This window comes from Anoplopoma fimbria, chromosome 18 (assembly GCF_027596085.1).
Source record: "Anoplopoma fimbria isolate UVic2021 breed Golden Eagle Sablefish chromosome 18, Afim_UVic_2022, whole genome shotgun sequence".
Taxonomy (NCBI): Eukaryota; Metazoa; Chordata; class Actinopteri; order Perciformes; family Anoplopomatidae; genus Anoplopoma; species Anoplopoma fimbria.
The window spans coordinates 818,682-878,861 of NC_072466.1; the positions used below are offsets into that span (position 1 = coordinate 818,682).

At 40.8% G+C, this 60,180-nt stretch overlaps 3 protein-coding genes across 4 annotated transcripts in view; all 3 read right to left on the reverse strand.

Annotated features, from left to right (window-relative positions):
• Positions 1-775: 775 nt before the first annotated feature.
• Positions 776-8,489, reverse strand: LOC129106846 (transcription factor E2F1-like). Of its 2 annotated transcripts, none has more exons than XM_054618102.1 (9): positions 8,371-8,489; positions 5,695-6,030; positions 5,513-5,568; positions 5,292-5,347; positions 3,575-3,761; positions 2,617-2,772; positions 2,424-2,538; positions 1,724-1,871; positions 776-956 (listed from the first exon to the last, which is right to left on the reverse strand). In XM_054618102.1, exons 1-9 carry the CDS (start codon positions 8,485-8,487, stop codon positions 934-936), a joined length of 1,194 nt encoding a protein of 397 aa, XP_054474077.1. In that variant the 5' UTR covers positions 8,488-8,489; the 3' UTR covers positions 776-933. The 2 variants fall into 2 exon arrangements, with proteins under 2 accessions (XP_054474077.1, XP_054474076.1); XM_054618101.1 differs by having other exon boundaries at positions 776-959.
• A 2,147-nt stretch (positions 8,490-10,636) lies between these two features.
• On the reverse strand, positions 10,637-18,785 carry LOC129106845 (NACHT, LRR and PYD domains-containing protein 3-like). The gene is made up of 7 exons (XM_054618100.1): positions 18,728-18,785; positions 17,609-17,901; positions 14,757-16,572; positions 14,478-14,651; positions 12,781-12,954; positions 11,743-11,789; positions 10,637-11,637 (listed from the first exon to the last, which is right to left on the reverse strand). The coding sequence occupies exons 2-7, from the start codon at positions 17,880-17,882 to the stop codon at positions 11,099-11,101; spliced, it is 3,024 nt and encodes a 1,007-aa protein (XP_054474075.1). The 5' UTR covers positions 17,883-17,901; positions 18,728-18,785; the 3' UTR covers positions 10,637-11,098.
• A 34,452-nt stretch (positions 18,786-53,237) lies between these two features.
• The window catches only part of adgrg6 (adhesion G protein-coupled receptor G6), a 74,549-nt gene continuing 67,606 nt past the window's right edge, over positions 53,238-60,180 (reverse strand). The window contains exon 31 of the mRNA XM_054619034.1: positions 53,238-53,538. Coding sequence (XP_054475009.1) covers positions 53,327-53,538 — 212 coding nt within the window. The 3' untranslated portion in view covers positions 53,238-53,326. The remainder of the gene's footprint in view (positions 53,539-60,180) is intronic.

A 60,180-nucleotide genomic window follows, 5' to 3' on the forward strand; every position in this document is an offset into this window, starting at 1 on the left:
AAAATTAAAATAAAGCTTATTTTTTATTATAATAATAAGAAAAATGATAGATTTTTTTCTTTAAAGAGCTGAACTTCATTTGAACCCAGTAATTTATAAAAAAAATTGTAAACGTAATCATGTGTCATTTATTGTTATTATTATTATTCATCTAAATTACATTTTATGAAGACAATGTTTAAATGTTTGCACAATTACTACAAAGTACTACGTAATAGTTATAATACTAATAATAATGATGTATAATTATTATATTCATAAAATGAATAATGTGTGTAACAATCTATTTTCCCTATAATTAGAGCACAATGTTATTTCATGGGAAAAGTAAAGTGTTTTTATATCTGAAACTATGACAGCAACCAGATAATGACTAAAACATTAACCTTTTAATTATCACTTTTATTATTATTATTATTATTATCATAATACTGGACCATAATGTGACGCTTTTACTGTTTCAATGACTACTTTTTATCTGCTCTTCTGCTTCAGGGATTCAAACTAGCAACCTTCAGGTCTTATACAAGTTATTGTTTTATTCATTTTTAATAACCAAAAAACAAAGAAAAGTCATAAACAAAAACAAATAACAGCAAACTGTTTCACAGCAGATGTCAGTCTAGAAATTATAGAATATAAAATATAAAGAAACTCTGCAGAGACGAGGCAGTGTGTCGCATCACTCCTCTTCATCACCACTAATATATATATATATATATATATATATATATATATATATATATATATATATATATATATATATATACTCCTTCTCTCAGTGGGATTTAAATAAAGGAATAATTCTCTTCATGACATTCAGTTCAAATGTTCCGGTCGTGTGTAGTGTCGACCGGTCGGTACCTGCAGACGATCTATGACGTCGTCTTCTCGTCATGAACCCCGAGGACAGCGGCGCCCTCTGCTGGTCGGCTACGCACTCTGACCTGAAGCCTCTGCTGCAACAACCGGAGATACAACGATAAAACTACAGACTGAAGCATCATATGTGTGCACATGTCAGCTCATTAGTAACCAGATTAAATGTGATCAGGAGATGTCATGAGGTTAAACCGCTGCAGGTTAGAGGTGTTTACTGTTCTGTGTGAACCTGTGACAACTGTAGTGGACCTGTGGTGGACCTGTGGTGGACCTGTGGTGGACCTGTGGTGGACCTGTAGTGGACCTGTGGTGGACCTGTGGTGGACCTGTGGTGGACCTGTAGTGGACCTGTGGTGGACCTGTGGTGGACCTGTGGTGGTGGACCTGTGGTGGACTGTGGTGGACCTGTGGTGGACCTGTAGTGGACCTGTAGTGGACCTGTGGTGGACCTGTGGTGGACCTGTGGTGGACCTGTGGTGGACCTGTGGTGGACCTGTGGTGGAGTGGACCTGTGGTGGACCTGTGGTGGGACCTGTGGTGGACCTGTGGTGGACCTGTAGTGGACCTGTGGTGGGACTGTGGTGGACCTGTAGTGGACCTGTGGTGGACCTGTGGTGGACCTGTGGTGGACCTGTAGTGGACCTGTGGTGGACCTGTGGTGGACCTGTGGTGGACCTGTGGTGGACCTGTAGTGGACCTGTGGTGGGACTGTGGTGGACCTGTTCAGTCTTTAGTGTTTTAACTGCTTCATGTGTCCACAACACAAACATCTGACCTCCTCCGTCTCTGTAGATGTTCTGTGATGGAGTCTAAGGATAGACCTGATCATCTCACTGGTTACCTGTGTGCAGTCTGGTGGTCCTGACCCGGCTCTCCTCCAGGGTCTGAAAGAAGCCGGGGTCAGAGGTCGCGGTGTCTCCTGACCCCATCTCACAGGTCAGCACCATGATGGGACCCCTCCCCCCCCTCAGATGGACCTGGATGCTGCCCTGAATCAACAGAAACAGACACTTTTATTATTTTATAGAAAGGAAGTTAGATCTTGAAATCACTGTTTTCTCAATTAATTGATTCATCGTTTGGTCTGTAAAATCATCAAATGTCTCCATTCGTCCAAAACCACCATGAATTTCAGTTTACAATATAAAACAAGAAAAATCCCAACAATGGAGAATCTGCAAATAGAGGATTGTGTAAATTATTTATTTGATCTTAATTATAAGACAATTCATTTATCTAGTGATACATTTTCTGTCAATCAACAACTCGTTGCACCTCTAATGAAGGCCTGAGCACCAACCTGCAGCCCAGAAGGCTTCTCACTGTGTTTAGTATTATTTCCAGAGACTTTTCTGAGAGTCAACAGGTGTTTGAAAACTGTGAGTCTGAAAATGTAGATCTGACGTGGGTTCAGCAGCCCCCACTTAACATTTGATGTAGATAAAAAAAAATTGGGGAGGCAGGTGTTTAATTCAATTAAGATGTTTATCCTTAACCAAACAGGAAGTCGGCCATTTCTCTCTCTCTCCCTCTCTCTCTACCTCTTGAGGAGGAGCAATGTCCAGCTTGGTTTCCTCCGGAGCTTTGATGACGATGACCGTCTGCTGCTGGACGGATCTGAGCCGTCTGATGTCCTCGAGGGTCACGTAGGCCGACGTGAAGCGCCGTTAAAGAAAAACCCTCCTAGCGTCCTCGTTTCTACATCAACCTGTTTCTACTTCTGTGAAAGGATATGCAGAGTTCTCCACGTTGTCTGTAATGTCAAAGAGCTGCTGGGAGCAGCTTTTGAGGAGGCCGTCCAGCTGGTCCTCCACCTGCTTCAGGTTCTCCAGCTCCTTCTGGAACGTCTGCAGGTTCCTCCTCAGAAAGCAGGAGATCGGAGTCTTTCCTCTGCAGAGAACAGAAACAAGAGGGCTTTACTGCAAGCTGTAAGTAGAGGTTGTATAAATGTACATAGTTCAATGTAAACAACTCACAACCGGAGCAAAAAAAACACCCCAAAAACTGTTGGGGTTAAAGAGACTTTACCTTTCATTTCATGTTTGAGTGATCTTACTCTTTAGATTTAGTTCAGCCAATGGAATTTAATACAAACAAAATAAAAATAGCTGCCTGCAAAGTCGAGAGTTCATTCATTCATTTTCCGTAACCTGCTTATCCAGTTAAGGGTCGCAGGGTGCTGGAGCCGATCTCAGCTGTCAATGGGTGAAGGCAGGGTTCACCTGGACAGGGTTCACCTGGACAGGGTTCACCTGGACAGGGTTCACCTGGACAGGGTTCACCTGGACAGGGTTCACCTGGACAGGTCTCCTGGAGTCACCTGGACAGGTCACAGGGCTGACATATAGAGACAAACAACCATTCACACTCACATTCACACCTACGGGCAGTTTAGAGTCTTCATGAACCTAAGCTGCATGTCTTTGGACTGTGGGAGGAAGCCGGAGAACCCGGAGAGAACCCACGCTGACACGGGGAGAACATGCAAACTCCACACAGAAGGTTGTCCAGCCCGGGAATTGAACCCAGGCCCCTCTTGCTGTGAGGCCACCGTGCTAACCACTACACCACCGTGCAGCCAAGCCGAGAGTCGAGTTCAAACAAACTCAGTTAGACCTCCTTGGGCTGCACCAAATATCCATTATCCAATATCCAGACATAAGGGAGAAGATCCTCTATGTCTTAAACTCACATCCACTTGACCCAGTTGGTTGACTCCTTCTGGATGAAGTCGAACCCGTTCAGGACGTGTATGATGTCGTAGACTCGCCGTCTGCTGGTCCGCAGGATGGCGGCGACGTCCCGGAGGTCCAGGGCGCCGTCTGGAGCCGCCAGCAGCAGCTCCAGGAAACGCAGAGTCAGCAGACCCAGAGAGCCGTCTGAACGAGACACGGCACAGTTAGAGCTGAAAACACAACTCTGAGGTTCAATAAAAGAAGGTTAATCTGGATCAATATGTTACGCTCCAAATCAAACGGTTTTATTTTTTGAGTAAGTCGTTTAAGGACATTGTGATGCAACATTTTCACTTTTTTCTGGATGGAGAGATTAATCAAAACAATCAGCAGATTCATAGATAATGAAGATTATTGTTAGCTGCATGTTTCTGAAAATCTAGAAGAATTGCTGAAGTTTGTATTCCATACAAAAACAGGGGTACAAAAGTTATAAAAATGATTTTACATTTTCAGCTACAGAGAAACATAAAACACTTGTTCACATCTGAAACTGAAACACTTCAATCTGCAGATTATTCTCTTCATTCATCTATAAATCAATTAATCCGTAAATTGACAATTTGCCAAGCGGACATCTTTAAATGTTTTCAGTCCCAAACCCAAAGATATCCAGTTTACTTTGATATCAAACAGACAAAAGCCCAAAAGCTGAGACATCAGAGTGGAAACATGTAAACAATTATCAAAGTAAGCGGTTCATTAGTTCTCTGTTGATCATTTAATCAACTAATTATTGAAGCTCAACAAACAACTAAACGTTAAATCCATAAACGAAAAGTAAGTGATGGAGTCACAACCTGAGCCCCCTTTTAAATTCCATGTAGTTAATGGTTAAGTGTCCATTCAATATATTAATACTGAACGAGTCAACTTTGACACTGCATGTCCTTTAGTTCCCAGAAAAACACCGGCCAAGTGTGAAGAAGATCAGATGAACGGTCCTCCATATACGTGAAGGACACACACACATATACAGACAGAGATTACTTGACTTATAATGAGATGATGCAGCTACAGCGCCACCTATTGGCCAAATGGCACCTGATTTTGCATGATCACTCAGACATCATATCCACACACGCCCACCAAATGTGGTCCCAATAGCACAAAGCCTTCAAGAGATATTACATTTGTTCATAACATAAGCGGTGCCAAAAGCAGTTGAGTAAACTGTTATAATAGCTTATTTTTTCAGGTTGGACCAAAGATTCTCTCTACCAGAATTTGGCAATGATAACTTAAAAATGAGTACGAAGAACCCAAAGAAACCATGAAAAAAATATATTTACTTTCAGTTATTACAGTTCAAAAGTTACAGACGAAAAAGGAAAAAGGCAAGTCGATCGGACGAACGGTTCTCGAGGTATGAAAAAGACGGACGGACGGATATTTCATTGCTTTATAGTTTGATTATCACCATCATCAGTGTGACGAATGATCCAGGATCAGCTCCTGTGTGCAGTGAACCTAAAGATGTACAGACAACCGTCACTGGATCACTGTGATACGGAGGAAACTTAAAAACGTGTGGATTCTCAAGTTCTGCAGCGTCTTCTTCCTCTGATCTCTAAGTGTCTTTATGGACGTTTACTGACATCCTCTGGAAGAGTGAGTCCCACTGAATCTAAAAATACGTGTTTCATGTCTGTGTGTTCACGTTTCAGCACTCACCATGCCTGCTGAATCTCTTGGACTGGTTGGATTGTTTCCTCAGTTGCAGGGAAGAACTGGAGAGGAAGTGGATTTAAAAAGAGAACTCAAAATCTTCTGCAGGTCAACATTTAACTGAGCAGAGACGCTAAAGATGTCCCAACACAACGCGGGTAAGAAACTAGAAATACAAAACTGAAACCAGACACATTATTAAAACCAGGAGCAGAGAGGTTTGTTACCCGGTCCTCTCCGTCCTCCCGGCCTCTGGAGGATTCTCCAGACCTCCACCTGGATTCTGGACATTAAGAAACAGAAAGAAGAGAAAGTCAAAGTCACCGTGGTTCACTTTCATTTTTATACATTTAAAGATTAGAAATAAAGTTAAACCCAATTTAATGGCAGAAAAAAAGATTCTCCAGACCTGCTGTGGTTGATCTGGTGAAGAAGGAGCATCATCTCCACTTTCATCCTCTTCTTCTTCTTCTTCTTCTTCTTCTTCTTCTTCTTCTTCTTCTTCATCCTCCTCCTCCTCCTCCTCACAGTCTCCGGTGACCCACTGCTCCTCTTCCTCGGAGGACTCGGCCCCCCAGGAGCTCAGCTGGCCCAGCGGCCCGTCCAGGTAAGGGGGCATGATGGGAATGGCGTCCCCGGCGACCCCGTTGGCGGTGACGTCCTCTGGCAGGAAGTGGTCTTCACAGATGACGTGGTGCTCGGCGGAGTCCTGCTGCTCCGTCTCCCTCAGCGCCGCCAGCCACACCTGGACAAAAGCAACCGCTCACCGATCAATTCAACAGGACAACTGATCCATCGTGAAGACAATCGTTAGCTTCAGCTCTCGTTTTAATTGGTTTTATCTTCAGAAAACACACGTTAATGCACTCATGACCAGTAGATGTTCATCTTATTATCAGGTTTGATGATTATTCTCTTTAATAAACAAAACTTTCAGTCTATAAAATGTGAGAAATAGTTCTGAGTCCAAAATGACGTCATCAAATGCTTTTTTGTTCAAAACCCAAAATGACAAATGTGAAAAAACATTAACATAACACTATGCAATGACAACACATTTACTTTACATTTATTTACACTACCTGTATTTTTTTTCCATTATTGAACTACATTTTTGAACTACAAATGCAACGATTTGTCAATTTATCAATTAGTCAGCCGTCAAATCTTGGCATAAAGGTCGTTTTTCAAGCAAAAATGGCAGAAAATAAAAATTGAAATTGAAATTGAAATTGAAACAAAACAAGACATTTAAAGACATCAGCTTGGACTTTGAAAAAGTGGAACGGATATTGACAGCTATTTTCTGACACTTTTAAGACCAAATAATGACTGAAATGAATGGATAATGGAAACATTGGTTAGGTGCAGCCTTAGTTTGGACCTCGTTCTGTTCATTCATTCATTCCTTTGTTGTGCACTATGCAGACTTTATGTTATCTCAACTGGTTCACTAAAAACAAAAAGGAAAATCATTTTCTGAGTGGAGGTTTGAAACTAAAATGAATGTCCTCATGCATGTACCTGTGTCTGCAACCAGATCTGATTTCATCATCTTCTCAATTAACCAGTTTATGAGATAAATATCAGGTTTATGTACCGAGTTATGTATTGAGTTATGTATTGAGTTATGTACTGAGTTATGTATTGAGTTATGTACTGAGTTATGTACTGAGTTATGTATTATGTATTGAGTTATGTATTATGTATTGAGTTATGTATTATGTATTGAGTTATTGTATTGAGTTATGTATTGAGTTATGTATTATGTAGTTATGTATTGAGTTATTGAGTTATTGAGTTATGTATTATGTATTGAGTTATGTATTGAGTTATTGAGTTATGTATTATGTATTGAGTTATGTATTGAGTTATGTATTGAGTTATGTATTGAGTTATGTATTATGTATTGAGTTATGTATTGAGTTATGTATTGAGTTATGTATTATGTATTGTTATTGAGTTATTATTATGTATTGAGTTATTGAGTTATGTATTATATATTGTTGTATTGAGTTATGTATTATGTATTGAGTTATGTATTGAGTTATTGAGTGATGTATTGAGTTATGTATTATGTATTGAGTTATGTATTGAGTTATGTATTATGTATTGAGTGATGTATTGAGTTATTGAGTGATGTATTGAGTTATGTATTATGTTATTGATGTTATTATGTATTGAGTTATGTATTGAGTTATGTATTATGTATTGAGTTATTGAGTTATGTATTGAGTTATGTATTATGTATTGAGTTATGTATTGAGTTATGTATTGAGTTATGTATTATGTATTGAGTTATGTATTATGTATTGAGTTATGTATTATGTATTGAGTTATGTATTGAGTTATGTATTGTTATGTATTGAGTTATTGAGTTATGTATTGAGTTATGTATTGAGTTATGTATTATGTATTGAGTTATGTATTATGTATTGAGTTATGTATTGAGTTATTGAGTTATGTATTGAGTTATGTATTGAGTTATGTATTGAGTTATGTATTGAGTTATGTATTGAGTTATGTATTATGTATTGAGTTATGTATTGAGTTATTGAGTTATGTATTGAGTTATGTATTGAGTTATGTATTGAGTTATGTATTGAGTTATGTATTATGTATTGAGTTATGTATTGAGTTATGTATTGAGTTATGTATTGAGTTATGTATTGAGTTATGTATTATGTATTGAGTTATGTATTAAGTTATGTATTATGTATTGTTAGTTATTGAGTTATTATTATGTTATGAGTTATTGTATTGTTATTGTATTATTATATATTGAGTTATTATATTATGTATTATGTATTGAGTTATTGAGTTATGTATTGAGTGTATTGAGTTATGTATTATGTATTGAGTTATTGAGTGATGTATTGAGTTATTGAGTTATGTATTGAGTTATGTATTGAGTTATGTATTGAGTTATTGAGTTATTGAGTGATGTATTGAGTTATGTATTATGTATTGAGTGATGTATTATGTATTATGTATTGAGTTATTGAGTTATGTATTATGTATTGAGTTATGTATTGAGTTATGTATTGAGTTATTGAGTTATTGAGTGATGTATTGAGTCGCTCACCCGGGCCCGGCCCGGCTCTCTGGGGAAGCCGAAGAACCTCCTCCCCGGCCGGCTGCAGACGGCCCGGTTCACCGGCACCGTGCGGTTCGGACACCGGGAGACCACACACCTCAACATCCGGGTCCCGTCAAACAGAAAGCACATGCGCGGTTTGTTTATATAGCGAAAGGAGACGTCTGACCCGGAAGTAAAGAAAAGTCATCAGAGCTGTTTTTATATTTATTAATTCAAAGAAAAAGAAACATTTACAATTAAAATAAAAGAACAGATAAACATATATTTATATACACAGCTCCTCATTCAACTACTGAGAAGAATAAAATATTAAACATTCTGCTTTGTTTACCACATAATTCCATATGTGTTCCTTCATAGTTTGGATGTCTTCAATATTAATCTACAATGTAGAAAAAATAAAAATAAAAACCATTGAATGAGAAGGTGTGTCCAAACTTTTGACTGGTGCTGTCTCTCTCTCTCTGTCTCTCTCTCTCTCTCTCTCTATCTATCTATCTATATATATATATATACCACTTTTGACTGGTATTGTATCTCTCTCTCTCTCTCTCTCTCTCTCTCTCTCTCTCTCTCTCTCTCTCTATATATATATATATATATATATATATATACCACTTTTGACTGGTATTGTATCTCTCTCTCTCTCTCTCTCTCTCTCTCTCTCTCTCTATATATATATATATATATATATATACTGGTATATCTCTCTCTCTCTATATATATATACCACTTTTGACTGGTATTGTATCTCTCTCTCTCTCTCTCTCTCTCTCTCTCTCTCTCTCTCTCTCTCTCTATATATATATATATATATATATATATATATATATATATACCACTTTTGACTGGTACTGTATATTCAAGGAATCAAGGATAATCTATTGGCATTATGCAACACATGGATGCAACACGTGGCCCATTTTCAACACAAACAACACATGACAAACAAAATAACACTAAAACAGCAGCAACACAAACTATTCTCTGATCTCATTGATTTACATTGATTTACTTACTGTGACCGGCCTCAGACATCCAGGAGCATTCTGGGTAGTGGAGTAGCTTTAGGTCCTAGCTGGGTTAGCTTAGCATCGGTCCATAGCAAATTTTACAATACATTGCTAGTTTTAATTGCCTTCTTATGGTGGTGCCATATTGACGCATGTTCAACGTTATCCTGAATCCTGAGTTGTTAACTCAGTTGTTCTTCTTATATAATCTTGAACATCCACCCAGAATATTTTTGTATATATACAGTGAAGAAAATGACACTTTCTATCTTCTTGTAGTTCACAGTAATTGCAAGAATATATCATATAAACTCTGAATCTCTATAGTGTAGTTTTTGCTAGCTAGAGACAAACCCAACTAACCATGCAATCTAAATAACCTGTGCAATCTAATGCGCAATATTAACAATCATTCTGTCCGTTTATATATTTTAATTAATAGCTGTTTTGATTTGTTTACGTTTTTATACCTATTTATTATAGTTTACTGTGTGTTTACTTACTTATTGTACTAGTTTTGATCCTGTTTCCTACTTATGTTTCTTATTTCTTTGTTCACACTGTCCACTCTGCTGCTGTCCTCACTGTGGGACTAATAAAGGATTATTTGATCTTATCTCAACCTTTCTCCCGTGTCCTGCGAGCAGCTCTAGATTGTTGGTTATTAGTCGCATGTTGTGCAATAAAGTTTAATCAAAAAACATAGTGATTGATATTAATAATAATTATAATGAAGCTTATTTATATAACACATAACAAAACAAGCAGCAAAGTGTTTCACAGGTAGACATAAAAAGAACAAATGATAGAATACAATGCAGACACATTTCCACATTCATTTATATGAATAAATCTGAATGAGGTCTGTGAACTACAAGTAGCCTACAGGTCGATCTAACAGGATGTAACCGTTACTGTGACTTCCTGTGTTTCTTCGAAGGCAGCAGGAAACAAGAGTTAACCGCAGTTTATCAGTTCATTCCCCCCTCTGCCGCCGAGGAGCAGCTCGTCTTGAACGAGCCTTCTGTCAGGTCTGTCACTGCATAGTCATACGGCCCGGCTAAAGCATCACTGATGCATCATGGGGTTTGTGGTTAGGGTTAGGGGTTAGGGTTGTAAAAGAGTGTAAAAGCATCAGCGCTGTCAGGACTGAAAGAAACTTTGAGCAAACACAACTCAGTTATCATCATCTTTATGTATTTAGAGTTTCAGATTTGTTACAAGCTTTTCAAACTAGTCATTGTGATTTTCTACAAGCAGGGTTTTACAGCCTCGTTCCTGTTGACAAGCAGCTCTGTGTGTTGAACACAAACCAATAAACCAACAGTTTGGCTGGAGGAGTGATGCCTGTTTATGGTCTCAATCTCTAGTTTCAAGTCTTCTTCAATACAGCATGATGTTCATTTAGTAAATGATGCTCCATTTAGAGTCAAACAGACCATAAAGCAGGGGATGCTTTAGGGCGGGGCTACACACTGATTGACAGGTCGACACCAGAGACGTATACGGAGTCTCTACGTCACTCCTCCTCAGTCCATATATGGTCACTTCCTGTTCCCGGGATGCAAAGAACAAGATAGTGACAAAGATGGACGAACTGGAGGCCTTTAAAGCAACAGTCCACAACCAATGAGGGACGTCACGATGACTACGTCCACTTTCTTTACACAGCCTGTGATCAAAACGTTTTAGACTGTTTCTCATCCGGGCGACAGAATCACAGAGGAACCAAGCCTCAAGAACCCAAACCCAGGATAAAGACGTTCTGTGAATGTGGTGTTGAAGGTGTAGAGGTGGATCCGTTTGTTTGAAGAGATGTGGAAGAAGGACAGAGTGCCAGCAGGACAGTCCAGGTACACTGCTACTGTGTTAGAGACGGAGGAGCAGGAGGAGAGAGGGAGGTCTGTTCGTCTGTTATTGTGCCAGAATGAGTAACCATTATCAGAGCAGTAGAGAATCCACGACTGATCATTCCCTCCAAACCTGGAGTCATACCCATTTCCTCTCCTTCTGATTCCCCTGTAACTCACTGCCACATGAACCTGTCCTTCCCACTCCACCTCCCAGTAACAGCGACCAGTCAGACCAGTGCTACACAGCAGCTGCTCCCAGTAGTCAAATCTGTCTGGATGATCGTGGTATTTCTGCTCCTTTCTCACCCATGTGACCTTCCTGTTGTGGTCGGACAGTTTGAGTTTTTTGTTTGCTGTGTTTGGGACCAATGTGAGTTCACAGAAGTCTGAAGGAGAGAAAAAGAAAGTTTATCATCCAACACAACTGAACTGATCTGTTTACTCGTAGATATATCATTTCAAATAACCCATCAATCTGACTCCACACTTACACTTCCTCATGCCAGGGTTCAGTCTGTGCTCTCCTTCATGGTCCATACTGGAGGAACAAACACAAACATCTATTGTCTTATTTCATGGTATAGAAACAGAGACATTTAATAACCTCACTGAGCAGGAAGGGAGTCAAGCTTTACCAGATTTCCGGTAAAGTTTGCACCTGTTGGCAACAGTGTGTGAACTTTACACCTCAGACTTCCTGAAAGCCTCAATAGCAAAATGTTCAGGGGATCTCCAAAATCATGAGACAATTGACTGTCACTTGCAATTTTCCCTTAAATGTCTTTTAAAAGCTTACTAATGCCCAGCAGTTTTCATTATTCAAAAATGTATACTCAAATATGGAAAGCAACTGTAAGAGATGATTTTCCGCCGTAAATGAAACAACCATCCAGAGACTAAACGGGTGCAAAGCGAGCCGGTCTTCAGGTCTGTCTGTGGAGCTAAACTGACCCCCTCTGGGAAAATTTGTCTTTCATAAGAACCTGGATTAAAGCATGACTTCACCGCTCCTCTTCTTTGACACCAGGATGGCAACGAGAAGAATCCGAGTAAATATCTATGTGTCGGGTTAGCAAGAAAGAGGCGAGTGTGCTGAGATTATTCTGTTGCAGGAACTAGACGTTGCGTTGTTGTGTGAGTGGCCTTCTACAATATCATCCTTAGTGATGTGAGTGAACGTGTGTACAGCCTAGTTGCCTTGGCTTGCAGTCATGATATCTTGTTTATTACGTTCCGGGTCTAGACTGAATTTGCAGTCAGGAGTGACTTCACAGACTATTTGAAGAAAAAAGCTGAAAATGAAGTACCACGCCGAGTCTGCAGGTCTACACAAAGCATATGGCATATATTAGCTCTTACTAGTCAACTGACTTTGTGTGGGACTGGAAAAGGCAACCGAATTGTATTCGGCTTATTAAAAAGTGCAAAGTACCAGGTAAGATAGAGGAGTATGCACCTCATGACTCATATACAGGGTTACGAGAAGGACTCTTTACTCTGCTGAAGTGTTAACATTTGTCTGCTCATACCTGAGAGTTTCCAGTCTCCAGTCTGGATCCTTCAGTCCAGCAGACAGCAGCTTCCTTCCTGAGTCTCCTGGATGATTGTAGCTCAGGTCCAGCTCTCTCAGATGGGAGGGGTTGGAGCTCAGAGCTGAAGCCAGAAAAGAACAGCCTTCACCTGTGACCTGACAACCTGACAGACTGGAAGTACATGAACATGGTTTCAGTCACGTACAATACAATGACACGGACAGAACATCTGCTTAGCACTTTTTTAGTTTAAAAAATAAATAAATAAATCGACTGGCTGCAGGTTCTTAGAAATGCATAGCTTACACATTTTCAGTTGGTCTGTTGCATGTATGCAGAAGAAAATGGGAATGTTGTAGGAATGTTGTATTTCTTTTGTAGTTTTAATTCAGGCTTATATTTGTAAATGTGTTCTAGTAAATGTGGTTATCCAGTTTGTAGTCTGTTGTTTGTATTACTGGTACTGGATAGGATCGTATTGATCTTGACTTTGTGAAAATCAGCACCAGAGACAACATGTCCAAGAAATCAAATTTCCTGCTGGCGGAATCTAGAGTTCTTGAGGTGATTGTCAGATTGGCCTTGTGGAATCATCCATTTTAGTTCAAAGATGCCCAAATACTGAATCCCACATGACGAATAAACAATTGTGTCATCTAGATAGACAGATGCCTCTCTGCAGGCCATTCAAGACTTTCACCATGAGCCTTTGGAAGGTGGCCAGCATAGAGCTGAGCAGCTAGAGGTTAGCTGCCGCAGCCGATCTACTTCTTTAAAACGTAGGTCGCCACAGCAGAGAAGTATTGGGCCCAAGCCGACCAAGGTAGTATGGAACTGAACTAGGTAGAGCCATGGTCTAAACCTACAGAGTTCAAAAGACAAGCAGTAGCCATCCTGCACACTACATTATCATAGCTAGAGGAGGCTCAACACAGCCGACACACATCCCTTTTCAGTCCTGTGAGAATCCAGCGAGCAAAGACCCTAAAAAGGAGCCCGTCATGTCCGAGAAGTGGAACCATATCAACAGATATGAAGTGTATTAGACCACAGTGGGAGGTTCTCTTCCCGCCTGCCTATAGGCTTTGGAGGTTCACTCACAAAGCCATCCCACCAGCTGTTTCTTGGATAGGGCTTTACCAGCCACACCATCCCTGAAGCACACAAACAACTGTTCAGTGTGCCTGATGCGGTCTGTGTGTTCAACTTTTCCTCCCCAAACGCATGGTTGGAAGACAAAAAGCATCCAGTTGTATAGCCTGAAACCTGAGAGAACTCCTTATGCTCTTGGGGATGAAGGAGGGATTTGGTTTTAGGGTTGCCCCGCTAAAGTCACCACCAGGCAGCAGACAACATGGGTGCACCTTCTGGTTAGCTCTCATAGATTAAGTCGCGCCTATTGCACCCATATCCTGAGACATAATCATACGAGTAATTTCTGCGTACCACGTTCCCAAGCGGATACCCGATGCTACCTTAAAAACTGCTTCCCAATTCCTCTCTGCAACAGGAAAGGGACGAGCAACAAGTCCCATCTATTCATTGACCTAGTCTGGCTATTGATCCTGATGTCCTCCAGGTCTGTAACTAGTAACAGAATCATGTAAACAGTGAAAGCTTACACATTGTGGATATCAGACATTACTTTGTTAAATAGTGTTATAATCTGTTTAGCAAAGAGTCTGAATACTGACCTGAGAGTTTCCAGTTCACAGTGTGGACTCTTCAGTCCAGCAGACAGCAGCTTCACTCCTGAATCCTGCAGGTCGTTGTTACTCAGGTCCAGCTCTCTCAGACTAGAGGACTGGGAGCTGAGGACTGAGGACAGAGCTTCACAGCTTCTCTCTGAGAGGTCACAGTCACTCAGCCTGAGAAGAATTAGAGATTAACGAAAACAAAATGCCTTGCTTCTCATCTATAATATGTAACACATATTTAAATTCATTGATATATCCAGTGATTCTTCCACTTACAGAGCATTGTTGGAGGCTTTGACCACTGGCAGCAGCCTCAGAAGAGCCTCCTCTGAAGCAGAGTATTTCTTCAGGTCAAACACGTCCAGATCTTCTTCTGATGACAGTAAGATGAAGACCAGAGCTGACCACTGAGCAGGAGACAGTTCATCTGTGGAGAGACGTCTTGATCTCAGGGACTGTTGGATCTCCTCCACTAGAGAACCATCATTCAGCTCATTCAGACAGTGGAACAGATTGATGCTTTTCTCTGCAGAGAGATCCTCGTCGATCTTCTTCTTGATGTACTGGACTGTTTCCTGATTGGTCTGTGAGCTACTTCCTGTTTGTGTCAGCAGACCTCGTAGGAGACTCTGATTGGTCTGCAGTGAAAGACCCAGGAGGAAGCGGAGGAACAAGTCCAGGTGTCCATTTGGACTCTGTAAGGCCTTGTCCACAGCACTCTGGTAGAGATGCATTAGTCCAGGTTCGTCTCTGAGGACTTTTGACCACAAGGAGGACCACAACCATCCAGTCCACGATGTGTCTGCCATCAGGTTGACACCAGAGTTGATGAAGGTCAGATGGACATGAAGAGCAGCCAGAAACTCCTGAAAACTCAGATGGATGAAGCAGAACACCTTGTCCTGGTACAATCCACTCTCCTCTCTAAAGATCTGTGTGAACACTCCTGAGTACACTGAGGCTGCTCTGATATCGATGCCACACTCTGTCAGGTCGGATTCATAGAAGATCAGGTTTCCTTTCTGCAGCTGATCAAAAGCCAGTTTTCCCAGAGACTCAGTCATCTCTCTGCTCTCTGGACTCCAGTGTGGATCTGTCTCAGCTCCTCCATCATACTTGACCTTCTTCAGTTTGGACTGAACCACCAGGAAGTGGATGTACATCTCAGTCATGTTCTTGGGCAGCTCTCCTCCCTCTCTGGTCTTCAACACCTCCTCCAGAACTGTAGCAGTGATCCAGCAGAAGACTGGGATGTGACACATGATGTGGAGGCTTCGTGAGGTCTTGATGTGGGAGATGATCATGCTGGCCTGCTTCTTATCTCTGAATCTCTTCCTGAAGTACTCCTCCTTCTGGGGGTCAGTGAACCCTCTGACCTCTGTCACCATGCAAACACACTCAGGAGGGATCTGATTGGCTGCTGCAGGTCGTGTGGTTATCCAGAGGCGAGCAGAGGGAAGCAGTTTCCCCCTGATGAGGTTTGTCAGCAGCACATCCACTGAGGTGGACTCTGTGACATCAGTCAGGATCTCATTGTTGTGGAAGTCCAGAGGAAGTCGACACTCATCCAGACCGTCAAAGATGAACACAACCGGGAACTCTTCAAACCTGCAGATTCCTGCTTCTTTGGTTTCAGAGAAGAAGTGATGAACAAGTTCCACTAAGCTGAATTTTTTCTCTTTCAGCACATTCAGCTCTCTGAAGGTGAATGGAAATGTGAACTCTATGTCCTGGTTGGCTTTGTCTTCAGCCCAGTCCAGAGTGAACTTCTGTGTTAAGACTGTTTTCCCAATGCCAGCCACTCCCTTTGTCATCACTGTTCTGATTGGTTCCTCTCTTCCAGGTGAGGCTTTAAAGATGTCTTCTTGTCTGATGGTTGTTTCTGGTCTGTCTGCTTTCCTGGATGCTGTTTCAATCTGTCTGACCTCATGTTCCATGTTGACCTCTGCAGTCCCTCCCTCTGTGATGTAGAGCTCTGTGTAGATCTGCTTCAGGAGTTTCTTATTTCCTGCTTTTATGACCGTCTCGAATATACACTGGAACTTCTTCTTCAGGTTAGATTTGAGTTTACGTTGACAGTTGGCAATAATCTCTGAATGATAAACAAAGGATGATACAAATGAGATAGTGCTTTCCTTTAATGGTAAATTATTCCTTTTGGATTAAGCCATCTGTTGTATTTAACTGCATGCTTATCTGAGGCTAGCCAGAATATTGTCTTAATCAAATTTTCACTCTTGACAAATGATAACATTTAGAAAGAAATACATTTCCCGCTGATCTTTACATTTTTTCTTCATATTCCATCCATCCAACAATTTTCTTCAGTTTGGCATAGTAGCCCAAAAAACAGAGAAGCCAACCGCCATATGGGATATCCTCAACAATTCAGGTTTACCCTGAGATTTGGTGGCAGAGTCGGTGATAATATTACTATTGCTGCCATATGCCTAGACTGCCGGGGGACTACCTAGGATACACTGAGCTCCTCGCTCCTCTTCTCTCCCTCCATTTTTATGTATTAATCTCCTATTTATGCACCTTACTGACTTTGCTTCTTCCCCAGAGTCCTTGTGCTTTCTCGCCTCGCAGGTTTCCATAAATCGTGGCTGTACCTGGACTGTGGTCGTGGCTCCTGCTGTGACCCTGCTAACACCCACTACTACTACCATTATTATTATTAGTCACATTAGTATTACTATTCCCTGTACCATTACGCTTATTGGCTTTGCTTCTACCCTGAAGCCCTTTTTGCTCTCCTTTTTGCTTTCTCGCCTCGCAGGTTTCCACACATATACATATACATGCGGATTGTTGCAGATGCAGATTGAGCCGGAGATTTTTGATTTGAAGTTGTGGAAATGTTTTTTTAGTTTCAAAAGAGAGAAAAGTCTGTGATGCAGAAGGTTTTGTAGAGACGGCATTCTGTAGCCAATTAATGAATTAAATGTTAGACTGTTGCACAACCATCAGAGAGTGGAAGAGCATGAGAGGAGCATTATATTGAGGCCTACTTTCCACCTTGTATAAGGATATAAGGAGGATATAGGTCTCATTACTTATCGGTTCCTCTGTTGTATCTATGTGATATGCATCGTCTATCTTTGTCCCACTTTTTAATAACTTACCTGTAGATTCTGATATCATGTTTGATAATTTCTCCACCAGATCATTCATTTGCATCTTTTTCAAAGCCATGACGGCCACCTTAACGCTGTTTGTGCCGTAGGTCTTCACCATCTGATCCACCGTGTCTGTCCGGTCTGCATTCTCCAGTCGACTGACTGGGATGGCTGGGAGGCCGTCCAGCAATACCTGCTGCAGGTACCAGTGGAACTTCTTTAATTCCTCCGCTATCAAATCCTCCAAAGTGCTTAGGAGGACCCGTTTATCACTCTCCATCTGTCCTCTCGGCCAAGATCTAGAAGACACTGACAGAAATATGTACTTTAGAGAACAATTTAAGTCAATAAAATATAATTATTCTTCCTCTTTCTATGAACTTCTGATGCAGTTAGTGTCCTCTTTGTGGACAGAAGTCGATGAGTCAGTGAAAAAAGTATGAAAGCTGTTCACGGATCGGCACAAAGGAAACAGGAAGCACATATAACTTCCAGATCTCTTATCACATTTGTTTTTGCTGCCAATAGTAATTATTGATCATTGATGATCCGTATTGACAGATACAGATCCCTTTGTTGTTTGATAATAGCAGCTGGTCTACATCAGGGGTGGCCAACCAGTCAGAGACTAAGAGCCCACATGTTTTATGTGTTACACTTCCTGTAAGTCGCTTTGGATAAAAGCGTCCGCTAAATGACTGTAATGTAATGTAATGTAATGTAATGTTACTGCAAAGAGCCACATAAAACACATAAAACACATACAAACACATAAAACACATAAAACACATAAAACACATAAAACACATAAAACACATACAACACATTCCACCTCTCCCCCTCTCTCACTTTCTCCTCCTCTCTTTTGCGCCCAGCCTTTCTCTGTGCCTCCGTCACTCTCTTCCTCTCTCTCACACACATACAGAATGAAAATATAAACATTTACAAAACTTGACATACACACACTCACACCTAACGTCCTCTTACACACACACACACACACACACACACACACACACACACACACACACACACACACACACACACACACACACACACACACACACACACACACACACACACACACACACACACACACACACACTCAAACAGACACACACATACCTCTGCTAAGCCAGATTTACTGCAAAAGTAACTTACTCTTGTTGCTTCTATGAACTTGTGGGACTTCTGGCATCCCTTGCCTTGAACACACTGTGTTGACAAACGCAGATCCAGACACCCTCCATCTCCACCGTGATTGGTTCTCTGGCCACATCAGAATGAGACGTGCTGTCACATCAGTGGCTGTCAGAGAGACGCTGCAAATGAATCATGTGCAAAGCCGCCGCTGATTCCGCCGTGTATGTAGGACGAACAATGACACAAGTATAAATAAATAAATAAATAAATAAATAAATAAATAAATAAATAAATAAAAAAATAAAAAAAAAAAATAAAAAAAATTGTATAAATAAATAAATGCATAAATAAATAAATGCATAAATAATTGTATAAATAAATACTGGAATAAATAAATGCTTAAATAAGTGTACAGTAGCAGTCAAACGTTTAGACACACCTTCTCATTCAACTACTGTGAAGAATGTAAAATATAAAACATATTCTGGTTTGTTGAGCATTTGTTTGTTTGCCACATAATTCCATATGTGTTCCTTCATAGTTTGGATGTCTTCAATATTAATCTACAATGTAGAAAAAAATAAAGAAAAACCATTGAATGAGAAGATGTGTCCAAACATTTGACTGGTGCTGTATAAATACAGAAATTAATAAATAAATGAGGTGAAAAGAAGGATTTATGTATTTATTTATGTCCTGTTTGATTATTAACTTTTATTTATTTATTTATCTATAGATTAATGTATTCATTTCTATATTTATATAGGTAGACTCTCTCAGGTAGACTCTCCTCAGGTAGACTCTCTCAGGTAGACTCTCCTCAGGTAGACTCTCTCAGGTAGACTCTCTCAGGTAGACTCTCTCAGGTAGACTCTCCTCAGGTAGACTCTCCTCAGGTAGACTCTCCTCAGGTAGACTCTCTCAGGTAGACTCTCTCAGGTAGACTCTCTCAGGTAGACTCTCCTCAGGTAGACTCTCCTCAGGTAGACTCTCTCAGGTAGACTCTCTCAGGTAGACTCTCCTCAGGTAGACTCTCTCAGGTAGACTCTCTCAGGTAGACTCTCCTCAGGTAGACTCTCTCAGGTAGACTCTCCTCAGGTAGACTCTCTCAGGTAGACTCTCTCAGGTAGACTCTCTCAGGTAGACTCTCTCAGGTAGACTCTCCTCAGGTAGACTCACTCAGGTAGACTGTAGACTCTCTCAGGTAGACTCTCTCAGGTAGACTCTCTCAGGTAGACTGTAGACTCTCTCAGGTAGACTCAGGTAGACTCTCTCAGGTAGACTCTCTCAGGTAGACTCTCACCTGCTCCTGTCTACCTGTGCGCATGCAAGGTGTAACCTCAGACAGCATGACGTGGAAACCAGTCTAACCAGTTGCAGCCTCCGGATCAGGTTGCTGTTCCAGTATGAATGTGTCCACTAGGTGATGCTCACTGACAATCCAATGAGCTACAGAGCAGCTGGACACGTGATGGAGGAGCAGCAGTTTGGATACAAACGTTTCATAATGTGGTTTGTTTTGTTTATTTTTACAGAAAAAAACCAGAATATTTTTACAGTGTGGTATTAGTACTTTTACTGTAACAAGAGTATTTTTACTGTATGGTATTGGTACTTTTATTATGACAAGAATATCTTTACTGTGTGGTTATAATACTTTTACTGTGACAAGAGTATTTTTACTGTGTTGTATTAGTACTTTTACTGTAAAAAGAGTATTTCTATAGTGTGGTATTAGTACTTTTTCAGTAAAATAGTATTTTTACTGTGTGATATCAGTACTTTTACTGTAACAGAGTATTTTTACGGTGTGGTAATAGTACTTTTATGATAACAAGAGTATTTTTTTACAGTGTGGTATTAGTACTTCCATGGTAACAGAGTATTCGTACAGTGTGGTATTAGTACTTTAGTACCCTGTAAACATGCTGCACACATTAAATCAGATGACTGTATTTACGGACGTCTGAAATAACAACAGTTACACATTTATGCTTTCAGTGTTTTTTTTAATGTGCTTAAGTATTTAAAAAACCTTTAACAAAATAAATATCCTGCAATAAATCAATGAACAAACGAACATTTATGAAGCTTTACATTTCAAAAGGCTGAACTTCTGAACATCTCAAACTAAGGAAGATATCTTACAGATGACAAAAAGAAACCCAGAGCTCTGTTTAACGACGCGCAGTAAGAACGCTGGTTTATGTACTTTAAATATTTAACAATATGAAGAAATATTATTCATCTTAAATGTTGTTTTGAGCGACGTGTTTTTAACAGTGTGATGTTATCTGAGGAGAGAAACGTCTGGATGTAACCAAAGATGTTTTATATTACAGATTGTTGTCTGTTGTCTTATTCAATACTTTATGCAAATGACTGTTTCCTGCAGGAGGCATTCAGGTGCAACTCTAAAAGGAGAAAAAAACACATAAAACATAATTTGGGGGAATCCGCGCTCTGAAACTGAGAATTTAAATGTGGGTCTTTTAGAAATAATGGTTCCAAAAGGGTTCTACCCAGAACCATTTTATTCTGAAGTTCCATATTTTGAAGAAAGGGTTCTTTGTAAGACTTAAGTCCACAAAGACAGTCGCACTGACATGAGCTGAGGCTGAAGAGTTCTCTGTGGAACCCCCTGGGTGGGTTCTACATTAAACCTTTGAGATATAACGAGTTCTCTGTGGAACCCCCTGGGTGGGTTCTACATTAAACCTTTGAGATATAACGAGTTCTCTGTGGAACCCCCTGGGTGGGTTCTACATTAAACCCTGGAGAAATCAAACTGGTCATATTTATTTCTACCATGTGAACTGCTCTGTCTGTCTTTGTATGATCCTAATAACCTTTTTTTCACTTCATTTAGATTTTAATTCCGGTTCTAGATTATTTTACTTTTATTCACGATTCATAATACATGAGAACTACAACTCCCATCACTAACAAATATATCCTTGTTTTATTTTGTTAAAATTACACAATGTTGAAATAAAACACTGGCGTCCAGTTAGTAGATTCATATTTTCTTATGTCAGGACTTTATATTTTCTGTTAGATGTTTAGAATATTTTCTTTTGTTGCCTGAAGAAAGAACACGAATGTATACGAGTGTGTTGAGGCTTTATGACCTTTCAGCTCCTCAGTGGATCAGTGTCAGCACTTCCTGTCTCTCGGGTCAAAGGTCACGTCAGCAAACCGTTATAGTTATAGTTATAGAGTTATACTGCTGCTGATGTCATTACATTACTCATCACAATAATAGCTTATTCTTTGTCAAAAAGTTAAGTCGAGAAGACGACAACAGAGCAAACCGACCACCGTATAAATATATATAATATATACAAAATAAATCCAGAATATTTCGAAGAGGAAGTTTCACTTTTTTGAGAATAAAAGTCATAATATTACAAAATAAAGTTGTAATTACCTTTATTAAGAATAGTTAAAATTTAACTGAATAAAGTTTTTACAAATGAATTGTTATATTCAAGTTTAAATATAACAATACTTTATAATATGTATTATATTTAAAATAATGTAATCATTTTTCAAAATAATTATAAAAACAACAACATTTTTTTAACTTTTTTATTTTATTGTAAAATCATTTAACAATAAAGTTAAAATATTTCAAAAAGATGCATAAAATAAAGAATGGAAAAGAGTGAGATTAGAGTTAGTACCTGTAATGTCAGGAGCCTTTATTTCATTCTATCATAATATCATAATTTATTATTATTTTCAAGAAGAATAACAACTTTATTTCCTAATATAACAACTTGATCTTGTGATTTAATTCTTGGTTTTTCATATTCTGACTTTTACTCTCAAAATAACTTCCATCTTCAAATGTCAGATTTTTTGTTTCGTTTTGCTTTTTAGACAGAAAACTCTCTCAAATATTTAAAAGTGTCCATTAATAAAAAGCAACATTTACTCTATGATATATTTAACACAACAAAACTCTCAGCTTCCCCCCCCGAGGCTGAGTCACTGAAATGTTTTCCACAAACCGTCCTGCTAACAGAAAGGTCACAGGTTCGATTCCCGCCCTGTGTGTGTCAGCAGCCAAACGTCAACAACAAGAGCTCCTTTCTAAAGACTACGTCATTACATTTACCTCACACACACACACACACACACACACACACACACACACACACACACACACACACACACACACACACACACACACACACACTGTACAGGCTGTTATCTCTGATCTGATCTCTCAGGTCTGGTGTGTGAGTGTGTGTCGGCTCCTTTTTTCCCAGAATGCAGTGCGGTGTCTCTTCAGATGTTTGTCAGTCGTCCTCTTCATCGCAGCCTGTTCCCCTCTGAGGACGAGAAACAGTTTGTATTTTATTAGTCTGTGTTTATGTTTACAGAATAAGTGTCCTCATGTTTTATTTTGTAGAAAGTCTCTTTTCTAATAGATTTGGTTTATTTATTTAGTTTGTAGATGGAGAACAAAACTCTGTTCATTGGTTCAACTGAAAGAGACAAACATCCTCTGAGCAACAGATGAATAAGAAGAGAAGAAATCAGCAGTCGTTGGTAAAAAGAACTGGAAGCTTAGATTTAAACAGGAACAGATTCCTGTTTTAGAGTCGAGAGTTTCAAAATAAAAGCAGCCTAGAACAAGCTGGAGTTAACTTCATCGAAGCTCTTCTTCAGACTTCACACAGAAACAGAAGGTCAGTCTAGAGTTAGTACTGCTGGAACATCAGCTGATCTAATCACAGGTTAACCCTCTCTGATCAATATTTACTGATCAATAATCAAAATGGTTCAACATCTAGGTCATCAGGACTCCATGTCATGTGACACAAACTATTAAACATGTAAATAAAACATCTGGAGTTTGAATGATTCTGTCTTTATCTGTTAACATAGTCATTATTAAAGAACAGAAGAACACCAGTGTGTGTGTGTGTGTGTGTGTGTGTGTGTGTGTGTGTGTGTGTGTGTGTGTGTGTTGTGTGTGTGTGTGTGTGTGTGTGTGTGTGTGTGTGTGTGTGTGTGTGTGTGTGTGTGTGTGTGTGTGTGTGTGTGTTTGTGTGTGTGTGAGTGTGTGTGTGTGTGTGTGTGTGTTTGTGTGTGTGTTTGTGTGTGTGTGTGTGTGTGTGTGTGTGTGTGTGTGTGTGTGTGTGTGTGTGTGTGTGTGTGTTGTGTGTGTGTGTGTGTGTGTGTGTGTGTGTGTGTGTGTGTGTGTGTGTGTGTGTGTGTGTGTGTGTGTGTGTGTGTGTGTGTGTGTGTGTGTGTGTGTGTGTGTTTGTGTGTGTGTTGTGTGTGTGTGTTTGTGTGTGTGTGTGTGTGTGTGTGTGTGTGTGTGTGTGTGTGTGTGTGTGTGTGTGTGTGTGTGTGTGTGTGTGTGTGTGTGTGTGTGTTTGTGTGTGTGTGTGTGTGTGTGTGTGTGTGTGTGTGTGTGTGTGTGTGTGTGTGTGTGTGTGTGTGTGTGTATGTGTGTGTGTGTGTGTGTATGTGTGTGTGTGTGTGTGTGTGTGTGTGTGTGTGTGTGTGTGTGTGTGTGTGTGTGTGTGTGTGTGTGTGTGTGTGTGTGTGTTTGTGTGTGTGTGTGTGTGTGTGTGTGTGTGTGTGTGTGTGTGTTTGTGTGTGTGTGTGTGTGTGTGTGTGTGTGTGTGTGTGTGTGTATGTGTGTGTGTGTGTGTGTGTGTGTGTGTGTGTGTGTGTGTGTGTGTGTGTGTGTGTGTGTGTGTGTGTGTCCTCACTCTGTTTGCGTCTGCAGTGAGCAGAAGCTCACACACTCGTTGTCCTGTGTGTGTGTGCAGAGACAGCGTCCGAGCTCCCGCCTCAGTCGGACCGGACCGAATCCATAAGGAACCACGTGGCTGAGAGACGGAAACATAAAGAGTCAGAGACAAACATTCAAATCTGTGAATTAAAACATGAACTAATGTTTGTTTCCATCCGCTCCTGCTGTGAGAATATCAAACATCTGGTCTGAGACGTTAAACTGCAGAAGAAGATGAAACGATGGGAAGAACATGATGGAAATAAGATGTTTCTGTTGGTTTCATGTGTTCAAACTGAGACGTTTTTATGCACAAATTTAAAATAATATGCACGCCCTGAACATGTCGACTTCTTCTTAATCAATACTAAAAACATTCTTTTTTCTGGCCTTTGAGGGAGCAGAAACTAATTTGTTTGCCTCTTCTATAATCCTGTTTTACAAAACAGTCTGTATTAACCCAAAACCAAATGTTTTAGATACGACAACCACACTTTAAATATCAACACCATAACTCCACAATCCAGTCACCAGACAAAATGTTGAAATTGTAAGTTTCTCCAAAATTTGAAATGTTGATTGTCACTGTTATTGAACCGAAAACATGTTTCATAAATACGTTTTATATCAGCACTGAATCACGCTGGAAGAAACCAGGTGGAAAGCTCTGGTTCTAAAGGTGAAGTCAATGTTTTCATTGGTTAATAATAAGTTTGTAAACAGGCTGCTTGTGAAATGATTTGGTCGTACACGTCATCAGTCCAGACGGTAACCTCCTGTTCTTTAAAGTAAATCCAATGGTTCATGTGTTAAAGCTGCATTCTCTCTCCTGTCCACCAGGGGGCGACTCCTCTGGTTGTATAGAAGTCTATGAGAAAATGACTCTACTTCTCTCTTGATTTATTCCCTCAGTAAACATTGTAAACATGAGTTTATGGTCTCAATCTCTAGTTTCAAGTCTTCTTCAATACAGCATGATGTTCATTTAGTAAATGATGCTCCATTTAGAGTCAAACAGACCATAAAGCAGGGGATGCTTTAGGGCGGGGCTACACACTGATTGACAGGTCCACACCAGAAACATTGTCCGGTCTGGGAGTTGTTCTAGTTTTTGTATTACAACTTTTAGTCTTTCATAGTGAGTTTTTACTTTATCAAAGTTAATTGGAACATTTTGGTCTCTAAATTGTCTTATTCAGCGTTCAGTTCTGATTCACCTCTAGCGGCAAACGACGGCCAAAAACCAAGATGTTCAGCAGAATTCCACAGATGTAAAGAGATGATAAAGAGGGGGGGGTCCCAGTCAAACCCAGGACATTGTGTCCCCCTCTGCGGCGCGAATGAAGCGAATAAAGACAAACGGACCTGCGAGTAAACTGACGCGAAGACGCGTTGCGAATATTCGCTTCGCTTTTGGTGCGAACATGGCATGAGTCCTGCGATGTGTTCGGGTTCTCCTGTCTGATGAAGACATATCTTCACACTCTGATTAGAGCTAAAGTTTAAAACAACGTTTGTAGAAGTCGGTTCCACCGCGCTGAAGAAACGTCTTCATTGAGTCGTGTGGCTGGAAGTGACTTTGAGTAAATCTTTCTACCACATGACGGATGTTAAACAATCTGCTTTTGTTTGAGTTCATGGAAGGTGAGTGATGTTATCCTGGAGGAGGCTCTCTGCTGTCCACTAGCAATGTCTTTGGTTTGGAACGCGGCCCCTTTTGGGATGGCTGGAGACATTCAGCCGTGACTGAGAATAAAACCTCCACCTCAAATTCTCTGTTTGGTTTTACACTTGTGAGGGCGAAAATCTGTGAAAACAAATCCATTAAAAAAAAGTCTGTGTGTGAGAAATGGATTTCAAAAATAACATTTTCACTGAAAGCACTTATCGGTTTATTTTTCTCTGGCACATAGTAGCAGCTAACAAGAGGACGGCGCTTCAGGGTGGAGAGTGGTGCTTCTCTATGTTTTTCTTATTGTCAACAAACCCGATAAAAAGACCAAAACCACCACAGAAAGATTAACTTTACTGACCCTGAGGGCAAAGTCTGTTGCTTTAAATAAAAAAACACCACAAAAACAACATGAAACCCTCCAAAAACACAGAGTACGAGACATCTGACTTTGAGTTCAGCAGCTCGATGAAGGCTGAAACAAACCATCTCTTCAAGTGGTTGTTTCTCTACTTTGGCATCGTGTTAGAAAGTAAAGAGTCAGTGTGTTTCCTGAAGGTGTTTCTGGTTAGATGTGTGAGTTTAGTTCTCTGATATAAAACAGGTCAGTAAACGCCCCTCTGGTGGATTTAGAAACTTCTACGTGTCCTAGAAAAGGGTTTAAATGAGACGACTAAACGTTTTCATTGGTGGAGTTCCTTTATAGCTTAATGTTAGCTTTTCACTTTACACTTCAAACATCATTAAAGAGGAGTTTACGTGTGAAGATTATCTTGATGAACCAAGATAATCTTTAAACATATATATAGTTTTATCAGTAATCTCCTGGTCTCTGTTAGTAAGTCAACGTATCCTCATACAACAGTTCATTTGATATCCTACGTAAAGTTACTCCTCAATTTTCGTGCGGTTTTCGAAAAGATTGTGAAATACTTAGTTCGGAAAAGATTTCTGTTTGGGTTGAAATAACCATTGAAAGAATTGAACTGAACTACAGAAGTAACATGACAAATAAATCAATGTTTTCCTGAGTGCATAATCACCTGAAACTGAGAGTTGTTGTGTTTTCGTTAGCTTAGAATAAGCCTTTCATATCTATAGGGAGTTGTTTCTACGGTAGCCCAGAATGGACAAACCAAACACGACTCTAGAGAGAGACTTTCACACAGTCTTGGATTATGGCTATCAAAACCTTTGTGTTTTTGCAGCAAATGAACAGGACGTGACCATATATGGACTGAGGAGGAGTGACGTAGAGACGCCGTATACGTCTCTGGTGTCGACCTGTCAATCAGTGTGTAGCCCCGCCCTAAAGCATCCCCTGCTTTATGGTCTGTTTGACTCTAAATGGAGCATCATTTACTAAATGAACATCATGCTGTATTGAAGAAGACTTGAAACTAGAGATTGAGACCATAAACTCATGTTTACAATGTTTACTGAGGGAATAAATCAAGAGAGAAGTAGAGTCATTTTCTCATAGACTTCTATACAACCAGAGGAGTCGCCCCCTGGTGGACAGCAGAGAGAATGCAGCTTTAACACATGAAGCACTGACTCTACTTTAAAGAACAGGAGGTTACCGTCTGATGCGACCCAATTAATATTTCTATAGATCCGCTATTGGGAAAATATAACCAGTGTTTCTAATGGAGCTCTATGGCTCAGAGAACAGATATCACACAATATTTGTGAGTAGAAACTCACATGAAGAAACCTAAAGAATCTCACAAGTTAAATATGTTAAAACTAAATGGAGTCGTCAGGACGTTCTGCAGAGGAGAACAGGACTTCCCTGAAGCTCCGGGGTTTGGTGGTGTAGTTAGTGATGGAGGGCTCTGCTGGTGCCGTTTAAAACCTCTTTATGATGAAGGCAGGGAGATTACACTCAACCACACCGCTATGTTTAGACTCAACCAGCAGTCTTAGTGAGAGGGTCCCACCAGCAGGAGCTGTTTTTAGATCATCTAAAGGAAGCTAGATGGGTGACACCTCTTTTCTCCCGCTGAAGTTAATTCATCTGAAATGGGACTTATTGGCAAAAACAGAACAGTTAGTCGTCAGAATGGAGAAAGATTTGTGACACATAATCACACAGGTTGGTTAAAGTTGTTGGAATAATTTGGATAAATGAGATTAAAGATGCAAAAATACAATTAACAGCTGAAATAAAGTCATTTTAACAACATGGTTATTGTATTTAATCACCAATACATGACAAATACAATATGTCAAAATCAACAAGTCCTCTTGATCTTGATTGAACACTTTAATGCGAGCTGGCTGGCTGTGAGGAGTTAACTGGTTGTGGTCCAGATCCGGGTCCACCACAGTGATTCAGACTCTTTGTGGTCTCCTCGTTGGCTTTCGTGTTAAAAGGGTTCAAACAGGAAACATGGCAGGAATTATCCTTCGTTGGGAAATGGGCTCTTTCTTATTAGCTCCACCACATCTAAGTGCTCACTCAATGCTTGTGCACACTGAACTAAAATGAGGTTAATTGCTACCAATTGTGAAAGGAGTCTGGTTCCAATTTAGATAAATGACCCGCTAACAGCCGTGATTCAACCTTTAGCTTCTTCATGAAATCTATTTCAGTGTTGGCCAGAATATATTATATAGAAGGTTAATACATTCACAACCTCAGATACGGCTCCTACAGAAAGTGTTGCATTATGGGTTGTTTGAAGCCTTCATGTTGCTAAGCTAGCAGGTTTCTTCCAGTCAATTAATGGGGAGTCTTTGGGGGTTGAGTCACCTAGATCCACAAACTGTATTTGAGAAGTGGACAAAGTCAGCACTTTTTCATCCATTGGTTTGTGGTCTGCCATTCTGAAGCTATAAGTTCAGCATTTTGACCGTCGCCATCTTGGTTTTTGTCCGTCGCCATTTTGTTATTTCGGCCGAAACATTTGGTATTTTGTCCGTGGCCATCTTGTTTTTTTACCATCCCCATCTTGGTATTTTTTACAGTAGCAATCTTGCTTTTTTACCGTTTTCCATCTTGGTATTTTGACCATCAACTTCTTCGTATTTTGACTGTTGCCATCTTTTTTTTTGCAATCAGAAGTGACACGAGAGGGTGGAGCTAAGTGGAACTGAACGCTGAATAACATTTTTTAGGGGACCAACATGTTACAATTTACTTTCATGAAATGAAAACACAAGAAAACACAGAGGTAGAGAGCTGTCAATCAGTGTGTAGCCCCGCCCTAAAGCATCCCCTGCTTTATGGTCTGTTTGACTCTAAATGGAGCATCATTTACTAAATGAACATCATGCTGTATTGAAGAAGACTTGAAACTAGAGATTGAGACCATAAACTCATGTTTACAATGTTTACTGAGGGAATAAATCAAGAGAGAAGTAGAGTCATTTTCTCATAGACTTCTATACAACCAGAGGAGTCGCCCCCTGGTGGACAGCAGAGAGAATGCAGCTTTAACACAGGAAGCAGTGAGTTCACTTTAAAGAACCGGAGGTTGCTGTCTGGTTATAAGTTTTACACCAAAATGAGTTTGTACATACAGATATCAAACATTATTTAAACAGTAAATAAAATACTCAGTAGACTCATTGCCAGGAGACAAGAAGCCCCCCCGGCTTTGTTTTCTAGATCCTCCCAGGTTGTTCATTGTGATGATTGATTGTTACGTTGTGTGAACCCTCTGACCTGCAGAACAGTGACAGTTCATCTTAGTTTTGTGTGAGCGTAAACCTTCCAGCTGCAGCAGGAGAAGGTAAACGACGCGTCTCGTCTTGGTTTGTTTTTTATCATCCTCACAACGCTCCGTTTGTCGCGCTGAGAATATCAGACTCACCTCGGCGTGTTGACCCAGACGATGCCGATGTGGCAGAAGAATATACACTCCTTGTCCTTCTGGTTCTCGCAGGAGCAGCGCTTCTCTCGCCGGTGGGCCTCGTGGGGGAGCTGCGCCAGGGGGCCCTCCTCCGCTGTGGGGCTTGTGACAGATGCGGCTGGGGAGCACAAGAGGAGGAGGGTGGTTAGTATCTTTATTAATTATGATATTGATTATAGTCCTCTGGTTGTGTTGTATAATGTCTGCTTGTTACTTTATAATCGTTAAAGTTAATTCTTACATTTAGTTTTCCAAACCAGCCAAAGTTTAAGGTTAATATTGTTCCATTTAGGGTTCAGTTTTTTAAAATTCAAACTGTCAGGTCATGTGGTGGAGCTGCACCAGAGGGCCTTCCTACACACACACACACACACACACGCACGCACGCACGCACGCACGCACGCACGCACGCACGCACGCACACACACACACGCACACACACACACACACACACACACACACACACACACACACACACACACACACACACACAGAGACCATAAAGCCCACAGACAGCCTTTGATCCGGCTCTCTCAGGGAATGTTTGGGCGTCTACAGATTTACACTCCGGCACAAAATAACGACATTTTGTTCTTTACATTTCTGCAGGTTGTTATTCATGTTAAATCTCCACAGATGCTCTCGTCCCGTCGGACGCAGAGCTGAATGTGTTTTTGTTAAAACAACATTTAAGAGGTAAATAAAATGTAATGACCATGAAACTTAAAGGAGCGCTGGTACGGAAGTAACGGAGGGATTCTTCTGTGAACCAATAAGAGTTAGATATTCAACACTATAATAACCAGAACCACAAAAAAAAAAAAAAATCACCTTAAATACGTCACATATTTTGCGATGGAGCTGTTTTGGATCATGGAGGGTAAATACTCTCATAACTGCTTAAATGGCTGATTATTTAATATTTTAAAGTAAGTTTTTCAGGTTTAACTGTCTGGAGTCTTTGTGAGAACCAGATGTTTCTTTAGAGTCTAAAGTAACATTATAATGTTAATAATACTGCAAATGAAACGTGTAATTATGAATAAAGTTGTCTGTATATATATATATATATATATATATATATATATATATATATATAGTAATCAACAGAAAAACAAAGTGAGAATCATAAAAGATAATTGGTACAAGGTAGAATATAGTTAGATATAAACTACATAAACTATATAATGAAATATAAGATAAAGATATATCTTTCGTGGTAGACAGCAATGCAAGTTAATGGACTAAATAATCATGAGTTTAGTAATAAATGCAGAGAAGGAAACAGGAAGTAAACAGAAGTAAAGTTAATGGTCTGTGGTATCTAGGGGTCTCTGAGGGACCGGATCCAGAATCAAACCCATCCGACCGGTTTAGAAGAAACTTTGTGACGAAGTTGTTCAAAATTCTAATAAAGTGGTGGGCTGGTACCAGGATGTAGTGTGAGGTGTTTGTTTGGTCCGCTGTGTGTTTTGGAGGACATGTGATGACCGTGGATGAAGAGCGTGACGCCTCCAAACCAAATGGATTCAGACTCGCGGCACAAAACTCCTCAGCTCAGCTCAGTCGGGTTTGGTTTGGCAGCGGCGGTAGTTACCCACCGCTCTGGAGGACGGGCGTGATTTCTGCTGATAAAGAGTTCACTTTTCTAGAGTGAACCAACGTCTCTGAAGTCTTTACATTATTGTGTTTGTTTTTCTTGCTTCAACGAAGGCTCATCAGGAGTCTCCCTCCAAACAGCCAGTAGCTTGAACTCCTCTGACGTTGACCCCACATGAGGTCAGGACGTCAGTGTTAAACCTGCAGCTGGTAATTATCAGCAGGAGTTTAGTGATTGGTTCCAGGGATGAGATGAGTCAACGTGTTCTCTCCTGAACCCACCGTGACATTCAGATGTTTCTTCAGCTCAGACATTTTCAAACACATTCATGATTTCAGTGTTTCTGAGTGAAACACGTTGAGTGTCTTTAAGATCCAACAATCAAACTCTAAACCTTTTGTTCTTCTGTGATTGACAGGTCGACACCAGAGACGTATACGGCGTCTCTACGTCACTCCTCCTCAGTCCATATATGGTCACTTCCTGTTCACTGGTTGCACAAAAAACAAGATGATGACGCTTAATGAGTCCTCATCAAGCTCCCATTGAGGTCAGACGCTCTTGGAAAACAGCGGCTTTACCCGTTTGCCATTGTTTCGCCACCAACAGACCACAATGTGTAACAACAACGTGAGCATCAATCCTGCTGGACATTTGAATCCATCAGTGGTTTCCGTGGCGATGTGTTGCAGCAGTATTAGTGGTTCAGGGAGCTGTTTGCAGCAGCTGCAACAGACGACTTTAATAAAAAACAAATATAAAACAAAGGCCCCCGACTTAACTTAGTGTTCGTGGACGCCAGAAGAAGAGAAACCAAAAATAATAATATTGTTCTCATGATTTTACAAAGCCACTCGATGCTTAACCACATTACGTCTAAATCTGTCTGTATTTCTGTTCACCGGGAGCCAACCAGAAAAACAATACTGAGAGGAATTTGGGGAAACTCAAGCTGCAACATTCTCACCAAGGACATAAAGTAATAGTACAACAGATATTCCCATTCAAATACATAAAGCAGGATGGTAAGAGAGGCGGCCATTTTTAAGTGTGCCATTGCCTTTGTGACTGTTTTTGTATAAACCCTTACCGCGGAGGTTTTGCAGTCACGACTAAAAGAGTAGTGTTGTAGTAACGTTAAGAAGAGAGAGTAAAGCTGTGAGCTGCAACAACACTTTACGGCCACAATGACGTGTGTTGTGACAGGAAACAGTTCAGTATCCGTTCTACTGCTGTTCTATTTCTACGATTCTCCACCATTATTAATCATTTCAAATCTCCATTTTAAACACAGTCAAACCCTTTTGCATATGAGACAGTCTTTGTTTTGAGGTGAATGTGACATCAGGCTGGATGCTGAAAGCTGCTTGTTATTGTTTCCTTGCTGAAGGCAATGACTCATACTTTATAGGCCGTGACCTTTTCCTTTTTCCTAGACGTCAGGTCCCTGTTTTTGGCTCTTGGCACCGGTTCAATCCTCCGAGCAGCGCTCAAAGCAATGCCTTCTTCCTTTTGCAGTAATTTGTTTATTCTTTTTGCGTGATGGCATTCGTCCCCATAAGCTCACATATACATTCTGTACATGTACTCATGTATTCATGCACATTTCTGCATTCATTTGCATTTGTGGCTCCTGGAAAAGAAAAGTGGAAAGGGCCAAGCCCTTGTTGAGGCCTGTAGATTGTTGAACACTGCCAAGCCGACGTTCAATCTCTGGCCCCGTTATGAAAAAGCCCACAGGCTCCACAGGGCTCCACAATATTTGACAATACACAGGCGGATCAGGCGGATCAGGCGGATCAGGAGCCTAATCTGCGAGCAGGCTGCTTGGATTGGTCGGATTCCCTTTGCAGGTAGACGCCTCTCAAAAACATTTGCTTCCTTCAGTCTAATGGGCGTTCATATGAACCTGTTGAGAGTTAGTGGAGGTATGCAGAGGGATCGTGTGGGCAGTTTAAGAACACAGTCAGGAGATTAAACACACCGGCCAGCATTTCACCTACATGGTGTTGTTCTAACCTTGGTGGACTCCCTGGAGGTAATAACGGTGCTGAGGAACGCGACCGCCAATGTAAACCATCAGCATTCAAATGGAGCTTTTTAAGCCCAGAGGTCTGCAGTTTGAATCCCGAGACAGGCTGGAAAAATCTTTACGGAGCTGAAGGGAGTAAGACATGCTCTCCTCTCCGTCAACAATCCCTGATGGACCTGCTGCATTCTGGGAACCAGATTTGACCTCCACAGTTCTGCTGTTTCAGGGTTGAACAGACGAATGTTCATAATAATGATTCACCGGAAGAAACCCATTTAAAAAAGAAGTTAGGGGATTTCTCTTTTAATAATAAAAATAATCTGCCAATGGATCAAGTGAAAATTAGCTTTGTAAGAGATCTTGAAGTAAAATGTTATATTTACGCCTTTTCAAAATAAAAGTAGGTCTTTAAATTAGCTGGTGAAACTCCATGCTGGTCCAGTATCCGTATCTATACCTACGACAAATAATGGGCCTTAACTCATAGATATCCCACGAAATAATTTCATATGTATCCCATCTAATCTTGAACTAGGAGGTGTGAAGACCACTAAAATCCAAACAGGTTAGGAGGAAGAGGTGGTGGTTGGGTTTCAACAAACAGATCTTTCAACAAGGAGAAAAGAGAAATCAATGTTGATTTATTTGTTACGGCATTTGTTAACCCTGAGGAACCTGAGGAATGGAAATGGGAGCGTAGGGACGATGGAAACGGCCGAGATGTTGACAGACGGGAGCGCAGAGATTCCTGAGAGGCCCCTCGGCTCGGCTGAAGATATTCCTGAAACGTGACGGAGGTGACATCTGCCCAGCGAGTCGACGTGCCAGCTGATAAGTGTTCCTCTCTGACGGTAATGAGCACGCTCTGAGGCCAACGGGAGGAAATGAGTCTCGACAACTCAACGAGGTCAACGAGTAAAAACTCACTCAGGAGACTCACCAGTCAGCCTTCACCTTAAAAAAACATCATATCGTTTTTGTTTTTGTGATTAATCACCACATCGATTTAGCTGTTGCCTTTTTCATGAATACTTCCACACAGGAAACCGTTTTGGAACAGGGTCTTAGAATAAAGTCATCAACCAATCATGTCGTGAGGAACGAAACAAGTTGAGCCTCCATCCATGAAACTACAACACAACCAGGACCGCAAACTTTATTACTACTTTCAACTGTGACAAAGGAAACGCAGACCATATCCACTCCTTCTGTTCTTACCTTTCACAATAAAAGCCCTATACATATAATATTCACATTTTGCATGTTCGTATTGTTTATTTGTACACAGATTGTACCATAATAATTATATGTATTATAAATATATATAAAATATAATATTATTATAAATATCTTAATAACATAAATACTACCACTACTCCTACTGATAATAATACAATAATAATAATAATAATAATAATAACTAAAGCTGCAAGCAGCAATATATAGTAGAATTATAATAAACAATAGAATTTCAACGCTGTTGAATGCTAATTTGGTGTCCCAAAAATAATCTGCTAATCTATCACAACTAATATTATTAGTATTATTATATTCTATTCATGAGCGCCGTTTAGGTCTCTAAGGAGATTTTACTAAACCGAGCACCAGGAGAAGCTTCTCTAAAACGGTGAGTTATCAGTTGCGACTTGAAAGAAGAACAGATGTGCAGCGCCTGAGGGAGCGCATTCCAGAGGTGAAACCCTGTCAGCCTCGAGAACGAACGTGGAATCTGACTGGGAGTCTGAAGAGCAGCTGTGATGAGCTGCAGGGCGGCGTGTGGCGGACATTTAGATTCATTTTATATATTTATACATGTGTGTATCCGGGTAGAACACTTTTTAATTGCTGCTTCTTTCTTACATTTATTATTCATTTTTAAATTTCAACAACACAATAGATGTTTGTTAACAGATTCAATCTTCAGTGCACAACACAAGACTCATAGCCGACAATCTAGCGGTAAATATATATAAATAAATATTGCAAATACACAGAAATTAAGGATTTTCTACAAAAAGTGTTTTTTGTCAGAACGAGAAGCCAATCAGAGAAAGAAGGGATAAAGAGACAGAAATTTAAGGACGTGTCTCACCGTGATAGACTTATGGGAATATCAGTTTTGCAGATAGTTGGTTGCAAACCAAAGTATTGGACACTTTAAAATAATTGAAGTTATTACCACAGTAATCCATTCAGTATCTATGGAGACGTTTAACTGCAAAGCTGGAGGAGCTGGAGGAAAACCCCTAACCCTACGATACATCTTCTGGGAACCATCAATGTCTGCAACTAATACTGTGTCTGTCCTCAGAGACGAGGAACCGGCCAAGTGATAGATGTGACCCATCATTAAATAACTCATCCTCTGGGGAACAGGGATATCCAGACAAAAGCAGATCTAAGTAACGGGTTAACAGAAGCCCAGCAGGTGGGAATGTTTTTTATAGGTTTATTTATAGCTGCAGACTCTGGAGATCAAACGACTTGCTTGACCACTATGAACCCAGGCAGCGACGAGAGAACGACCAGGAAGAAAGACTTCTTAAACTTCAAATCTGGTAATAATGTTTGCTCAAAAATGCTGCTATAGATGTCAGCTTTCATTCTCAGTAAATAAAACGTCAATGCAATTAAATGCAAAACTGCAGCAACTTACAGCTAAGCTACGTCACCTCAACAAGTCAGGAGAAAACTTTCCTGTTTGGTAAGTTTGGAGCAAAAGTTTGCCATCAATGCAATTTTATGTTCATTAATCTGGTGCTTCTATAATGTTTTCACATCATTTAGGTGTTGGCTTCCAATAAGCTCAGAGGGTTTTCTGCCTTCTCTTATACGTTTGCGTACTTTTTAAATTGTGCAAACTCAAACTCAAACTCTACATGGACAGATATTGAAGGTTTGGTTTTTACCTTGATGCTGGTGGATCAACATCAGAGTCGTGGTGAGGAGCCAAAAGTAAGTGAGTAAGTCCATCCTGCTCGCCTCCTCAGCGTCCAGGTGATAAAATCAAAGACACTCTGGTCTTCACGTGAAACTCCCCAGAACTCAGAGATACAAGTACAAAACCTTGCTGAACCAAACACCTTGAGCCTGTGAAGGTTTCCAGTCAACTATCGCACAAAAAGAAAACAAAGTTCACACCAAAAAACATCCACTGGATCCAGAGATTTCACCGGTTTGCCACCCAGGAGCAGAGTAACATTGGTATCCTGAGGGGCTCCGAGGCTGCTGTGGTTTCCAGACGGAGGGAGGATAATGTGAGCTGTACCTTAACAGATGGGGAGAAGTGAGCAGCAAGAGGAGCAGGAGCAGGAGCAGGAGGAGGAGGAGGAGGAGGAGGAGGAGGAGGAGGAGGATACACTGGGGAGGCTGGGTCTGCAGCGAGAAACCTCCACAGCTTGAATGTCATCAATCAGGGCCTCCTCCACCCGCTGACCCGTAAAATGCCCCCATGCTTGATTTAGGTCCCTCACTGTGATCTCAATCATGTGGCTCCTGACTCTTTGTTTCTCTGGTCTTTGTAATCTGAAGTGTCCATGCAGCTCCATCTGTTGCACATCTTCATCATGGTGCGTCTGAGGCAATGAAATGCAGGAATGGAGTCCTACGAAGTGCCTCTTGTCTGAGCATGCTGCCATAATCGAAGCTGATATCAGTGATTGTTTCCAAATTCATGTTGCAGCAGATCAGATGATCTGGTATTCTGGTATTTCATCCCTGTGAAAGGAAAACTTCTCTTCAGGAGAAACATTGCTCCGTCTTGTTCTGGATGTGACTGAGCTGAATGTTTAAGGAAAGAATTTAAAAATCTCAAGATATTTGGTGTGATAGTTTTTGTGCAGGTTTTGGTTGCTCGGTGACGGCGGGCGAGACACTACTGCAACCCCCCAAACACCTTAAATAAAAAGGTGAAAGCGGCATGACTGGAGTTTTTTAATGCAACATCTGAACTCAGGGTGAAACCCCCGTAACAGCGTATTACGTGGTAAAATGACATGCCAGCACCACAGAAATGCCAATTTAAAGTAAATAAGGATGCTTTATCGCGGTGGACAACTCACTAACCTCCAGGCTCTTTATAGATTAACAGCAGCAGCAGGAGACAATGACAGAAATCTGCAAACGCGTGAACAGTTTCCAGCAGCCCTTAAAGAATAAAGTTTCATCGTGTTATGTTTGTTTGCAGACGACACATTTATTTATATTTATATATTTATATATGTGGAAATGTGTGTTTGTAGCCTTGTATTCTATCCTTTACTCTCTTCTTGCCTGTCCGAGTAAAACACTTTTTAATTGCTAATTGATAAGTTTTATATATTTAACATTTATTATTAAAATCGACCAAACAAGATATGTATGTATACTTGAAATGACCACAACCTCTTAACAGCATATTACGTGGTGTTGGCAGGTAATGTGTTAAAATGACAGACTCAAAGCCAATTAAAAGTAGTTCAGGATGCTTTGTCGTGGTGGACACACAACTTCCCCGGCTTCAATTGAAATATGTTTTAATTAAAGGAAGTCAGGGTGTGTGGATGGTCAAACACACGACTTTCACAAAGGAGACTCGTGTTCGTTTCCTGTGTGAAACAAAACTGAACGTTGACATTTTTTTAAAATCACTTATTCTCCTTAAGTTATGTAACAAATTTACTTATTAAAAGCCTATCAACCATCTTTTCTTTCCTAAACCAAGTAGTTTTGTCGCTTAAAACTTTAAATTGTTAAAATGTTACCACCACGGTTACACGTAACTTAAACACATTACGTACCCTCACGTTGTTTTGTGAAATCACATTGTAAGAAAAATACCCAGATTTGTTAAATTACAATGCCAACAAAGCTCTTATAAAATATTTTATTACATACATTTTATTCAGCTTCTTATTTTTTAATAATTAAGCCTTTATTAGTCCCACAATGGGGAAATTATTTCTCTGCATTTAACCATCCCGGAGGAGCAGTGGGCTGCTAAGAAGCGCCCGGGGAAAAGATCCAACTATCCAACTGTCGCTGGTTAAAAAATGACAATAAATAGATATAAATCAGACATTTTTATTTTCTGCTTCTCATCATGTTTCTAGGTTGCAGGTGCGGACTGGACGTTAAATCAGGCTGCCACTAAAAAATGTTGTGTTTTTGTTGGGAGTTATTTCAGCTTTGCAGATGTTAAAAGTAACATCTGCAAAGCTTACCCGGCTTCAGCAGTCGATGTGTCCTTGGGCAAGACACTTAACCCCAAGTTGCTCCTGAAGGCCATCGGTGTGGACTGGATGATGAATGTTAGTTAGAGTCTGATGGTGGCACCTTGATGGTAGCCTGTCATCAGTGTGTGAATGATATGTAACATACTACTGACTGTGTGTGCTAAATGACTGTAATGTAATGTAATGTAAACCTGATAACATTCAATATCTGGTTTTGATTTAAATTAAAATGCTATCGAACATCATCCAAAATGTTCATTCCATAGAAATCTTCCAGTTAAATGACAACAGCTTTAGTGGAGTGGGGAGAGAAGATCTGTTGCTCGCTTATTCAACCCTAACCCTAAGGATGCTGAGGAATTAAATATGATTAATACTGTGTGCAGCTTTCAGCTCCTCTGCTGCTTTGGCAGAGGTTACTCTTTGTAAGTTGTTTTGGATGAAGTAGCTGTGAAGTTCTGAGTTCATCTGGAACAAACTTCTTAACACTGATTCAGGAAAATGACAGAATCACAAAAGGTGGGCTCCTGTTTTGTATCCATGTCTTTTATCTTTTTTTGGGGCCTCCTTTAGGGGAAGCTGTCTCACTGTCTTTCTGTCAGTGTAACCGAGGAGAGACCGATGTGGTAAACCAGATCCATAAACAGATTAACGAGGACAATCCAAACATCTGGGAGGCAGAGACTGTGTTCAGCCTTTTCGGTCGGGTTTCCCTAAAATTGCTCCACTAGATCTCGTGAAATGCTCTGAAATGAGCTCGGTGTCCCAAAGTGTAAATAGTGAGGAGGAAGTGTGTTTCACCACCGCGACAGGAAGCTTTACCTTCTTTACTTTAAAGCCTTAAAACCTCTTACTACCCAGGTTTTAAAGTAGTGGAGTGTTTCCATTTTTATTTTACTCTAACCCAAACCGAATTCCATTCAAATCTACTGCCAGTCTTTATGCTAAGCTAAGCCCTCAATCACCTGACTCTTTACCTTATTGTGTCATGTTACAGCGTGACAATGCGTTTTATTTTGTATTTAAAATGTGATAAACGTGCCATTCCAGGATGTGCTAAATTATATTTTCAGGCTGTTCAGGTCCACAAACTTCAGATGAATAGTTCAGTAATGTTTCTCATGGAAACATAAGGAGTCAATAAACAACACACACTTTGTATTTTGCTAAAGTGAAGGTTTCAGCTCTCTAGTCGCTCAGTTACTTCTGTCTGTCGACACGCAGACATTTTAACATCATTCAGGAGGCGCAAATAAGCAATGTTAAGTGTGTTTGTGTGAGTGTCTGCATGTCATTTAGCCGGCTGTCTGACTTCTCATCAAGGTCTTCAGCGAGATAATTAGAGAGCAGAGGGAAACTGAAAACAACAGCCTGTCGCTGCCATCGCCCCGAGGTAACAGCCAATTATAGAGGAGGAGGTGAGATAATGGGAGAGAGGTGGAGGGAGGAGAAAGGGAGGGCAGTGGGCAGAGGTAGTAAAAAAAGGAAAAGGTAAAGAGAGAGAGAAAGAGAGGCGATGAGAGGGAGGAGAGGAAAGAGAGGAAAGAGACGTTTTCATCATTCAAGTCCAAAAATTGTGTCAGTGACAAGAAAAGAAAAACAGAAAACTGTAAAAGAGAAATCATGAAAAACGTCTAAATCAACTGAACAATGTATTCATAATAAGTCAAAATATATCAGTAGGATAGGAAACATATCTCAACAGACTGAATAAAATGATTGTTGCTCAAAAGCAGCAGCTGTTGTTGTTGACAGGTTCCATTTCCCCACTGAGCCGGCATTAAAACTCCAGCTTGCAGTGGTTTGGTCTGCAGAGCCAATATACGGCCCTCGAGTTCATCCTTCACCTCCTCAGAGTCAAAGAGCTTTGAAAACATTTGGTAATCATATACATTCAAAAGCATCCATTTGTTGACTGATGATCTGAAATGTACTGGACATGCAGAGTGAGAAGAAAGTATGATTCAAAACAAATGATGAACTCAAACATCATTCAATGCTCCAGAACTGAAAGCTACAAAAAGCAGGGACATAAAGCTGTCTGGAGGTGGAGATGATGGTCCACCACTTTGTTCCAAACTGAAATACCTTCAAAACTGTTGAAAGATTGTTTTGATATTTAGTTCAGACGTTGCCCTCAGTATAAACTACTTTACCTACTATATCTTCAAAGATGGCACTTCAATAAGAAAAAAAAAGTTTCTGTTTTACGAGACAGATGATTGACGGACGTCTTTAATGAACCAGAACTGCTTAAAATAAAATAAAAGCAGAGCCAGTGGGGATCCTGTTTTGTTAGGGTGGTAAAAAAGGTCCTCCATCTATCTTAACGAGAGACGTTTTAGCTCACCTGTCTTTCCACCGCTCTTTTACTTTTTATAGAGACAAAGAATGTCAGTGTCCTCAGGGCAGCGCTGAGAAAATCTCTTGGTGCTCACTTCCTTTCAGTAAAATGTGACATGCTGAAGTTTCAACTTTTTGTATTCATTTCTGACAATACTGAAAATCAATTCTGTTCAATCATTCATTCAACCAATCATTGGCCTTCATGCAATACATACTCATGCTAACAGATTCGCCTCAAATAGGCTTTTACTGGTGATTAAGGAGAACTCTTTGCATGAGAACTTGCCACATTCACCAATTTTCTAGAATTTAATATTTAAAATTAAAATAGTATTAGTAATAAAAAGTAAAAGTTATACATTATGAATTTTGTCAGTCCCCTCATTGAGGCGCCCGTATGGAAGGACGGCGCCCCTTTAGCAGTGTGTGTTTATCAAATAAGCCATAAGTGCTCCAGTAATAAAGACAACAAATTAAGACAAAAATGTAGCATTAATCATGGAGGCTACCGACCGCAGCATACACATCCAGCACCGTTGATTGACTGGAGCGGAATATGCACGAGACTGTCCTCTCAGGAAAAACAAGCCAATCTTTACGGTAAATGCCCCAAAACAACACGTTTATGTTCAATGACAAAGCTCTTCATGACGCTCGTCTTTATTAAAGAGCCACAGAGTCCGCAGAGCGAGGAGGACGGATGGATCCTCCAAACGTCAGATCTTAAGAGTAGAGATGCTTTTTCCTACAAACAGTTAATGTGGTTTCTTTGTCACCACTGATGATGCCCAACTCCTAACAGAGTAGTCATTTTGACCGAAACTATAATCTTTCCATGACCAAGTTGTTTCACAAACAAACCTGAACCGCAGCGTTGTCATCACATAAAACCGTTTTTATTTTCTAAACTTCCTGTCAAACATACTGTCATTTCTGTTGTTCTGGACCAACAACATGCAGGACTTGTTTGATGCACAAAAATCTATTTGACGTTTTAAAGGAATACAGAAATATCAGTCTCATCTTAAGGAAGCGCTCCACACTGCCAGGAAAACAGTCTTTTAATGAGACACTACCTTTGTAGTGCCCTTTGTTCACTTCCTGTCTTCTGTGTTACATAAGTTGCGGGCGGCAGTCTGTAAAGACGACGGCTCCTTCTAGTTGAATTATATATTTTCTAAATTTCCCAACATTGTGAGCTCACCGTCTATGTTTTTAAAGCTTTTCATCTACAGGAATAAGATGAGCTCAGACACGCCAGTATGGATAACAGTGGGAACAGAACCCACAGTTTACAGCTTTAAAAGCTTCATATATCAAAGACGTTGTGATAACAGTTATGTATATCTTGCCGTATTATTACTCCACATAGCAGATCTGATGTATGTAGTAGTACAGTGAATGTAAAGTAAAAGTCCTCCAAGGAGCAAGAATTCAAACACAGCTGATGCCCAGACTCGTCCTGATCAAGTTCTCCCTGAAGGAGACAGATTTGACCGCTAACCACCATGAGGAAATCATTTTCCAGAATCAGATCAAGCTAAAGCAATATATTGAGACGTTTTTTTCACAAAAAAAGTAAATTTTGTGATACTGCCTGGAACAGATTTGGAGTATGGGGGTAAATTGGTATTGCTATCAATAAATATTTTCATTCATTTTTAAATAAAAAAATGCTAAATAATCTCTGTCAATCCATCACATATGTTGTCATCTTCCAGTCCATCCATCATCATTCCCATCATCATTCCCATCATCATTCCCATCTGTCCCAAGTATGATGTATCATGGCATGATGGTAAGATGGCGCAATGGAAGAATGGAAAGTTGGTACGTTGGTATGATGTCAGGACGATACGATGGAAGGAACATACGCTGGTACGATGGCGGGATAGTATGATGGAAGTACGGCACAATGGTGGGATGGTAGGATAGCAGGACAACAGGACGGTACGATGGCAGGATGACAAGATGGAAGGATGGTACGATAGCAGGACGATGACAGGATGACAAGATGGAAGGATGGTACGTTGGATAGAATGGAAGGATGTTACGCTGTTACGATGGTGTGATGGAAGGATGGTGTGATGGAAGGATGGTGTGATGGAAGGATGGTGTGATGAAGGATGGTGTGATGAAGGATGGTGTGATGAAGGATGGTGCGTTGGTAGGAGCGTATCATCGTGCAATGGAAGGATGGTGCAATGGAAGAATGGGGTGATGGAAGGATAATGATTGTACGGTATGATGGCAGGATGGTACTGTACATTGGTACGATGGAAGGATTGAACGTTAGTACGGTGGCAGGACGGTATGACGGTTCGATGGAAGGATGCTGCTGTTAGTAGAGGAATGTCTGATTGTTCAGCTGTCTTATTGTCTCTGGACGGGGTGAGGAGGGGTGAGGATGGGCCAGGTGGGAGGGTCAGTGGGTTGAGGATGGGGTCAGGGTGTGAATTCCTTAACCCATAATTAAATCATCATCATTACCTCCTTGTGTTACAGAGGCCAAACAGTTCAGTTCTACCCTGCAATTAAGTCTCCTTCATTTACTGCGGGTCGTTTTCAGCCACGTGAAAAGATTCAACTAGCAGAAGTAAAGAATAGTTTGGGCTGAAACAGCAGCTCTCACACATTACAGGACATCATACCTGGCAACTAAAACCAAAGGAGGGACTCACTCACCCAGATCAGCCGTGATTGGTTTCCCTCCCTCTCACGGGAAAGGTCGGCCGTTGGGCTCCTGTTGACGCTCTATTTCACGCCTCCGTTAATGACACAGCTCCGTTACACAACCCTCAACTCAATGATTCAAGGTCTGGAAAACTACATGTACTCCTGCTACAGTACAAGAATCACTGTCAAATATAGGCTATATTCTATCTAACAGTCACATTGTCGAGACACTGTGGACAGAATTTGACCTTTAACACTGCAAAAGGGCAAATTCTGAATGCCTCTGCAAATGCCTTTTATCTACCTGTATATTATTCTGATTTGTTCACAATGTTCAGAACTGTTCATTCTACTTTCTAAGTAGCAGAAACACAACACTTTATTCTCTTCCATCCATTATTATCCATCATTTTATATTTTCCCACTCCTAGCACATTAAGACAGGTGGAACTATGGGAATTGAGTGTTTCTTTTAATGTGATGTATTAACTTCAGGGTTTGTATTAAGCACACCAAATATCTTTTCTTTTGTTTGTAATAAAAAGATAAAGGGAGGTGGATGGAAATGAGAATTAAACCAATTCACATCATCTTTGCCTCAGGAAGCAGACGGACAGACAGACAGACAGACAGAGAGACAGACAGACAGACAGACAGACGGACGGACGGACGGACGGACGGACTTACTGTCTGCAAGTAAAAGGCCAGATCAACCTTCCTGAGAGAGAGAGAGAGAGAGAGATAGAGAGAGAGAGTTGGGGGAGGCTTGAAAATAACCATGAAAATAAAGAGAATAAGGAAAAATGTGCAATATTAACTCACAATCTTTCACATCTTCTCACATAAACACACGTTTTGTTCCCCTCTTTGCTGTTTCTCTATCATGTTGTAGCTCCTCAATCCAACACGCTGATTCAGTTTGTGCAGACTTTATGAAACTCACTCTTTTCGAGATACTGGATCTGTTTTTAGAAATGGAAAAAAGACATATCAACCTAAAAGTCTGTGTGTTCCAACCATCAGGGACCTTTCTGGGCCGTTAAGATAAGATAAGTAAATCTCAGGATCTGTGCTGTTGAGTCTTGAACTGTCTTCACTTGTTTGATTTAATTTATTCTTTTTCCGTCTGATCTCTCAACGTCTTCTGCTTTTAGTGGATCTTTGTTTTCGATGTGTTCAAGATCTATCCAGTGAAACTTTGGTTGTTTTTTCACACCAATACAAAATAATTATAAAAAGGGAGAGATTACTGCCTGCTTATCTTTTATGCTTTTGTAACACACTGTTATGACCTCGGTTCTGCTGTTCTCACGGTGAAGCAGTCTCCTAGAGACTTGACCTCTTCGTACGCTAGCTGCTAGTTTTTGTCTCACTTGTGTGATCTGATTTAACAGTAAAAAACATCAAATTTATTGCGCCATAAATTTTCCAACCAATTTTTGAGACCATAAACAAAAAAGCTTTCATCTGGAAAAAGTACAGCTTCGTTTTTTTTCCCCTTCATGTCCCTTCCAGGTCTCTCTATCAATCTGCCAAACATGTACTTTCACTCTAAGTATGTTAATACTTTTGTCATTTTTTTAGAGAGCGGTATTCCTACTTTTAGTAAAAGATGTGAATACTTTTCTCCTCTCTCATATATATCAACATATGGTCCACGTCAGGTTGATGTATCGTCAGGATGAAATACTGCTAACTCTTCTCTATGAATAGTCCGTCTGCGTGATGCACCACAGGGAGTTCTCAACAGATGGCCCGACTTCTCCTTCTGCTACTGAAGATCTCATCTTCACATTTGAATAACTGTAAACACAGATTCACACAAACACGCGCCGCTCTGTTCAAAACAGATCTGCGGTCGTCTGGCTCGTATAAATTACCCCTCGGTGTCTAAGTGAGGTGGCCTCGACCCGGGAACTGTTTCCTGCCTGTTTTCTTGTTGCTTTGTTGCTGCTGCATTTTAATCCCGGTGGGTTTTCTGCTGGAGAACACGACCACATCTTACAGTCTGAGACCGGCAGCAGACGCTACCTCCTGCCCTCTGAATGCCAAACACCCACCAGAACCCTCAACCCACAACCCAGAAGTCCTGGACCGCCAAGAACCGCCTCAACTACCCTCAGAGAAGCTCTATTTCAGAGCACATTATTACAAAGGAAAATACTGTACTTTTTACTCAACTAAATCTCAGAGGTAAATATTGTACTTTTTACTGTACTACATCTCAGACGTACATATTGTACTTTTTACTGTACTACATCTCAGAGGTACATATTGTACTTTTTACTGTACTACATCTCAGGGGTACATTTTGTCCTACATTTGTCTGACAGCTGCAGATGACAGTCTTTCATCCTCTTCCTGTCCAAGTAAAACCTCGTATCTCCAGATGTTTTGATGTTGAAGGTTTGTGATAAACTGAAGGATGAAGAAGGAAACAGTTTGGATCAGACTCAGAAGATGGACCTCCAGCATTTGTTCTCACTTCTCTCAGAGCTTCTGTTTGATACAAACTAAAGTGTCTCAATCAGAAACTGATGCAGCTAATTACCAAACGTCAAACACTCCTTCGCCTCATTGAAATGCAGGTGTGTTTCATTTAAATCCCCCCGTTCTCCTCCCTCCTCATTTATTTTACTGCTCCAGTAAAAAAAAAAGACCTGCTCAGCATCTCAGGTCATTTTTAATAAAAATATCACTAAAAGCGGCTTTAAATCAAAGTTTGGTCTGAATAACATCCTAAATGTTTCTCTGTCTCTGCAGTGAATAGAACACAGTGACTTCCATACATCCACTTTAATTTAATCTGAGCGATGGAGTCTGTTTACCCCAACGGCCCCCCCCGTCTCCCCTTCCTTCCGACCACACTTTATACTGACGGTATATTCGGGTTTATGAGGTCTGATGTGTGGCCAACCTCCCCCCTTCATCACTGGTTCTTGAGCAGGCAGATCGTGTGGCTGTTTCAAACTCACAAACTCAAAACAGATAATTGAACGTATTGTTGTGATGGCCGTGCGTATGTGTTTCATCAGCGTCAGAGGAGAGTAAAGAATATGTGATATTAGAGGAGGAGGGAGGAGGTGATGTGAGGAGAAATGAGTGGAGAGGACGGGTTCTATTGTTCCGGATTCAGAGGCCTGTGCTTCATTATGTGCAGTATGTATTCTGGCGTCCAGTGAACACACACATACAGAACATATGGTCCTCCTGATGGAGCTCCACTCTTAAGTTGTCTTCCTCTCATCTGATAAGAGAGTGGGAGAGTGGAGACGGGTGAGGAAAAATCTGATAAAATATGAGAGCTCAGCCGCTCTTAGGCTCCGTCTATCAGTACGCACTGAGTCCGACAGCCATGGGGCAGGAGGAGTTGGGCGTGCAGGCCTGGAGGTGAAGGGACAGAGGTTGTCCAAAGAGGAGGAAAGGGTGGAGAGGAGAAGATCAGTAGCAGTATCGGGGGATAGGAGAGAGAAGGATTCAGGGTCAGGGAGGGCAGAGGTAACGGAAGAGGAAAGATCAGCGGGGGAGAGGGAGCGGAGGTGACTACGGGTAGAAACCATGTGGGTAGGTGGAGGAAGTAAGGGGGGAGAGGAGAGGGAGAGGGAGTAGGACATGAAGTAGTGGTCCGAGAGCTGGAGGGGAGTGACAGAGAGGTTAGCAGTAGAACAGTGTCTAGTGAAGATAAGATCCAGCTGGTTGCCGGCCTTGTGGGTAGGAGGAGAGGGAGAGCGATAGAGGTCAAAGGAGGAGAGGAAGGAAAGCAGAGGTTCTAACTTATCAGTCTGGATGTTGAAGTCGCCGAGCAGGATGAGACTAGTGTGTCAAGCTCCTCCAGGAACTCACCAAGAGGGCCTGGTGGGCGGTACACAACAGCAATGGTGAGCTTGACTGGATAAGTGACAGTGACAGCATGAAATGTCTGAATCACAGAGTCAGGGTTTAATTTATCCAGTTAATTGACCTTAACCCGTCTACAAAACACACTTAATCTGAGCATACATTCAGGATTTTTCTGTTGTCAGACAACAAGCCATAAAATCACCCTTAAAATAAACAAATCTTCGCTTGTCTCTGTGAAACGGTGACAATAAAGATTCAACCTCTGTGAACTTTTAATTCCCTTTAATGTTGAGATGCTGAAGTGAACATCCAGATAAGAAAATCACTGACAAACCATAAAACAACAACATAATATATAATACAAATACTAAACAACAGGAAAAGCCAAGATCAATAACAATCCTCATCAGAACACATCTGGTACATCACTCCAGTCGGATCCTTTACGTTTTTACATTTTAAGCAATCTGGGTGGAAATCTCTCAGTGAAAATCAATAACACAAATGAATGACTAGAAGTAAACTGTCAAAAGATTTGGTCCATAGAGGATCTAAAAACACATTTTCAAATAGGGAAACAAATTGTTCTATTCAGTTTTGGGTCATTTCCTTCTCAGTGGGACATCCGCATGGACATCATTTCAATGTTGATTCTCCTGATGTGTTCCCTCTTTAAACATCTGTAACTATTGAAATGAATGATTTAATCAGAGCCTACTTCAGACACAAGTCATACCAGTCTTCTTAATTGAGGGGGTTTAGGGGGATTTATTTTGGTGCTGTTTACTTAGCAGCCTTTGGTTTTGTTTTTCTCACTCGGGCTGAACACGGGTCAGTGACGGACAGAATAACCGAGCTACGCCACTGAAGCTGCCAAAGACGCCTCATCTGGTCTTCCACCGTGGCTGGATTTAGTTTCTGAGGGCCGTATAATACATCTTCCACCACTATGCAAAGAAGAGAGAAACTTGGGCCAAGCTCGACGCTCAGTAAAACGTGTGCTTCTCCACACAAAGAAGCTCTGGTGCTGAACACTGTTGGCTCCCTGTGGACGATGGATGTCATGTCTGGGTAGCCAACACTTGATGAGTCATCCAAAATCCTCAAATTCCTAAAGGATCTCTGTGTTTTACCTTTCAGAACGGATGATTGTCTGGTTAAAACAAAGATTAAACTAAATGAAACAGAGGCTGAGAAACTGTACATCCAGAAAATAAATTAAAGTATAGCACACGGTAAACATGTCAGGTTTGCTCAAGGCTGACAAAAAAACACAAAGGAAGAATAAAGGTTTTATGAAACCTATAATACACATAATGAATCCATTTTCTTTCCCTTTCTTAAAAACAACCTTTTCAACAAAATATCTTAGCCAGGCTGCATTGCATTGGTGCTGTGTATCCTCTTTCCACTTAACTTTTGATTGATTTATTAATATTTGGGGGAAAAATCAAGTCTAAAAATGACATATTGCCGCCATGAAATTATCTAAATTGACACACATGATTACTTTATTCTCTTCTATTTAAGATGAAACTGGAGGATGTATCATGAATATTATATATAGTGCAATAGTGAGTTTTTGGTCTTTTAAAATTGAATACCAGGTAATGTCCTAAAAAAGTGTTGATTGTCCCTAATAATGTCAAAAAACTTTAATTAAGTTGTCTGGTGCCCTTGATTAATTCCTAATAATGCCCTTGGACATGTTCTGGAAAGAACTATGTCATTTGGCAATAATTAAAGGGTAAAAAACAAACCAACTGCTCTCCTTATATTCAATATGCCTAAATCGAAGCTAAATTAAAAGTTTTAAACAAGGCAGTATATCAAAAGGTCAAGCGATTCTTACAAACCATGACTTTTCCATCCAAATGAAGTTAAATCCCTAAATCTAAAAGTACATCCAGTCAGCTCCAGCAAGAAACAACATCAAAACAAACGCACCTAAACAGAACCTGAACAGAACTGGTTCCACTGCAGTTATCAGTAACAGTGACGTTTATAAATCTCTACGCTGATGACTGGATGTTTTACATGGACCAAACTGTCACTGCTAATCTAGGAAACTCTTGTTAACACATATAACTGGAGAGCTCACAGTAGGAAATGGTAGCGTGTAGAAGTTCAAGAACTTTCCTGTCTTTGACAAAATGACATTCCCAAACAACTGAACTGCATTCTCATTTACGTTCGAGGGAAAGGTATTTTCTCCAGGATTACCGTCGCAGTTTAAAACAGATTGAGACAGTTTGTAACACATGTTTAACATTTTAAATTGAAACAAAACTGAAAATCTACAAAAGTACTTGGTTATGTTTAGGAAGAGAAAGTACTTGGTTCATATGGGACTTGAACAGTTCTAATGTTATTTTACTTTGTGGTACAACAAAAGCAAACAATCCAATTCAAAACACGTTTTCCTCAAAAGGTTAAACAAAATGCAGTTTTGTTGCATTGGAGTGTTATTTTTTAGGAGAAACTGATTTTCTAGCTTATTGTCATATTAAGCCACAGTTATTTTCTCTGCTGAGGTTGTTTAATTTACAATATATAATATAATAATATGATAATTTAATTTGTGGTGCTACAATCATAAAAAGATGAAAAACTTTTTGATTTCTTAGGATAAACCAAAGACCTCGCTGTCAACGGATGGGAACTCTGTTCTGAAGAGTATTTAAAGTATTCAGGACATGGTTTGTCGTGACAGATGTTGCTGTTGAGTTTTTCAAATGCCGCTTTTCTGATTATTCAAGCACCACAAATGAAATTCTATCCACCTCTTTTGTGTTTGGGTGATGGCAGGCGTTCTCAAAACCCAGATGAATAAAACCCAAACTATGTGCAAGGCTGGGCACCACATGGGAAAGGTTTTTTTTGGGGATGTGGATGAACTGACCTTTTATAGTGATAATATCAACCTGGCAGCTGCACTCTGAATGTTTTTCATTTAAAGGTTTAAGCCACTTTAAGCGTATTTCCTGTTTTAAAAACCAAGCTGTTACCAATTGCGGAATTCAAAAAATCATATTTGAACATAAACAGGATTCCTCACTTGATCAGTAATGCTGTGGCCATTAATGAGTACTTTTATGATTGCTAAACTTTGGCTGCCGTGTACAGTGAGCCGAGCCTCAGTGGCCAACTGGCGTTAGCTCGGTTCTTATTATCTTCAAAGCAGAATGTGGCAACAGGAAGAGGTTAATATTACCCCCATTAAACCTTGTGTGATTTTTGTCTGGACACTTCAGAGCTTTGAGACATTTCCAGAGATAAGATATTTTCAATAATTCCAAATGTGTGTCGATAGGCTTTGGCATTTTGTCTTTGTTTTCCATGATGATATACATTATAATAGAATGTAAATATGTTCAGAAAATCTCTAATTAGGTTTGAGAGTTAGAACAAAAAGGTCTGTAGCTCACACGATGGAGTCATTCTTTTGTTTTCTATTCCGCTCTGTTTCATCCATCCGAGGATTTCTGACGCTATGACTTGTTTCCCGCCAAACTGAAAAGTGCCGACACAGCATGGGGAGAATGTTTGGGTTTGTATGTACAGTGCCGGTGACCCTTCCAGGACCCCGTGAAGGCATGAACTAAAGCAACCATCCGGACACATTATAACAATATAGAATAAGGCACATAGAATAGATAGACCTTCAATATTTACATGGGATATGGCTCCACATACACATGCACAAACGAACAGTTTAAACAAACATCACAGTATGAAAAAACACCAAAACCTACTTTTTTTTCTACCAGAACTTTCCTCCCCTCTTATCTGCCTTCCTCCCCTCTCCGTTCTCCCCCCTACTCCCTTTCATTTCCTCTTCTTTGCACATTCTGGCAGCCAGGTCAGATTCTATAATTTGATTTGATACAGTAGAATCGCATCAACGTTCTCTGACCACCGCAAAGCTCTCACACACCCATTATTATCCAGGAGCCCCGGGGATTTGAAACCATAATGTGGGACTTTGTCTATGATTATCAACTTGGGCTCCAGGTTTGTAGCAGTTGGTTGCAGTAAGTTCACAGATTTCCTTTTGAAGGTTTTGCAGAAAAAAGGCAGATTTGCTCTTGATTAGCAGACAATTTCGTACAAAGCAAAGACAGTGCATTAAGTTTGTGGCGCTGGTTTAAATCATGTAGCTGTTGGTGCATTGAAACAGAGGAAAACTGTGCTACCTAATTAGTATTATGACACACAAACCAACCAGCTCTTATGAATTTTGATGACTAGATAAAGAAATAGAATCTTGAGTCAGTCCGATTAAAAACTGGGGCTCCCATGTCTGCCAACCATGTACATGATTAAACACATTACAATAAAAAGACAAAGAGGATTCTGGTTCAAAGCTCCAGGGTCAGGTGAGGATGGCAGGAAGGCTGCAGACATTCTTGATGACCAGAGAGACATATTGGGCAGAAAACCTTCTAGAACATCTTCTACATCTGTGCTCGGCCAGAAAGGTCAGACTGTTGCTCAGGAGGAATGTTAGAGAAGCTGCTGTGTTCACACCAAAACGCAAAGAAACTGTTGCCTTGCTTTACTCAAGCATTTTGACCACGAGATCAATTGTGTTTATTCGAGTAACTTGCATTAAACGCGGCAGAGAGGAGGAGGGGTTTACCGCCATGTAGACACCAACCACGTTTCATCAATCATGGTTGAAAAACCACTGTTGCTGCTCTTTACATTTCATTGGAAGTCCCAGATATCCTGGGAAACCAAACGCCGTCTTGTCTGGGTTCATAACATCATCCAGAGGGGTATTCACTGTATATAGCAAGCCTCATGTCGGCTGGTTCACTACACCTGAATGAACCCAAAATAAACTGATTTTGCTGTAATTTAATTTAAATATAAGGAAAAAATGGATTCTGAAATAACTACATAATGATGTTGATGTTGCTGAATACATGCTTGATAAGACTGTCCACAAGATGATAAGAAAACAACTTTTAAAATGCTTGTTTTCTGAATGGAGTTTGGATCGATCGGTGCTAGTCTATGCTAACGTTGTAGCTGCTCCATCAACACTCAAAATAACGTCATATAGGCGTAGATACGGCAGCGTGGTTATTGTTTGCACCATAGACAGTCTATGGTTTATACGCATACATTTACACACAAAGACTTTCTGAGCAAATGTGAGGTGCTGTCATAGAGCTCTGGGTGCGAAAAGTTCAATTTGCGTTTGGTGTGAATTCTAGAAATCCTTTCTGGCTGAGGCTGGGAACGAGTTCTAGAACGATTGGAGCAGCTCCAGAACACAGCGGACTCTAAACTGGTGAGGCCGACAGAGAGTTCTAGAAGGTTAGGAGTTCTTCAAGAGCACTAAAGGTTCTTGCGTGTTGGCTGGCAGTTCGAGAACAAAAGCAAAGCATTAAATAACATTGTGGGCCGTCCCAGAACAGCGAGGCGGGTTCCAGTGTGACGCTTCATATCGATCGGAACCTTCAACAGTCACTGAAGCCGCCGGGAGGATGATGTCACTACATTTTCTAGAACGAATCGGACAGTTCCAAAACACAAAAGGGCGGTCGAGCTATAGATCAGCTCTAGAACGGCTCTAGAACCTGGTGCTGTTGGCGAAGCTGTCGGACATGATGATGTTCTTGTAGAAGTTGTCGGAGCGCGTGGAGCAGTAACCTCTGACCTTGTCGATCATCTGGCTGACGGGGAGGATGGAGGACGAGGAGGACGAGGAGTTGGGCTCCACCTCTGCGGATGAAGAGCACGAGGAGACGCACTTGGGGCCGGTCTGGTTGGAATAACATTTATCTGCATCCGGGGAGCAAAAAGACAAAGACAGGGACAAACGGATTATTACTAGATGCAACAATCATTCAGTCGTTGAGGGCGACGGGTGAGGAGCATTCAGACTGTCCGTCAAAGCGTTTGGTGGAGACTATTACAGGTTTAATTTAGGTGGTATGTTTAAGGACCAATTTCACACATTAACACATAGGAGAGGAATTTATAATTATTTCACAGCAAGAAAAACAAGATAGGGTTTAAATAACACATGAACAGGATGAACGTTTTAAGAGCGTGAAGCGAGGAGAGGAATGTGAGCGAGGGAGAAATGTGCACGAGAAACAGAAAGTAGTCCACATTCATCATATATGTATAGAGGTATGTGCAATAATATCTGGCACCACCCTTTAAAAAGTAAACACTCCAAAGAAGAACATCCATGACGGCCTCCAGCCAAACGAATGAAAATATCTTAAACAGTTCATCAATTTTGAATTAAACATCTAGCTGACGGACTGTTACGTGACCAAAATCCCATAATTTAGTCTCATTACAGCTCCATCCGCGGATGAAGACCGGATGTCTGGAGGTTTTGATGTGATCCCGACATAAATAATCTTACGGCTAACTTCATGTTGTCAGCTCATGTTTTCACCAGGATGCATGAAGGTGTTAGGAGAAAAAGATACAGAACCCAATGAGATACAAAATAAACCTCATGTAACTCTACTGATGTATATCTGTGGGGAAAAAAGCAGTTTTGCTGACCTTCTGTACCTTTGATACTCCATTTTCCATCTTCATATCTAATCAGACAACAGTTTATGGTCCAATATCATAGCAAAACTATTGGCTAATGTTTGTGGAGAGTGGTGTGACTGTATTTCATTACATGTGTGCGTAATCACATTTCTATTTGTGTAAAAGAATCTCTAAATGCGTACTGAGATTTGTATAAATGTGTACAGAAATCTGCAAATGTGTATTCAGAATCCACATGGGCGGAATCAGATTTGTAAATATGTCAAAAAAGACCTTCAAATCTTAAGTATATTGAGATTTAGAAATGTGTAGACAAAACTGTCTGTAAATGTTAGAAGAAAACTGAAAAAACTGTCTACAAATATGTCAATGTGCCGAGAAATTTCAGTACACTACAAAACACCCCATTTCTTTTTTTACACATTTACAAATCTGATCACACACACACACACACACACACACACACACACACACACACACACACACACACACACACACACACACACACACACACACACACACACACACACACACACACACACACACACACACACACACAGATCGAAATCCAGTTGCACAACTCTCCACACGTTTGAAAATAGTTTTGCTTCGATCGTGGCCCAACAGCCGTGTGAACCTCAGACTTCCAGCAGTGTAACTGGCTCTTCTGCAGGTAATCTGCTTGTGGTCTGGTGTTTTCTGCTTGTTGGTTTGACGTCCTCCCCTCTGGGGCCCCTGGATTCCAAAGGCCCACAGAGCCAACCAATAATTCATTGAGGCCGAGTGAAACCACGCTAAGTCACGTCCAGGCTCCACAGCAGAAGCCTCATTCATAAAGGCAGATTTCATTTTCCGCCTGATCCCAAGATCACAGCTCCAAATGTGTGGATACCTGATCTGGGAAGACAACTACAAAAAGTGGTGTGTTTGGATGTTATCACGCCTCGTTGTTATTTGGACCTTGGAGGCTCTCAGCTAATGTCCTGGGTTTAGCTGTACATATGTTTTGGTTACACTTGGGGGCCTCACTGTTCTGTTGGTGCCACCAATGAAAATATCAGGAAGCTGAACGGATCAGATTGTGAACACTTTAACCCTCTGAACCCGAGAGCAGATGTGGGGTTTTTTGTTCCGGTCACATTTATATCTCTGAGGCCTTGTTTATGACTGCAGTATAAAGTCCTGCTCCTCTATGGAAACTGAAACATCATGGCTAGAAGTAGAGAGAACTGAAAAATGTCTTTAGTGCAGAATAACAGTTATATTGTTAATCACAAAAAAGTTACATTTCTTTGATAATTAAAATTTGTAAACACTGGAATCTATATATCCAACATGTTTCCAAGTGCCCATAAAAAACCCTCTAGGCTCTACGTGCTATATATATTAAACTATTAATATATATTTACAGCCTCTACTTGCAGCCTCTCCTCTCTGCTGTGTTCAGCAGACGTTCAGTTGAAGTTACACAGAATGACTGTTGGTCTCAGATGAATCAGTCTTGGCTTCACAGTTTCACTGATGAGCTCAGAATTGATTGTTTTCACAATGTCTAATGTGTCACCTAATGTGTTCCAGGGTCGTCAAAAAGATGAAAATCTGACAATAATAACAGTTGAACAGCTTCTGGCTATGAAATAACTTCTTAGTCAAAAGAGGCTTGTATGGAACCAATCTAAACACTGATTGTGTCATATTTCTACAGACATTATACCATGGTACCAGGGTGTGCAGCTGTGACCTGAGCTCAGGGTTGTAACTTTAGATTTATAGAGATGAAGTGATTTGGAGAAACAACCAGCAGCCTCCAAAGTTTTACACCTTTGGACTTTCTTAAGGAAACTGAGCCAAAGCAATCAAGGTAAATGGATAAAACGATGGCCATATCAAGCCCAATATGACCTCTGACCTCTGGACCTCCGGTCCCGTCACAACGTTTAGTGTAAAGCAGGATTTCATTCTCACGCCGCCCAGCCAAAGCTCCACCTCTGCTCACTTCCAGTGCTGCCCAATCTATCAAAAGAGGAATGCAGTTGTTGTGTTGCTCAACATGCAGCTATGACTAACAATCCTCTCTTCCAAATGGAGTCTCTGTGCAGCTTAAGGCTGCAGAGCGCACATACAGTAGGTCCTGCTGGCGTTGGCCACGGTCACGGCTTCCCTGCTTCCTGCGTTAATTTTCACTGTCACTGTTAAAGCTAGGGTGGGTAATTTCTTTACTGTAATATTTGGCAAAACTGTCCTAATAGCCAGTCAGCTATATGTAGGTGAAGTGCTCTGAGAATATCTGCTCATAACTTTGCTCTCCCCTGCCTCTGTGGGCCGCACCCAAAAATTGCCACCGCTCATGTACACTTTGACCAATCAGAGCGAGGCTCCGATTCTCCGTTCTTATTGGCTGTGGGACTGTCCGGTCACCTTGGCAACGACGTTGGTGCGTCCCTGCGTGTTTCGTCTTCCTATCAATGTAACTGAATTCACATGAACGCGCATAACTGACGTTCGGTGGGAGGAGCTACAGCAGGTAGCGTGGCAGGGAGAGGCCAGAGAGCACGCGACGGAATCTCAACGGCTGTTTTCGCCCACCCTAGCTTTAAGACGGCGCTGATGAGGCTCCTGGCTCCACACAGCCGGTCCCGTCCAGAAATTCTGACTTTTGAAATACCCTATGATGTCACACTGGGATGTTTTTGTTCCCGTTTCTCCTCCGAAAACACAAATCTCCACATTTCTACTCAAATACACTGCAGAGTGCACTTCAGGACAGAGGTGGAAGACGAGGGGGGAAGTAAAGGTTGAACCGGCGTCCACCACTGGATTCTCTGACCTCAAACATCTGGAAAGTATACAATGAGAGTCTGAGGCTGAGCGCAGACAGACCTCAGATAGACGAGAAAGAATGATGTAGTCAGGAGATACAATAGGACTGATAATCTGTTGAGTGTTTCCATTAGACGCTGTCATCTGATTCACTCTGTGATTTATTGGAAGTGACTCCAATAACTGGTATCTTACATGAAAGTATCATTAACTAAACTACTTAGTTAGGTTAAGACAACTAAACTACTTAGTTAGGTTAAGACAACTAAACTACTTAGTTAGGTTTAAACAACTAAACTACTTAGGAAAACTAAACTACTTAGTTAGGTTAAGACAACTTTAGTTTATGTATCTATAAAGTTGATGAGTTCAACGCAACCTCCGTTAATGTTAAGCTAACAACTAAACCTTAACCAGCTCTACTCCTCCCCATTTCAACACAGTTTTTTTTGTTCACAATGTAGAATGATCAGGAAGAAACTGTTGGCACGAGAGCGTTTAACCACAGGTGTGTCGTACTAGTTTGCACATGCTCAGTAGCGATCGGGCAGGATGTACGGATCGGGTAGCAAGTGACACATTATCTTAATTGCACATGTTGAGAATTAATGAACTGATAAATGATAACGTTATCAGATCAGTGCATAGACTAATATATATATCTGTAGTCTGTAGTCTGACTAGTGTTCTCATGATGTGTATTTGACCTTTAGAGTCTGGACCTCGTCTCGGCTCATGACCTCCTCGACCTGATGTTCATGTTGTCACGACCTCTGGGCTGCCTCAGTGCAGGACGCATGAATCATTCAGCAGGTGTGTTAAATCTCTGGCTGGGTTACCTGCGTGCTTTGGCAGAATCCTGGTATGCTGACGTGGACGGGGAATGTTGGCCTGGCGAGCAGAGATGCTGAGAAGACTTCAAAGGGTTACTGAACCAGGCGCTTCAGTTTAAAGGCCAAACTGTAGCGCCCAATTCAGCATGTAAAGGGCGAGGTGTCCGAGCTCTGATGCTCCGCCAGACGTGAAAATATAACCCAGTTACAGGCTGACGTGGTATCATTCATCTATAGTTTTATAATCTAATGGAAAGAGCTAAATCAACTAGCTGAAGTCGCTCACCTGTGCGCCACAGAACTCCATTTGTCATCCAAAATAACTATTAGCCGTCATAAAAAGACATGTGGTGACATATTTCCTTCATCATGAACACAGGTCATGTCTAAACTGTTCAGTAGTCAAATGAACAGAGCAGAAGTGCATACCTGAGCGTGGATGACTGCAATTACAAACTCAGCACACTTTGCTTTGAACCTGTCTATGTGTTCATCCAGTTCTGTCAGCTCTTAAACCTTTTTCTTTCTTTGCTCCACATGTCAGCTGTTCCTGTCGGTTCTTTTAGAGGTTCAGCCCTGAAGAGGATGATTTATTCTTATTCTTAGACATGTTTGAGCAAATTCCTGAGCGATGGCACATTATAGAACATTATAGATACCTGACATTTTCATCACTGATTGAAAGTTATGTGGAAATGCCGCTCAACATCATCCAGATGGGGGCGCTATATTCAAAGGTCAACTTTTAAAAGTCATACATGCCACGCTGATAGTTTTTATACGATTCACACAAAACTAGGTACAGATATCCAGCTCCATTCACTCTACTGAAGAGCATCCTGGAACATCCGTCTACACTTTTCCACAGTTCAACATAAACAATAAAGAACGTATGTCTGGTTGGTACCACATTTAATACGAAGCTAAGAAAAGCTTGTTGATGTTTCTTTGCGTTTTCAAGATATTGACCAATGCACTCAGATCTAAGTCCACAACCGCTGGGCCAAACGCGACGAAAACATTTCCTTAGAATCGACCACTAGGGGGCGCCACAAATTCAAAACAACACAAATCAGACCATAAATCAGAAAGTGTTTGTCCGATCAATATAAAACTTGCAGGATATGCTTCATGATAATGTTGGAACCACATGAGTAAAAGTATTTCTAAACCGCTCAACCAGTTCCTAACGTACATGTGACCGGTGCACATTTGACCGTAAATCAATGACAAACATCATCAAACGTGCTGAATATTTTTAACAAAGCTGTACAAACATGGCCCCTAAAGTTTTCAACTTTGACCAACAGGGGGCGACAGCACAGGTTTGTTTGTTGTTGAATGAAAAAACCTGTTCATTCATTCATTCAGTCTCCGTTACCGCTTATCCTGTTGAGTGAATGAATGCAAGTAAAGAGTAGAAACAGAAAATATGTCAACATTTTGCGTTTTTTTGGGAAACTCCCTTTATCTGCTGATCCTTCATGGATCAGTTTAATTATATTAAAGCTTATATATTTATAAATCTTTAACCTGCTCCTGAATGTCAAATGGGAGTTAATTACATGGCGTCAACATTTGGACGTCATGTTTGTTTATCATCTTCATCATCTTCATCATTTGGCGTCAATCTCAATAAACAAACCCAAATGATGCCCTGAGTGACTGATGCTAAGCTAGCCGCAGCGTTAGCTTCTTGTTACTCTGCTCCGATTCAAAACAAACACAGTTAAAGGTGGCGGGTGTTAGCTGGATGCAGTCTGAGGAGGCGTGCTTGTTTTGCCACCCTGGGGCACTCTGGGTGGGCGGAGTTTAAGCTTTAGTGGTGTGTCAATGGGTGCAATCTTGGCTCCTCCTCCCACGCAGCGCGCCTCAGGATGAGGAACAAGATGGCGTGACCTTGTATGACATCACAGTGACCAGCCAATCACAACACACAGAGGCTGCTTTCCCAAAATGTCTGCCGGCAAAGTTTTGTTTTTTTTCCTCATCTGTGAAAGCTGAATTTAAAACCTCCTGATCCGCTTTGACCACCAACACATTTTGGGAAAACACAGAGCGGATCACATGATGCCGGAAGCAGGAAGTCAATCAGCCAATCAGCTTTAGCTTTACCTCCGTCGGTCCTCCACTCTTGCTATTGGTTGGAAGAGCTTTCTACACACCAAACACAGAGGTAGATACACGGACATCAACCAGGGAGCAGATATTACACACAAACATATTTACACAGGATCATGTTCACACTGTT

Excerpts from the sequence above, each read along its gene's own strand:
- LOC129106846 (XM_054618101.1), bottom strand. The coding sequence starts at position 8,487 with ATGTTGAGGTGTGTGGTCTCCCGGTGTCCGAACCGCACGGTGCCGGTG. Across the intron at positions 2,539-2,616 it reads GACAACGTGGAGAACTCTGC|GTCGGCCTACGTGACCCTCG; the intron begins ATATCCTTTCAC and ends ACGGCGCTTCAC. Across the intron at positions 1,872-2,423 it reads ACATTGCTCCTCCTCAAGAG|GGCAGCATCCAGGTCCATCT; the intron begins GTAGAGAGAGAG and ends CTGTTGATTCAG.
- LOC129106845 (XM_054618100.1), bottom strand. The coding sequence starts at position 17,882 with ATGGAGAGTGATAAACGGGTCCTCCTAAGCACTTTGGAGGATTTGATA. Across the intron at positions 16,573-17,608 it reads CATGATATCAGAATCTACAG|AGATTATTGCCAACTGTCAA; the intron begins GTAAGTTATTAA and ends TTTATCATTCAG. Across the intron at positions 11,790-12,780 it reads TGGAGACTGGAAACTCTCAG|TATGGACCATGAAGGAGAGC; the intron begins GTATGAGCAGAC and ends TTGTTCCTCCAG.